We start from the raw sequence: 72089 nt of genomic DNA, 5'->3' as shown, positions 1-72089 counted from the left end.
GCTTCACAGGCAAGTGCTTAACCACTAAGCCATCTCTCCAGCCCTCCACTAATAATTTTTAACACAGAGATCTCTATACAGAAACACTCATTGAAATGTCTTATAACTAATTAAAGTACCAATTTTCTTCTTTTCCATTTTTTTGTTTTTCTGCCTTATAACCCCTTCTTCCCTTTCTTTCTTCTTTCTTTATTTCTGTCTGCTCTTTTTTTCATTTAACACTGTCCAAGCCCAAAATCCTATAGAGAAAAAAAAAAGCAGAAGAAAAATTGCTCCATTAGTGTTGGTCTTGGGTGAGGAGGCAAACTGAATCCCCTGACAAGAGAACAAGCAGTTGTTCCTGCATGTGGTGGTCTACTCACAACCCAGTGCAAGCAGGAGGGCCATGAGCTTGAGGCCAGGGAGGATCATATAGCAAGGCCCTTCCTTGAAAGATAGAAGAAAAAAAGAAAGTAAGAAAGAAAGGAAGGAAGGAAGGAAGGAAGGAAGGAAGGAAGGAAGGAAGGAAGGAAGGAGAAAGAAAGAAAAAAGAAAGGATGGAAGGAAGGAAAGAAAAAAAAAGGAAAAGAGGGGCTGGAGGGATGGCTTAGTAGTTAAGGTGTTTTCCTGCAAAGCCAAAGGACCCAGGTTTCATTCCCCAGGACCCATGTTAGCCAGATGCACAAGGTGTCACATGTGTCTGGAGTTCGTTTGCAGTGGCTGCAGTCCCTGGTACGCCCATTCTTTCTCTTTCTTTCTCTCTCTCTCTCTCTCTCTCTCTCACTCTCTGTCTCTCTCTCCCTCTTTCTCTCTGTCAAATAAAAAAATAAAATATTAAAAAATTAAAAGAAAGATGGAAGGAAAGAAGGAAGGAAGGGAAATACAGGTAATTTGGGGGTTTATTTGAACGTTTTCTTGTCACAAAAGAGGGCCTACCTCGTTCAGTGTTGAAGGCTGAGTGAACTCCACTGCCCATCAGCAAATGCAGGGAGAGGCCAGGTGCCTGGTCCTTTTGCTGTAAACCAGAGTCATTGCCGGTGATGGGCTCTCTCCATGGTTACCTGCTACTTGCCTTGAAGAGATGACAAACTCCATCTGGAAGTCCCTGCTGTGGCTTCTGCTGATGAAATTTCCTGACCCGAGGGCTCCTTCAGGTTGTGATTTCTCAGTCCTCCTGACACCAGCGGGGAGACAGCAGTTGTCACCGTGGGCTGGGCTGGTCTCTGAGCACGTGGGGTGGGGGGAGATGGGGCCATCTTCTGCTCGCTTGAATTCTTGCAGCCTGGTTTTTCCGGGAGATAGCCTTAGGGAGGAAGCTTACACCTAGTCTGCTGACAACTTTTTTTTTTCCATGTAAAGGAAATTCCTGACATTAGCTTGGAAGTGATTTCCCGTGGAGACCAGCACGCAGTCATTCCTGTGCGAGTCCTGAACTCCATCTGCTAACTTGCATAGATGTTAAAAATAAATCATAGAAAATGATTTTGTTTATAGCTGCCAAACAAGTAGTGACTCTTCTTTGCTTACTTCCTCTTTTATTTTCTTTTGTTTTGTATGTGTTCTATTTTAAAAATTTAAAACTCGGTTTGTCTTTTTGATTTCATTCTTTATGTATAATATATATTGATATATATTACCCTGTACCCTGATGATAATCCTCTCCCACCCCCTCCTTCATTTCCTCCTCCCCAGAATCACATCTTTTTTGCAACAAATCCCTATGTTAACATCATTTTTAAAAATACTCTATTTGGGCTAGAGAGATGGCTTAGCTGTTAAGGCACATCCCTGTGAAGTCTAAGAACCCAGGTTCAATTCTCCAGGTTCCACATAAGTCAAATGCTCATGCTGGTGCGTGGGCCTGGAGTTTGTTTTCAGTGGCTAGAGGCCCTGGGATACCCATCACACCCATTCTGTCTCTCTCTAATAAATAAATAAATAAATAAATAAATAAATAAATAAATAAATAAATAAAAAGAATTAAATTTTTTTCATTTATTGGAGAGAGAGAGAAAGAAAGAAAATGGGAGAAAGAGGCAATTAGAGAGACTGGATATGCCAGGGCCTCCAGCTACTGCAAACAAACTCCAGATGCATGCGCCACCTTATGCATCTGGTTTATGTGGGTACTAGGGAATCAAACCTTGGTCCTTAGACTTCACAGGCAAACACCTTATCTGATAACCCACTTTTCCTGTCCTAACACCATGTTTTTGGACTCTCCTTCATTAGTCATGACGACATGTTGACGGGCCACTATTATGCAGGCCTTGAGCAGCTGTGAGGCCCACGACAGCCACTTTGTACCTGGAAGACAGATATCCACAGCATTCCTCCCCATCCTTTGGCTCTCACATTATTCCCTCTACCTCTTCTGCAATGGTCTCTGAACCTTGGAGGACGTGACTGAGAGGGTTCACTTAGTGCTGAACACTCTGCTGCCATTTCTTCTGAGCACCTTGCTGAGTTTTGAGTCTCCCCAGTAATCGCCTCTGCTTGTAAAAGAAGCTTCTCTAACCATCAGTGAGAGTAGCACTCGTCAATGAGCATCAACATAATTATCGAGAAGGCAGTGTGGTGGACATAATTTACCCATGGTAGCAAATGATGGCAGTAGCTTCCTCTCTACAGCATAAGGTCATTATCACGTTTTGCACTGAGATGTAGTTCACATATCTGTACTCTGCTCATTTAAAACATGGCCTTCAGTGGTGTCTATCACGCACTTGTAGGGTTGTGTAGCCATGACCGTCATCAAGTTCAGAACATTTTACCTACTTTACATCTACCAGCATTCACTTGTCATTATAACTCCTCTCCCAGGGCCGGCCGGCCACCTTTACTCCCTCAGGAGTTACTAATCTCCTTTTCCCGTCTCTCAATTTCTGTTTTACTGGCACATTCCATTTGCATGGGAGTCTTGCAGAATGTTGTCCTTTGCATTGAGGTTATTCAACAGAGCATGCTGTTTGAAAGATCTACCCTGTGTTTCAGCAGATGACAGTATTTTGTTTCTTTGGCTGGCTGCATTGTATGGAAATGCCACACTGTGGTTCTTTCATTTTTTCCTGAGGTATCAAAATTGTATCTATCCTAGTGGATTACAATAGAATACTTTCAGGTGAAGATTTCTTCACTGACCGGGCATATGTCTTCTGCAACATAGAAGGCAGCATCTGCTACATTACCTAATTCAATATGGCTGAATCGATGCTATAGAAGTAAATACAGGGAAACATTAATTCTGGGTGTTTTTAGTTTTGATAGAGTAAAGGTTAGGGAGGAGAAAGAAGGAATGGAAAGTGAAAGAAAGAGTTCAACAAAATAGATTGAAAAAGGTGATTTTAAAAAAATAAAGGAAAGAAATGAAGCTCCTCTGCTGGGCAGAAAGCCTAGAGAAGATGGAGACTCCTGGACAGAGGTAGAAAAGTCAAGTTTACTCACAGGGTAAGCCAGAGACAGAGTTTTAGAAGGTTTCTCACAGTTTATACTGAATTTCTAGCCCAGACAGCTGAAAGCATGGTTTTGTTTCTCTAATTTGTATGGGTAATCTGATTTTTTGTTTGTTTGTTTGTTTGCTTTTTTTGGTTTTTCAAGGTCGGGTCTTACCTAGTCCAGGCTGATCTGGAACTCACTCTCTATTCTCAGGGTGGCCTCGAACTCACGGTGATCCTCCTACCTCTGCCTCCCGAGTGCTGGGATTAAAGGCGTGCGCCACCACACCCGGGTGAAAGTTTTGATATTTGACCATGAAGCCAGTCCGTTCATGAATAATTAAAACTTGACTTATCACCATCTTCATCACCATCATCACTGTTGTCACCACGGGCACCACCATCCTCATGAATATTTATCAAACATATATTAAAATGTCATGACAGATAGCCATTTCTTACTACCTAGGGCACTGTGTTAAAACACTGCATATGAGTTATTCTATTAATATCCCCAGTTTTATGTATGAGGAAAATGAGTTGTAATTAGAAGTAGGTCTGACTGGCTTTGATGTCTATACATACTTCTAAGCTAATTTTTAGGCACAGATCCCAAACTTTTAGACTGTGTGTGTGTGTGTGTGTGTGTGTGTTTCAGGTTATTTTGACTTCATGGTGATTTAATAGCTATTGTTGTTTGAATAATTATTAGTATTATTAGTATTAGTACATGAATTAATATTCACATGTAAAATATTCACACTCCTCCTATTCCTACTGTGGGTGCTTCTCACCCTTTTGATTTGGCCTGACGTGACTGGATTCAACCAAAGGCATAGTAGGGACATGTTGAAGGAGAGACCTTCAGTGGACTTGCAGTCTTTGATTCCTTTCCATGCGTTAGTAAAAACTCACATGAGTACAGCATTGCGAACAGCCAATGCCCTTCTCAAGGTCCGAGTCTGAACTTTCCCCTGCGGGTTCACAGACTGAGCATTTGTTCCCTGCCTGGCGGCTGCTTTGTGACGCTGTGGCATCTTTACCAGGTGAGTCTAGCTAGAGGAAGTGGCTTCGTAGTGGAGCGGGGATGGAATTCAGCTCGGCCTTCCTGGTCCTCTCTGAGGTGAGGTACCTGTCACAATGCTCCATACTCTCCCTGCCGTGATGAATGAAAACATCTGCAAGCTTGAGCCAAAGTAACTCTGAAAGTTCTGGATAAACACAAGCGCAGACAAAGTAATTGTTAAAGACAGTCACATCACGGGGGTGTGGATGTGCACCCTCCTTAATATGGGTACTGGGGAATGGAACCCACAAGTACCTTTACGCATTGAACCATCTCTCCAGTCCAGAATAAAAGAATTTTGTGGGGCACAACATATCTACTTAGTCAAACCACAGTAGTGTCTTCCCCCTTAGGGTTTTTTTTGAGGTTTTCAGTAGCTGCGGGAGCAGACTTATACCCAACCAGACAGCATTGTTTTCTCCCATAACAGTCATGCCACTGTTGCAACAATGGACACGTCTTGCTTGGCTGGCCCACTGTGCAGCTCACAACGTCCAGTGATGTGCCACACTGTTGAAGATTCTTCTCCACCAGCAGCCTGTGTAGTCCTTCTAGCACCATGCCAGCTAACCAGTGGGGAGGAGGCGTCCTGCTCAGTTCTAGCTGGACTTCTCACGTCCTGCAACCAAACCCTACGGTGTCTTCAGCAACAGTGCCTTGCCATCTACTTCTGGTGGGCAACAAACATTTGTCTCTTTTTAACCAGTTGTTTTCTTCTCTTTTTCCATTTTTCGCATTCACTCCCTGGCAAGGTGATGGTGGTGGTGGGGTGATGCTCTCTGCTTAGTTTCTGGGGTCAGCTGGGCTTTAGATGAAGATCCATCCTTTCAAACTACTTTCCATACCCAGTAATGCTCATGACAGCGAGCCACACGGGAGGCCATTGGCAAATGCCCAACACTGTGACTCACAGTGCCTTCTAAACAATCCCACGTCATTCAGGAGTGACCCACTCTGCCGTGGGTTAGTAAAGTCAGAAGACTTGTTGCAAATACCTTTCAGTTCAGAACAAACAGCAGATTTAGGGGAAACTTCTTCAAAAACATATTACCTTGGCCAAAAAGGGAGAGTGTAACTTAGAACCATTCATCCTGGACCATAGTGTTGCAGTCCTGTAAGGACAGTGAGGGGGGAAGTAAGTAAGCCCCAGAAGAGTTGTGCAGCCCCCCAACAGGCTGACATGTGGGTACTAGCAGCCTGTGGGCTCACTGCAGCTCTGGGGGAGCAGAACACTCCACCTACTAAGCTGGCACCATTCTTAGGAGCCAGCCTAAGCAGTTCTTGTCACATGGCACATTTGCCAAGGCCCTCCTATGACAAGATCAGTCCCAGCTCACACGGAAGGGGCCCTGGCTGCCTCACCTATTCAGCTCAGAGGCACATAGCAGGTCTCCGCAAGAGGCTCACCCCAGCTCCCGTTCTGTAGAAAACTAATGGGCAACCACTTGGTGCGTCTCTGCATCATCTAAAGTGAAGATGATAATACTAATTTAAGTCCATTGGGGTTATTTCAAGGATGGCATGAAATAAACCGACTTTAACCCTTTGATCCCCAAATGTGCTTTTTTGACATAAGGGATGAAAGGCCAGGAAGTTAGTGCCATTTTGTTAACTCCCCAGATAGGCACGGGGATTTGTATCGAGGTAGGGCAGGAGTTTCCAAGTTAGCCTGTCTTCTCTTAGAAAGATGTGCAGCCTAGCTGCGAAAACTTGTCATTCTAAAGAAGGAAAAAGAAGCCCTTCGTGTCAGGCACATTTTTAGCTTCTCTGAGCCCACCTCTGTGCAGTAAAATGGGGCTCGCCGGTGAGTGTGAGAGGAAGGTTTGGGGGACCTTCTCGCTCTTTTGCACAGAAGCTGGTTCCGGGAAATGAAGGCTGGGCTGTCAGCAGAGAGCTTCCTCGGTGTGATTTAAATAACTTTCCTTTCCACAAGCAACTTCTGCTTTTCTTACATTTTTTAAACCAATTTCATAGTTTTGTTCAGTGCCGACCATTATTAATTTTTCTCATGCACATATTTCCAACTCCTCACATGACAGTTTTGAGAAACTAATGAAAATTAGAGTGTGTTGGCATATCGCATTGCTACTGAGGACTGCTAATACATTCAATTACACTTCCTAATGGTAATGGAGATGACAGAGGAAAGTGTCGCCACATAGACGGGCTTGCTCTGGTCCTCTCTCTCCTCCTCCCTCTCTCTCCCCCTCACTGCTTTCTCTCTTCATCCCTCCCCCCTCTTTCCCTTCTTCCTCTTCTTTTTCTCCCCCTCTCCCCCTCCCTCCCTTCTTTGCCCCTACCAAATATTTGGAAAGATGTGGTATAAAGCAAAGGAAACATCATTTTGGGTTCTGTTCTACAAAGTAGCGTTACAAAGTGGCTCTTTCTGAAAACATATCGCTTCTTGATATAGAACAGGATGGTGACAGTCTGGGTAACTTACTCATTATTTGGAGTTAGGGACATTAGTCTATTTATTCACACTACTGAAATCTTTTCTTTTTTTTCTCACCAAAGACTGTAAAGGAATGATATAAAGATATTTTTGTCCCCCCGCTACACACTTGGGCAATTAGATTTTATTTTAAACTAGCATAATTACACTGTCTCTATCCATTCTGTGAATCACAGGCCCCTTGGGAATTCTTTCTTTTTTTAAAAAATCTTGATTAGAGAAGGAAGATGCTAGTGACTGGTGTGTGGTCATGATTCGAGACTCAGCACGGTCCAGCAGGGCTTGCCCTGGGCTTCATGGGATCATTTTGAGATATATGGTCCTGAGTAATTGTGCATGCTGTGCCTAGCAAGTCACTCAAGCCATTTCCTTAATACGAATGTAGAGGACCAAAGACCCCAGTGCCAGATATTTTTATAGCTTGTTATGGAATAAATTAAATTCATATTTATTCTTCCCGAGCCTATGAATTTCAATATTTTGAATTCCAGACGATGACATTCCGAAATTCAGAAACAGGGTCATATATGGGGTAATCTATGTAAATATGTAGTCAAAAGCAGTAATTAACTAGACGGTGATTCTGTGGGCTGGTGGTGTCAAAAATTTGTATCAGATCACATATGGCAATTTTTTTTTAAATTAAGATAGACTAGTGAGGACAAACATGCAGGTAGGTATCACGTGATCTGACATTCCACTATAAATTAAAGTTCGAAAGATAGATCAAAGCATTTAAACTGTAAACTGCAAGTACATGGCAACTGGAATGAAGTTTCTAACATTTTTCTGAATTTTTCTATCCCTGTAAGCTCTGCCAGAAAGCTATAGATTTTGTTGTTGTTGTTTGAGGTATAATCTCATTCTAGCCCTGGCTGACCTGGAATTCACTATGTAGTCTCAGGGTGGCCTCAAACTCACAGTGATCCTCCTACCTCAGCCTCCCCAGTACTAAGATTAAAGGTGTGCTCCACCACACCCGGCTAATTTCTAGTTTTGATGAGATTACAGTTCTGAGCTCAAACCAATGTTGTGTTTATATAAACTAACAAAATACAAAGCACATTTAATGAAGTTACTAATTTAAAAAATGCTGAATATTATCTAACATTTGGTTTGTTAAGATGAGGTATGTGTCCAAGAAGAGGTGCCTAAAGCTTTATTTCTATAGTCAATGTATGTGTGCTTGTGCATAGTACTTTTGACATGCAAGGTCTTTCTCCTGGAATTTCATACCTAGCTGGCCTGTGTACACCCCTCAAAAACAGCCAATGGGTTCAGGAAGACTATAGATCCTTTTCTGGGGGTCTTTGAAAAGATGTGGCTCTGCCCATCTCATGGACACCCCTCCCAGAGTATAGATGATACATCTTTATTGTTCATTCACTCCAGAAATTTTCAACCCCTTTGGGAACAAGAAATTCTATAGGAATAGCAATGCCCTGACATTGTTTCCTCAGACTCCCCAACCTTCTGACCGAGAAGAGTAGGGCAAAGTTCTGGGAGATGTTTACTTGTATCTCTATCCGCAAGGACCTCCATGTATAAATCATAAACCCAGAGCCATTCTGCTTTGATCGACAACATGCAACCTAAAGCTTCAGCAGATTTTTTTTTTTCAAAACCCAAGGCCTTCAACATGCTAGGCAAGCACTTTACCACTGAATTATACCCCAAAGTACAGCACAGGTTAATTTTTAAGTAGTTTTATTTGAAAAAAAAAGATAACTGAATTTAGAATATATATTTTTTGTCTAGTACTGGGGATTGAATCCAAGGCCTTATGTATGTTACATAAGCTTTCACACTGAGCAATGCCCCAACTCTTTTAATTAATTGATTAGTCAGTTCATTCATTCATTTATTTGTTTTGCAGTACTGGGGATTGAATTTAGGTCATCACAAATACTGTTAGCATTCTATCACTGAGCTATATCCCCGTCCTTTTTTTTTTTTTTTTTTTTGGTATTTTGAGGTAGGGTCTCACATTAGCCTTAGACTGACCTGGAATTTACCCTGTATTCTCAGGGTGGCCTTGAACTCACAGCAATCCTCCTACCTCTGCCTCCCAAGTGCTGGGATTAAAGGCGTGCACCACCACACCTGGCTAGTCCTTGCTTCTTAAAATATTTTATTTTTATTTATTTATTTGAGAGATGGAGAGAGACAGAAAGAGGCAGATATAATGAGAGAGAGAGAGGGTGAATGGGTGTGCCAGGGACTCCAGCCACTGCAAACAAACTCCAGACGCATGTGCCACCTTATATATCTGGCTTACATAGGTCTCTGGGAATTGAACCTGGGTCCTTTGGCTTTGTAGGCAAGCACCTTAACCACTAGGCCATCTCTCCAGCCCCTTATTTTGTTTTTGAGACAAAGTATTAGGCTGCTCATCCTAGTCTCAAATTTGCAATCCATCTGTCTTAACCTCCTCAGTACCTGGGATTCCAGGTGAATGTCATCACATCCAATTTCCACAGGCAATTTTAAAAAAAATATATTTATTTTTATTTATTTGAGAGAGAGGAAGGGACGGAGAGAATGTGTACACCACCTCTAGCCACTGCAAATGGAACTCCAGATGCATGTGCCACCTTGTGCATCTGGCTTACGTGGCACCTGGAGAATAAAACCTTAGGCTCCGCAAGGCTAGACAAACGCCTTAACCTCTAAGCCATGTCTCCAGCCCCCACAGGAAATGTTTATTACCCATGTAGAAGCAAAGACAACTTCTAATTGAGATGCTGTGTTTCCTCTTTTAGTAAAGATTGCTGCCAAGTGAAAAAAGGCAATAACATTGCAGGTTATTTGGCAAGGAGAGACATGGGGGGAAACAATATCTTAATTATTTAGCTCAAGCCACATATGTTATGACTAAAAATCTTAGTAGTCAAAGATGGCAGCATAAACTTAAGCCAAACTCAGCTGGATCCAGCCCAGTTCTAAGGAGGAATCCTACAAGATGAATAAATGCTAAAATGCTATTAACTCAAACATTTACTCAAATAAACCAATATCATTATGCTAGCCTTGTTAAAACAAATTCATTTGGAAGTATCAGTATTAAAATAAATTAAATGTATGATGCTGTGTCTTTCATACAAATCAAAGACTACTGTTTTTTTCAAAACATTTTTTGTTCAATTTTTGTTTATTTATTTGAGAGCAACAGAAGACAGATAGAGGGAGAGAGAGAGAATGGGCGCGCCAGGGCTTCCAGCCTCTGCAAACGAACTCCAGACGCGTGCGCCCCCTTGTGCATCTGGCTAACGTGGGACCTGGGGAACCGAGCCTCGAACCGGGGTCCTTAGGCTTCACAGGCAAGCGCCTAACCACTAAGCCATCTCTCCAGCCCAAAGACTCCTTTAAAAGTTGTCCAGGAAAAAGGCCACTAGCTTTGCATCAATGGTGTGACCTGTGAAGTTAGGGGTGGCGTGGACTTTGTCTTTCTGGACCCTCAGGTGCTTATCTCGTTGCTTAGTGGCTAAGTATTTTTTAATTTAATGTTAGTTTCTCTTGTTCTGCCTCCTCCCTTCCTTGGAATTCCCTTTGAAGATTCATTGAGCTCTGGTGGAAAGCTTTAGAGCTGTGTAATAGGAAGTCTGGGCTCCTTAATCCTCCGTAAACTTGCTTTAACATCAATGGATGTCAATAATGGCTAGACAGTGATGGATGGTGGTTGCTTTGTTGGGTGAGGAGGGACTCAGAATCCGAGCAGTCAGGCTCTTTAACCTGATCCCTAAGTTCTTCTGACTGTCACGGCTTCCAACATTGCATGAGTTCCCTTAAGAACATCCGCTTGATTTTTCCTCCATAATGCGAGCTCCATTGGCATGGGACAAAATTCTGTGCCTGGTTCCTGGGCAGGGGAGGTTATCAAGGTGCTAACTGGTACTTTGGCTGTAAGAATATCAAAGGTTGCTGGTTATAGTGTATCTTATGAAGCAAGTCTCCTATTCAGAAGAGGGACTTGGTGTGTAAGTGGTAAAGTGGTATGGTCAGACCACTGAGGCCCCATATCAAATTTCAGAATTTTTGTGTTTGCTGGCTTTTCCATCTGGGTCTTTGCCTGATGAAAGTCACTGAATCTCTCTTAAATTTTCTTTTTCATGGGACTTTCCTATTGCATGACTGGAGTCTCATCCTTAGCTTTCAGAATGTCTATAAAGGGTGTATGTGTTTAAGTGGTGATTCGGATCCTGCATTTTGAAGAGTTTTGTTCATGATTAGCATCCAGCTGTCTGGGAGCCCTGCTGTGGGCTTCTGTTTAGTATTCTATCCTATATGCTATGATGTGATTTTGGCAGCTACATTTTCAGTGTTTGGTGGGAGGCGGGGAATTCAGAACCTATTAATTTTACTTATCAACTTTGAACAACTTAACTTTGACGTGAACTTCTTTATTTCTTTCAGCAGAGTTTGTATTCATGATGTGTTTACCTAAAATTATCTTCCCCTTAATTCATTATAAAATTCTGAGAAGAAAAATGTACAATAATGATCCTTACTGGCAAAAGGATGTTCGAGTTATTTCCCAATGTTACTGCTCCTGCTTCAATTTTTATCAATTTAGGAATAATGAATTTTGCCTTTGTTCAAACTTCCCTTTTGTGTTAGGTAAAAGTGAACAATGGGGTTATTATATACACATTCCATTTTTTTCTTTTCCTTTGGAATAATACAATGAACTAGATTGCAACACACTGTGAGGATCCACATGACATTTGTAATTGTTTCCTAGCTTAAAAATCCATTTCCTTTACATATTTTTATATTAAAAATTTGAGGGTGGGGAGATAACTCAGTGAGTAAGCGTACTTTCTAAACAAGCTTGAGGGCCTGGTTCACCCTGAGTTTAATTTTCAAGCACCCAGGTAAACAGCTGAGTTGGGCCATAAGTGCTTGAAACCCCAGTCCTATAGAGAGGCAGAGACCTGATACTCACTGGGACTTGCTGGTCAGCCAGTGTGACCTCTCCCCAAATTCCCCTCCACCCATCTCTGACGGCTCTAGGTTGTAAGGGAGACTCCATCTCCAGGAAGCACTGACAAGATCAAAAGAGGAGAACAACCGGCGTCCTCTTCTGGCATCAACATGTGGGTGCAAAGCCTACAGATTTGCACCTGTATATATATATATGACACACACACATACACATACACACATACATACATAGTCATCTACACACATAAATACACAGACACACAGACACACATACACAGCATGCTGTTCATTGAACTCACTATTTTCTGTGCATCAAATTCCATATACAAAAGTTTATGAAAAAGAGCTGGATGATGCCCCGGTATTAGAACTGGCACCTTATGGGGCCTCAGTTTCCACAAGTGTATAAGGAGAGACTTGCCCTAGTTGATCTCAGAGGTCTGTATCATGGCAGCCGTCACGGTTGAGTCACACCAGTGTCTCATTTACCTTGCTCACGTGCCACAGGTTCGGCATATGACCTTTACATTGAAACTTCAAGGTCTTCTTTTGTGTGTGCCCTGAAAGATCAACAGTCACCCTTCCGGTTATCTGCTGGTGTTCAGTACCAGCAACCATCTAGCCCAACCCTTTCCTTTTACAGATAAGGAAAATAAGACAGCTTTTTTATGGAAACATCAATGCTCAGTACAAAGAAAGGGACTTTTTTTTTTTTTTTCTCTAATCGCTTTGCAACTGGAGCATTAAATAATCATCTCCGACTGGAGCTGCACAAGTTCAAAAGCTCAGTCTTCGGTAAATATTATTAAGCAAGTTCGGAACCTGCTTTCCTTGCCTGTGTGGGTTGCAAGGCCTCATTGCTAAAGCGCCGGTTTGTTCATTTCCTTCTGTGTGCTTGAACCCCCAAATAAGGTCACTGGAAAGAACTGGAAGGCATGGGTCCATTAGGCATCCCTAATTCTGTGAAGTTGTTCCTTCCCTGGATCCAAGAAATTTAGCAAACACATGCATGATGCTGCGATAACCATTTGGTTCACCGTGAGCCCTGGCAAGGAATACTCAGGGGTCTTTTAGACATTTCCTACTTTGCACTTGAATACTCCAGGAGGCATGTCTAACCTTTTGACATTTCAACACAATAACATCATCATCTACAAAGTTCATGCTCAAGAACCTGGCAATAGAAATAAAAAAAAAAGGAAAAGAATTACAAAGAAATCTCAGAATGTTTTAAGAACATTTAGGATTTTTGTCTTCAGCTGCATTCATAGCTGTCATCAGCTACATGTGGCTTTCAGGTCTTGGGTTGGACACACCTGCCTGGGTCTACTCAGTGTTGCAAATTTTCTTTTTCTTTTTCCTTTTCCTTTCTCCCCCCACCCCTAAGGTAGGTTCTTACTCTAGTCCAGGCTGATCTGGAATTGACTATGTAGTCTCATGCTGACCTCGAACTCACAGTGATTCTCCTACCTCTGACTCCCAGAATGCTGGGATCAAAGGCGTGCGCCACCACACTCAGCTGTTGCAAATTTTCATGTTGAAGGACATGCGAAACCATTGGCATATTGAAAAGACTTTCATTCTACTTGTTAATGGTTCTGTTGTAAATTAGAAATTTATCTTTGCCTAGAGTTAACTCAAATATGCTTTTTATAATGGGTTTCAGCATTCCATCCATTTTAAAGGAAACTAAATAGCTGCTTAGATGTGCCCTCCACAGTCCTTTTAATCATTTGAGCAAGTTTTTGTTTATTATTTATCCAGGATATGGGGCCAAGATAAGTTAAAACATGAAGAAGGCAATTTTATTCTGTTATGTGATTGTTGTATTCCTTCTTTTGACTTTGCGATAGGGAAAATACAGACCACTTCTTTTACCTGGTGGTAACATTTACAGAAAAAAGAAATATAATTCATACTTCAGAACTCATCTGCAATTCATTGCATTTGTCTTTCATTTTCATATAAGAAGAAAGATTAACTTGCACTTTTTTTAACTCTTAAATAATTTTATTTATTTGTTTGCAGGGAGGAAGGGAGGGCGAGAGACAGAGAGAGAATGTGAGAATGGGTGCACCAGGGCCTGGTGCCCCTGTAGAAGAACTCCAGATGCACATCTACTCTGTGCACCTGGCTTTACAAGGGGACTGGGGAATTGAACCCAGGTCACCAGACTTTGAAAGCCAGTGTCTTTAACCGCTGGGTGATCTCTCTGGTCCCAAGTTGTGTTTTTCTATACTAATATGTATCTTCATACATTTTGTTATGCAGAATTTCACATATCTTATGGAAAAGTATAGTAGAAAGAAAGAGCAAGAAAGAGTAGAAGAAAGAAAACAAAAGAAAGGAGGAAGGAAAGAAGGAAAATAAAAATTAACAATACATTACAAGTCTTTCTTTGGAATCTTAACTTGCCTGGGGTTAACTGGCATCATAGGTCCAAAGCAACTGGGTTTAAATGTCACATATAATGACAAGGAGAAAAATTGGGACATTATTTGCATGTGAATGGGGACAGGTGACCGGGTGTTGATTCACTGCATGATGAATGGTTTGCCCTTGATGAAATGTTTTACCTTTCATGAAATTATCAACAGCATTTCTTACTGACTGTAAAATGGAGACACTAAGTCCAGCCATGCTTTTTTCTCAAGTGCTGTTTTACGATAAAACTGTTCCAACAAAACGAAACAAGGCTCACATTAAGAAGAGGGAGGACTGGCTGGTGGGATGTCTACACTCTTAAGGTTAAGATTTCACCACGTGCATCTCTTCAGAGCTAGACAATTTGGAGAGGGATGGGAAGAATACTAAGCACCATGACCTATTAGTAGACAAAGATTTTTCACTCATGTTCCTCAGGAAGTATGTCTAATCTCTCTAGGAACAATTAGATTTGTTCTTATAATGTCTTACATGACTAAAGCTCCTCTGTATTAGTCGTGTGTGTGTGTGTGTGTGTGTGTGTGTGTGTGTGTGTGTGTGTATGTGTATGTGCGTTTTAAATAAAGTTAATACTTTTGTAGGAATAAGACCAATCACAGTTGTGAGATTATTTAGGAGAAAGTTATTTCAAATAATGTGTCATTATCTGTTTAAGACACACAGAGTCTTAGAATGTGATAAAAAAAAATAAATATGTCTCTTGATTGCTCTCACGGAAACATTATCAAATACTTCTATTGATTGAAAATACTGATCCCCCCCCCACCATGGCCACTTGGCTTTGTAATGCTTTTATTCAATTAGCTCATAGAAAGCATGGTTCTATAGTGTGTGCACTTACAAATCATCTCTTGTGTAATAGCTATTTAGATATATTTTATATTTTGACTTAATAGTTTTCTAAACAAACACCTTGACATGAATGACAGTTCTTGATTGGTCCAGGGTCAAATAGAAAATTAGGAGCAGGGTCAGTCTTGCCAGCAATGCTGAATTCTGAGCTCTGGCATCAAAGCTTGCTGGCTGTGGTTTGATCGGCACAGAACCAGAGGTCAAGATGCTCAGTTATGATTCTGTTATCTGTGGAAAAAAAAAAAAAAAAACCTACAGAACTGAACATCACAGACCCTGTGGGAAGTCCCGTCCTCAGGATGGAAATACCAGCGTGCTGGGACTTTAACAAGGATGCCACAATCAGAGGCCTCGTGGGGCTTCCAGGCTGGAGTGCCCCACACAACAGGATGCCTTGCTGATTTGAAGAAATGTCACCAGCAGCTGACGGCATGTATAAGGTGGGACTGTATCCTCACTTGGAGGTCCCTTATCCTGACACCTTCTTTTAAGAAAATAAGCATTGGCCAGCTCCCCTGGGCTATATGACATAAATATCCAACCCTCTAAGTTCATGGAATACATTTCTGAAAGAAAGAGAACATTGGCACTCCCTGTACTTAAAGACGTGATGCCAATTTCCATGTAAGAGTCAGGATCTGTCTATAGTTAAATATTTATAAATTTACTGCAGTGCAAACATACAGGCCATCAGAGGAAAGAAGGAACAAGTTACAGTGAATTCTAATGCACCGTATATATGACCTTGCACATTGGCATGAACACTTTTAAATTTATTTTATTTTTATTTATTTGACAGAGAAAGGGGGAGGGAGAGAGAATGACAGAATGAGGCCTCCAGCCACTGCAAACGAACTCCAGATGCGTGCGCCCCCTTGTGCATCTGGATAACACAGGTCCTGGAGAATCGAACCTGGGTCCTTTAGCTTTGCAGGTAAATGCCTTAACTGCTAAGCCATCCTTCCAGCCCAAGTGTGAACACTTTTTATCTCAAAGGAATCCCCATAATCTTTGTATGGAGTGTGTAATGGGTGGTAGGCAGAAAGGAATGAGAAACAGCCCAGAGGTAAGATCATAAGGATTGCTGTGGTTGATGAGACTCTGGGTCTTTGTCTAACCCGAGGATTGAGCGATACTCAGCCTTGGTGGGGATCATGTGGAATCCTGGCCTCCTGCCATCAGAGTTGAATCCTTTTCATAACAAATTGAAACTCCAAGCTTCTAGGTGAGACATTTCCCCTTAAGCAATATCTTGGGCCAAATAAAGCACATCCATAGGTCAGAGTTGTCTCTCAGGCTGTAGTTTCTGGTACCACAGGGTTGTCGGCCACAGCTCACTACATGTCAAGGTCTGAGCCAAGGGCTTTGCTCAGAAATGTGCTTCAGTGTGTGCCACAGCCTCATGGCATAGGTGTTAGCACCTTGCTTTCTCATGAGGGTACCAAGGTTCACAGTATTTAGGTAGCTCTCGTGCATTTAGTAGCTGGTATGTAGGAGGAAGACAATTCCAATACCAGATTCAGCATTGAATTTAGCAAATATCTATCAAATCTATGTAACTCATCAGAGACCCATGAAGCTCTGGGGCTATGGTAAAGAATGTGACAAATATATGGTCCTTGTGGCTAAATACAACAGGCGGGGCAAGGGTAAGATGCTTTGGAGGACACAAGAGCAGAAAGAAGACTTCTTTTATTAAAAAGACAAAATAGGGCTGGAGAGATGGCTTAGCGGTTAAGCGCTTGCCTGTGAAGCCTAAGGACCCCGGTTCGAGGCTCGGTTCCCCAGGTCCCACGTTAGCCAGATGAACAAGGGGCGCACGCATCTGGAGTTCGTTTGCAGAGGCTGGAAGCCCTGGCGTGCCCGTTCTCTCTCTCTCCCTCTATCTGTCTTTCTCTCTGTGTCCGTCACTCTCAAATAAATAAATTTTTTTTTTTAAAAAAAAGACAAAATAGTTCTTTGTAAGGGGTGGGTGGTAATGGGCACACCAGGGCCTCCCATCACTGCAAACAAACTCCACAAGCGTGAGCCTCTTTGTGTGTCTCGCCTCACGTGTGTGCTGAGGAACGAAACCCGGGCTGTCAGGCTTTGCAGTGCTTTGAACTGCTGGGCCATTTCCCCAGCCTGGAGGAGAAGACTTCCACGAATTGATGACTAGGCGTGCAGGCTGGTGATGAAAGCGATGGTCTGCTGAGAAGAAAGGGCAGGAGTGACAGACCTAAGGTAGAATGTGACCCCCATTGTGGAGAGCTGCTTGTACAACTGGGGTAAGGGCTTAGCACAGGGGTATGAGATAGCAAGAAGGGGTAATGATGGACAGAGGATGCAGACGATCTAAGAGTTTTGACTGGGGAATGATCTAACTGGGGAGAACACTGGTAACGGGATTACCGTTATGAGGCACGGAGGCCAACAAGGCCGGCAGGAAACAGATTGGCGTAATCCTGGACAGAGGGTAACCTCTTGAACAAAGGTAGTGACTGTGACGCTGAGACTAAATAACACAAGAAACAAGGACATCATAGAACACACCCTAAGTCATGGCTGAATACATGTAGAACAGGAGGGGGAGAGTTCACCAAAGGTGAGCATGTTTCTAAATTAAAATAAATGAGCATTTTAGCAAATACAAACAACTTTGCACACAATTAAGAAAATGCAAAGCAAGTGAGTATGCAATGTTTTCACCTATTGGCAAAAGGTCCAGATGTTTGACCACTTTCTTGAAAGGTCAGGAAAAAGATTTCCAAATACACTGTTGGTGAGAGTTCAGGCTAATATGATTCCCATGGAGAAACATTTGGCAACACATATGAAGATTACCAACACATTTGCCTTTCATCCAGTAATTTCACTCCCAGGGATTTATTGTACAGATATATAATTTTAGACATGTGAAGATTTATTTCCACAGTTATTTGTTACAGCAGTGAGTATACAATAGAAATGCAATGTCTAGTTTTATTTTTTTTTTACAAAAGACAATTTACATATTTTTATTTTATTGATTTTATTTGAGGAGAGAGAGAGAATATGGGCATGCCAGGGCCTCCAGCCACTGCAAAATAAACTCCAGGCATATGCGCCACCTTGTGCATCTGGCTTACGTGTGGCCCGTGGAATCAAACCTAGGACCCTTAGCTTGGCAGGCAAATGCCTTAAATGCTAAGCCATCTCTCAAGCCCTAGTTTTAATTTTTTTTTTGTTGTTGTTTTTGAGCATACCATAGCTTTCATTGATAATTGTTTACCAGGGAGCTTAGTGCTTTGGTTGCCATTCATCTGTTTGCATTTGTTTTGATGCATGGCTGATGGGGGAATTTGTGTGTGGGCCTGGTCACATGTGCTCACACATGTCTGTAGGTACATGTGTGTGCCTGTGTGTAGAGGTGAGTGGAAAACCTCAGGTGTCATTCTGTAAGTGCTGGCCCTCCTCTGAGACTGGCCTGAATCCTTCACGTAGACGGAACTGGATGGCCAGCGAGCTCAACGATCCCTATGTCCCCCCCTCTCCGGTGCTGGAGACAGCACCTACTCTTACATAGTTTCCAGGGGTTAGCCCAGGGGAAGTTTTTTTATTTTTCTTTCTTTTTTTGTTTATTTTCATTTATTTATTTGAGAGCCACAGACAGAGAAAGAGGGAGAGAGAGAGGGAGAATGGGTGCACCAGGGCCTCCAGCCACTGCAAACAAACTCCAGACGCGTACAGCCCCTTGTGCATCTGGCTAACGTGGGTCCTGGGGAATCAAGCCTCGAACCGGGGTCCTTAGGTTTCACAGGCAAGCACTTAACCGCTAGGCCATCTCTCCAGCCCTTAAATTTTCTTTATTTGAGAGAAAGACGGAGAGAGAGGGAAAGAGAGAGGGCATGCCAAGGCCTCTAGCCACTGCAAACGAATTCCAGATGCATGCGCCACCATGTGTATCTGTCTTATGGGTCCTTTGGCTTTGCACGCAACTGCCTTAACTGCCAAACCATCTTTCCAGCCCTGATGTGGGGATTAAAAAAAGATGAGATTAAGGTTTTAGGTTTAACAGGTAGTGCCAGGGTAGAAACACGCACAGAGCTTGGACTCTTGAAGCAGACGACTTTGAGAGACAGCAGGTGATGAGATGAGGAGTGTGTGGTTGAACCTGAGTGTGAAGTGTTAATGAGACATTCACGGGAAAAGGCCTGGAAATCAGTCAGAGATCCTCGGTCTGTGGAGAAACCTGGATTGAATAGGCAGTTTGTAAATGGCTAGTAGTGGTGGACAGGCTGGGAGAGGGCGAGTTGCCATGTGCAGTGTTTTCTTTTTAAGAGCAAATGTAATTGAGAATTGATTCCAGGCACCGAGAGTTGCTAAAGGTAAAATGAACTTCAATGAGTGCTTCCTTGTATCCTGTCAGGATGTCACACCAAACAGAGAAACTATTTTCATCATTCACATTTCATCCCTCAAGAGGAAATTTAGGCAGCTTGGGAGGCATTGCTCCCTGAGTAACAAACAACTCCTTCTTGAAACTGTCTCTGGCAAGTTCGTCTCACACAAGTACCACACACGAACCAACAGTCCAGCTTGAGCTCCCCTGCCCAGCTTGTGTCAGGACACAGTAACCCCTATGTGGTTCAAATGCGGGAGTGTTCCCATTCCCTGGAGCTAAGTCTTCCCTTAGAATTCTTCAAGAGAGGGCTGGAGAGATGGCTTAGCGGTTAAGCGCTTGCCTGTGAAGCCTAAGGACCCCGGTTCGAGGCTCGGTTCCCCAGGTCCCACGTTAGCCAGATGCACAAGGGGGCGCACGCGTCTGGAGTTTGTTAGCAGAGGCTGGAAGCCCTGGCACACCCATGCTCTCTCTCTCCCTCTATCTGTCTTTCTCTCTGTGTCTGTCGCTCTCAAATAAATAAATAAAAAATTAAAAAAAAAAAAGAATTCTTCAAGAGATTTCAAGTCAATCAATCAAGCTTATGGGACTGAATTTGGACCTAGTTCTCAGGAAGTTGATTTCGCCCCATAGTCAACTAGTTAGGTTGGCCCTGGTTAATGGCAGACTTCTCCCTGAAGCCCAGCTCTCTGTCTCAGACCGTGTAGTACATCTATGCAACTAGTCCACTGTCCAAAAACGGAGGTCAGATCCTCTGGCTGACTGGGGTGCACCCCATCATCTCTTCCTCTAAGGTCATGTGCAGGACCTTATAGCCATTCCTCTGCCAGGAACAGACAACTGGAAGAGATGTAAGCACCAGTCTCCAGTTTGAATCCTTGAAATTGGAAGATGATTTATTTCAACTCTCCCTCTTCAGGCAGAACAGATGTGCCTGATCACTTTTGGATGCATCTGCAAGTCAGCAAGAAAAATAGAGAAAGTAAGTGAAAGTATTTGGTCCGGAACTTGATTTGGAATTGTGACTCAATCACCAATTTACTTTTAACTTCTATATTTAAGTGCCAGTTCAAAGTTACTGACCATGGATGCTTGTCTCCACACATTTAATCACTGTAAGAGCTCCACAGGAGACATGATTTCTTTCCCTTCACACTATCATCCCATTAAGCTTTAGCCATTCAAACCCGTAAAACGCCTTACCTTGCAAAACAGAGCTGACTGCAGAAGGGCGTTCACACAGGAAGACGTTCTTTGGATTACCTCTGCCGGGTTCTGATTAGCAATGTTTATGTTCCATTTAACATTTTCCATATGCTGTTACTATGTGAACATCGGCCGGCGCGTTTATTCTCCTCACCAGCTGTGAAAGTCTAGACCCTTCTAAACAAATGTCTGGATCGTCTGGTATCCTGACCGCTAGAACTGTTTATTTTGGTTGAGTTGGGTTTCATTTTTCATAGTATGAGGGTTGGGTGACATATCTGTGAATGTAACCACAAAAATTAGATGCCTTTTATCTTTATGATGGGTCTGTTTTGTCATATTCTGAGTTGACTTCCAATGTGAAGAATGTTGGCATGTTCCATACTTCTAAAGAGAAAACTGAATGTCTAGAAAAGTCGCATGAAATGAATCATGCTGTGACTTTCAAAATCAGCTTTATTTTTGTAAAAGCGCTGTGTACTCCACAAGTGAAAGGAGAGTCAGGTAACTCAAGTACTGATAGCAGAGCGGGCAGTCTCTTGCAGGAGCATCATCCAGTGACCAGCCTTTCCCATTCTCTTTGTATCGATATATTGCCATGTCTCTTAAATGATATATTATCCATAAATCCATAAAATATCTTCAATGTCACCTCATAGACAATAACCAAATAACTCATTGTCCACACGTTTGACTAGTGAAAATAGGAACTATTCATAGATTGCAACAACACATGCTTTTTTTGGGCTATCCAGAGATCCTTAGATTAAAGGTGCCTTCCTCATAGACTCTTTATCAATGATAGATAGTTATGTATAGATATAGATATAAGTTTATTGCACATGCACCAAATATTTATGACATGCCAGGTATTAATCAATCAAGAGTAATTGGTAAGGGGCTGGAGAGATGGCTTAGCTGTTACGCGCTTGTCGGTGAAGCCTGAGGACCCCTTTTGGAGGCTCCATTTTCTAGGTCCCACGTAAGCCAGATGCACAAGGGGGCACACACATCTGGAGTTTGTTTGCAATGGCTGGAGGCCCTGGTGTGCCCATTCTTTTTCTCTGTATCTCCCTCTTTCTCTCTCTCTGTCTGTCATTCTCAAATAAATAATTTTTTTTAAAGGAGTAATTGATAGGCTGGAGAGATGGCTTAGTGTTTAAGGCATTTGCCTGAAAAGTCAATGGACCTCTGTTTGATTCCCCAGGACCCATGTGAGCCAGATGCACAGGGTGGGGCATGCATCTGGAGTTCCTTTGCAGTGGCTGAAGGCCCCGGCATGCCCATTCTCATTCTTTCTTTCTCTCTCTCTCATAAATAAATAATAAAATATTTTTCAAAGAGTAATTGATGGCTAAAGTCCTCCTAAGGGCTCACAGTCCAACAGCAGCTAGAACGCCACACGGTGGAGACCACGTGCGCAAGAGCAGTCGCCACGCTGGGCTGGCGTACTGTGAGAAGTGACGTCCACCATCAGGAGAGAACAGGTGAGCTTCAGAGGAATCAGCCTGGCCAAGTTGAGAGTGAGAGGTAGTTCCTCTGAGAGGGGGTGACTCACACAAAGACCAGAGGGAAGAAGGTGGATGGGATGTGGGGAAACTGAGACATGCTCAGGATGATCTGGTAAAAGGTTCAGGTATTTGGTGGAGAAGAGGGAGTGACTTTACGTGAGCTTTGGCATAAAGTCAGACTTGACTAGGAACCTCACTGAAGGTTGTGCTAGAGAAACGTCTTTTCCCATCCAACAGTATTGGCAAAATTTAACATTTAATACCTCTAAAGTGTACTTATTAACCATTTATCTAGTCATCTATTGATTTTAAAACAAGGTCTTTTTTTTAATTTAATTTATTAGTTTTCATTTCAGTGAATACAGGCAGTTTGGTACCATTATTTAGGCTCATCTGTGATCTATCCCCTCCCATTAGACCCTCCTTGTTAATGAAAATGGGTCGTGCATTGTGGAGTTAGCCCCCAGTTATTGGTATGATAAATGTCTCTGCAAATCATGACCCAACATGTGACTCTGACATTCTTTCTGCCCCCTCTTCCGCAAGATTTCCCTGAGCCATGTTGGGTTCATTTTTGGTCTGCTTCAGTGCTGAGGTGTTGGGGGCCTCTGAGGCTCTGGCTCTCTGATTTGGTAGGAGTTGATTTTTCTCTGTGTTGATCTCCTTCCCCTTTGTGCTGGTATCCAGTTCACAGGAAAACATCACCCTTGCTTATTTCGCCAGTTGTCCTTAATTTCAGTTGGGCCCCTTTTGAGGTATGTTGGGGCAGCTCTCTTCTTAGGATCTGCATCTATCTGGAAAAGAGAAGCAGATTCTCCAACGGAGAGTAAGTTAGCACCCGGAAAATTGAAACAACACTTACTGTTTTGATAGACAGTTTGATAGGTGTAGGCCCTCTTATACCCCGTGATTGATGGTAGCTTGATATTGTAGAGTGGGCTTGTGTTTGGGTATGGTTCTGACTTTAAAACAAGGTCTTTAAAACTGTGTTTTAAATTATATATATATATATATATATATATATATATATTATACACACCACACACACACACACACACACACACACTTATATGTTATTAATTTGCAAGCTGAGAGAAAGACAAAAAAAAAAGGATGTGCCAGGGCCTCCACCCTCTCAAATGAACTCCAGATGCATGTTCCACTTTGTGCCTCTGGCTTTATGTGGGTTATTGGGAATCAAACTTAAGTGGTTAGGTATTACAAGCAAGTGCTTTAACTGCTAGGCAATCTCTCCAGCCCTTGCTTTTTGAAACAAGGTTTTTTTATGTAGCCCAAGCTGTCCATGAACTCATGGCCTTCCTGCTGAGTGTTGGGATTGTAGGTGGACACAGCTATGCCTGGCCTAGACTTGCAATTTAGAATCCTGGATGAAGATGGGGAAGGTTGGAGCATGGCTGATAAAATCCAGAAGATTGAAAACAGTGTTTGGGGTCAGGCAAAGGAGGGCATCATAGAGGCATACATGATCAACTGGTTGGCAGAAGAAACATTCAGTTCACACAGAGAGAACGTTTTGGTAGTTTTGGCTTGGGAGAAAGCAAACAGGGTTGGAGGTGATACTCAGGGATCTGAGGAGGCACCCACATGAGGATGTGACCTGTGTCATTTTGGCAGGACTCGGGAGATCTAGCTTAGACAGACTAAGGAGTGGGTGGTTTAGAGGCGGTATTTGAAGTCATGGAAATTAAAGGCCAGTTGAAGCTTTATTACTTATCGTGAATTTCTATTAACTCTGGTTCAAGGTTGTTGAATTTGTAAGAGAAGAATAAATGGTAGCTAAAATGATGACATTTTGAAATTCACTTGCCCTCACCCATTTCCGTGAAACATTTGTCTGAGAGATAGAAAACACCACTGTTGAGAATTTATTGTACAGTGGAATTGGCAGAGAGAATTTTTGCCAAAAGTCAAATTTAGAAAAGTCCTACCCTTCCCCATTCAAAGACATGATTAAAGCCTTCTTGTTAAAAATAATGAATGGTTAAAGTCCAGCCTGCCTTCTGGCAACAGGAAGCATTTGGTTCATTGAAATGCGTAATCTCAGCACAATGCAGCCACGACAAACTTCTGTCTTGATAACTCTAACATATGATTATGATTCTCCCCTGTGAGAATTGTTTGTCTTGCTGGTTGCCACGGGCTGAATATTTGTGTCATCTGCACATATGAATGTCGGAATCCTGACTCCAATGCGATAATACTTAGAGATGGGGTCTTTGGGGAAGTGATTAGGTCATGAAGGCAGAGCCCTAAGGCAGGGATTTGTGCTCTTATGTAATCAACCAGGGGGTGCCTCCCTGACTCTTTCCACCACTGAAGGGTACAGCAGGATGCTAACCCCCACCCATAATCTGGAAGCTGGACCTCACCACAGCCCAACCATGCCAGGCTTTTGATCTCAGACTTTTCTGGGTCTTCGAGTGTGAGAAATGTGCTGTTAAGAGCCAGCCGGGTTAACATACTGTGCAATAACAGATAAAAACATGGTGACGCTAGTGTCCACGTATTATATAAAGAAAAACAATGAGCTGGACATGGTGAGGGCACAGGTAGGAGGAGGCTGCATAGTGACTTCCAGGTCAGCCTGGGCTACAGTGAGACCCTACCTCAAAAATAAACCAACAAAGAAACCAGAGGGAGACTGATCAAAGTATATTAAAAAAATATGTACCCTCTATGTACTTATACTTTGGACATTTGGTTCCACTGGAGTATCCAAATTTTGCCTCTAAGTTAATAGATTTTTTTTTGGCTTTTTTTTTGAGGGGTCCTGAAAGTGGGCTTTTAAGTTATTATTTTTGTGTGTGCACACGCGTGCCAGTAAAACGAGGCTCCTGGGGAGTCAGAGGATGGCTTTGGGCATTGGTCCTTCACTTTCCCCTGTTTGAGGCAGTGCTGAGTATGACAGTCTAGCTGTCTGCAAACTTCCAAGCGTTCTTCCTTTTCTCCTCCCATCTCACCACAGACCCTCTACAAGTACAGCTGCCTCTGACCCTGTATTTGGCTATGTGTAGGTTCTGGGGATCCCACTTTGTGTCTTCAGGCTTGTGCAGCAAGCGCTTTTATCTCCTGAGTCATCTCAGAGCCCAGTCTTACAAATTTGCATGTGAACGTTTACCTGTTCCTGTATGTGTGTGAGTGCATGAACATGTGTGTGTACATATGTACGCGATCTAGAGGACAAGTTTGTGTCTTGTTCAGTTGCTTTCTTTTCTGTATGTGTGGTGTGCATGTGTGTACGGTATGTGTGTTCATAGGTAAGTGAGTGGGCGTTTGTGCACATGTATGCGGGGGCCAGAGGTTAAGGTTGAGGGTCTTCCTTAGCTGTGCTCTGCCTTCCTTCCTTCCTTCCTTCCTTCCTTCCCTTCTTGCTTTCTTTCTCTTTCTTCCTTTCTTTCTTTCTTTCTCTCTCTCTCTCTTCATTTCTTTCTTTCTTTTGACACTTGACTTGTAGATTTATGAGACCTCTTTTGATTCCAATATAGGAAAATAATTTCTGTGTTGGCTTATGGAAGCAAACAGAGGGAAGAAAGGATAATACTATCCTACAAGTAAAAATCAAAACACTTGAGATAGAAATTCAAGACTAGAACTCAGACCCCTTGGTTCACAGCCTGGAACTTAACCCTTCTGGTTAGAGTCAGTAATAAACAGTGGGAGTATTACTGAACTCTAAGGGTTCCCAAGTCTCTTCACTTAAAAAATAAAAAGTTCCTGAACTTCACAGGAATTATCTTTCACTTACTCAATGATTTCGCCTTTTGCAATTAAAGTGTAGTTTTAAATAGTTATACATTTAAAATATTTAATTAATTAATTTATTTATTTATTAGAGAGAGAGAGACAAAATGAACATACCAGGGCCTCTAGCCACTGGAAATGAACTTCAGACACACGCAACACCTTGTGCATTTGGCTTTTTGTGGGTACTGGGAATTAAACCTCAGTCCTTTGTCTTTCCCAACGAAAGCCTTAACCACTAAGCCATCTCTCTAGCTCTGAATATTTATACAAAGAATTTTATTGTATGAACATAAACCACCTACCAAGGCGCAGGGAACATTGCTGAACAGGGGGCAGAAAGATTGTAAGAGGCACAGGGTGGGAAGGCATGTCTTCCCTCTCCCTCTCCCCACAGAAACTAACTGATGAATTCATAACCCTATGATGAATACCAGTAACTCCACTGAGAAAGACTCTTAGTGGAACAGGTAATACAAAAGTATAATACAAAGGGAATGTGATCAACATGCTAATTGTTCATATAGTAAGGTTCGTAATTGATAACAAATAAAATAAAATAACCCAGTGGGAATTATTACTAGTATCCCTATTTTTCCTTTGAGACAAGGTCTGTCAGGGAACCTAGAGCTCACTGGTTTGTCTAGGCTAGCCCCAGGATGCCTGGCCGCACCTCTCTACCACATCCTGCACTTTATGCAGAAAACGTCAATCTAAAACTCAAGTTCCCGTGCTTGTTTGACAAGCTTTTCATTCACTGAGCAGTCTCCTTAGCGCCACCTTCATTTTTTGAAGTGAGGTCTCTCATTGAACCAAGAGCTCCCCAATTTCACTAGACCAGGCAACCAGAAAACCCTATGAATCCTCCTTTCTTCACCTCCCCAGTGCTGGAATTACAGGTAGGCATTACTGCACCTGGCTGTGAGGGCACTTAGGAGCCAAGCACAGGTCCTTATACTTCCACAGCAAGCACCTGACAAATGAGACACCTTCCCTGACTTTATGAATGTCTCAAAGTTTCGATTCTTTCAATCTAGCAAAACCATCCGGTTTTTTAAAAATCAAAATTCTGATAGCCTTTCTCTTTCTTCCTCCTCCTCATTTTCTGCAACAATATTGATCAAAAGCTCATGGAGTTTAAAGAGTGCCAGGTGCTGATGTCACCCTGGATCAGTGGAAGCAGTGGAGGAGACAGGATATGGGAATGTCTGGCCCAGGGTCTTGCTGGTGTCCCCCCACCTTTGGTCAGTGTTGACTTGCTAGTGAGTATTGTGAGAATCTGGCTGTATTGTTTTTACAGCTTCTTGAAACTCTTCCAGTCTATTACCCTACAGCCAAGACATATATTTTCATTTTCTCACAGTGTTGACACCCCACACTTTCCTTATCCTATCTAATGTGTTACTGTGTGCTGTCGCTTTATTTGGTCAACATTAATTTACAATTTATTATTTATTTACTTGGTGCCAGCCACTGTCTTCGATGCTTTCTTTGCCTGTCATTTCTTACATTCATTAGATCTGCTTCCCTGAGCTTCTCTGAAAACACCCAATTCCAGCCACCTTCTTGTTTGCCACTGAGACTAAGCATCCCTTCTACGTTCCTCCATATAATTCCTACTCTTAAATACATATGATACGTTTCCTGCCATTTAGGTATAAATGTAGCTTCTAAGGAGCCCAAGAAAAATGATATCTTGATATCCTAATATCAAAAAGTGGGAACTAAATGAATAAATTATGATCATGTTTTAAAATCCATGAAGTTCTTAGAACAGCATCAAATTTTCTCTGACTGAAAAACAAGGTAGATTCAGAAATAAATAAACAGTCCTAGATTTGTAGTTAAACAGCTTTACCTTAGAGTCAAATATTCAAACGAGGAAGTTATCTAAAGCTTGGTCATGTTTTAAATTCCATTTTCATTTAATTGTCTCATTTACTAAATTGCAGCTGAAGACATTTGGGGCAAAGGAAGCGTGTCACCTCTGCACATGTCACACATGTAACGTGTACACACGTGAAGGCTTCACAAATCCATATGCATGTGTCTGCGGCTCCGTGGAAGAGTCCCCTTAATTACATTTTATACATGCATTGCGCAGTCAGGCATTGATCGTTCAAGTGCCATTGTCTGGTTCAAAGACTTGTAATTAGTCAGAAAGATCTGGCAAAATGGATTCTGTGGGATTATTCCAGGGGCTCCGTGTGTATGACATTGTTCTTCTAGAATTATTTATCTGAAAAGAAATATAGTTTCAAATATGCACTGGGCCTATTTTGAAACTTTCACTTCTTCCCATTATTTACCAATATCCAAGCATTTCTTAGATTTTTGCCAATTGTAGGTCTTTTCTGTTTTGCTATGAAACTGCTTGGTGCATTCCCAAGGGCCTGCTAATTGGTGAGCTCTGTATCCCTAAGATCAAGAATCAGGGGCTCCTTTATTAATCCATTGTGCGTGCTAAAGTAGTCCCATGGGTGTGGGAGAGAGGAGTCTTTGTGCCCTCCTATCTATTTACAACCCTGGCCACAGCCTGAAAGATGCAATTGAGAATGACAAGAAGAATTTAATCAACAGTTTAGAATAGAATCCCCTGATACCAAGGATTCTGTAATGAGCCTTTTTGTCTTTTTTTTTTTTTTTCTTTTTAGTCAGCATTTACATTTCTTTGACTTGTGCAGTCTTTCTCTTGCAAGATAAAATCCTGCTAGGACTTTAAAAATAAAGAATTGCATTTTGCCTCACGCTTCTGAAAACCATGAAGGGATCAATGTTTACTTTTCTGGAAGGCATTATCCTAGATGGAGATGTGGAAATTCAGAAATGGAGACACCAAGAGATTCCTTGTAATTGTTTCACACGTGAACACAATGTACCTTTTTCTTTTTTTAAAAAAAAAAAATCTATTTATTTATTTATTAGAGTCAGAACAAGAGACAGGGAGAGAGAGACAGCGAATATGAGAATGGGCCCTCCAGGGCCTCCAGCCACTGCAAAGGAATTCCAGATCGTGCGCCCCCTTGTGCCTCTGGCTAATGTGGGTCCAGGGGACATCAAACCTGGGTCCTTTGGCTTTGCAAGCAAGTGCCTTAACCGCGAAGTCAGACTTTTTCTACAAGTCTGACTTTCCCTACTAGGTAGACGGAGAGTCATCTCTGCAGCGAGAATACCCTCAGGGACTTGCAAGGTGTAGAGCTTGCGGAGAGGGGAAGGAGCCCCTAACAGTTCAGTGACTCTTGGGATTGTAAATCCTCCATGGCGTCCAAAGCCTGTGGTCACTTCCTGGGACACCACTGCTGCTTTATTTTCTCATGTTCAGAGCATGGCTATTTTCCCTTCCTTCCTGTGCTCCTGCCACTGCTCTCATGATGCAATGTGCAGACGAGCTAAGTCACCCAGCACAGCATGTGAGGGGCCTTTCCCTTCCTGAGTCTTAGCAGCTTTCAGAGGCCATGGTGATTTCCCTCCACCTGACTCTGCTTTGAGCGTTTGGGTCTTAAAATCGTAATACGTACACATCAATCTATAATCAATCTATCTAGGTACCTGTTGCAGTCAGGTTTGCGTTGCTGGTAGAAATCACCCAACCAAGAGCAGCTTGTGGGAAAAAGAGGTTTGTTTCAGCTTACAGGCTCGAAGGGAAGCTCCATGATGTCAGGGGAAAATGATGGCATGGGCAGAGGGTGGACATCACCCCTGGCCAGCACAAGGTAGAGCATAGCAACAGGAGAGTGTGCCAAACACTGGCATGGGGACACTGGCTATAACTCCCATAAGCCCGCCCCCAACAATACACCCCCTGCAGGAGGCGTTAATTCCCAAATCTCCATCAGCTGAGAAGCCAGCACTCAGAACACCTAAGTTCATGGGGCCACCTGAATCAAACCACCACAGTACTTGTCTATGTATCTATAATCTATCATCTATGTATGTATCTATCTACATATCTATGTATCTATTTATCATCTCTCCATCTCCTGTAAGAAAGTCCGAAAGCATCAAGGAGTCCCAGAGAATACCTTCTGTCATCTGCTCATTGGTAATGTGCCACATTCTTCCCACTTGAATCAGTAGAAGCATCCATGCCAGCCTGGGCTCTGGTGATCTTTGGGGCTGACAAACATGTACAGTGGTCATTCTCGTGGGTACCCATGATGTCATTTCTTGGCAAGGACATTCGTGGGAAAACACAGGTGTCTTTTCTTTGACTTCCCTATATGTTTTCCTGAGGAGGACATAGGTTCACTTGCATGTTACTATTCTCCTGTAAATGTCTGGAAAGGACAAACGGGAATGCACTGTGTGTTCCACAGTGTGACTTGTGCATACACATCTTGCATTTACCAAAGTATTTGCAAACTGAAGAAGGCTGATTTACTCACAGAAGCGGGAAAGCAACAATTAGTTATGAAGCCACCCATGTGATTGGAGCAATTTTGTACTAACTAGCTTACGTGACTTCAACAGTGACTTCTGTGAGTTTTGGGGCTTATTTCTGTGACATATATATTTATCTTCCAACCTAAAAATTAGTTTATTTTTATTTATATAAAATTTATCTCCTGTAACAATAAGTGAACATATTTGCCTATTTTGTTTAACTTTTCCTGTATTTCTTTAAACTTCTCAAAACTGGTATTTTACTAAATGGTTAGAAAAACAGATCACTGCAAAAAGCATTCTGAGTGACCTCATTATCAGAATCTGTAATAAAATCCAATTTTAATACAGAATTGTGGTAGTTTGGTTCACGTGTCCCCCATAAACTCAGGTGTTCCGAATGCTAGGTTCCCAGCAAATGGATATTTGGAAATCAATGCCTCCTGGAAGGACTGTATTGCTGGGGGCGGGCTCATGGGTGTTATAACCAGTTTCCCCATGCCAGTGTTTGGTACACTCTCCTGTTGTGATTGTCCACCTTATGTTGGCCAGGGGGTGACATCCACCCTCTACTCATGCCATTGTTTTCCCCTGCAATCGTGGAGCCTGTAAGCCAAAATAAATCTCTTTTTTTCCCTGGAAGCTGCTCTTGGTTGGGTGATTTCTATACCTGCAATGTGAACTGGACTGCAAAAGTAAAGTGGTACTGAGGAGTGGGATTGCTGCTAGACACCTGACTGTGTAGCTTTGGCCTTTTGGAGCTGATTTTCAAGAGGAATGTGGAAGGAGTTGAAACCTTGGCCTAAGGGACTCCTTGCAGTGCTTTAAGTACAGCTTGATGGACTGTTCTGGTCAGAGTTGGAAGTCCTGAATGCAGTAACAACTATGGACTATGAGGCTTGGCTTATGAGGGTGAGAAAGAGCTTTGCCTGGACTGGGCTAGCAGTTTCAGTGAGAAGCTTGCTGTTATGCCTGGCTCCTGAGAAGTTGTGCAGGGTTGCTTTGCATAGAAATGAACTGGTGTGAGCAGAGGGATATGGCACAGAAAGAAAAAATCTTTGGGTGAACTGTTGCCCGTTCAGCTGCAACTGAGAGATTACAACCTTTGAGACTGGGCCAGCTGACCTGCACTGGGGCAACAGGAAGAATGTCTTCTTTGAAGGGGCCTGAGTGCTCAAGGAGTGTCCTGTTCTTCAAAGTCTGTTTTATTCCCCTCTGGATTAACAAACTGGCATCCTACCTGGTATTGTGGAGTATAAGAAATGCAAGAAAGAGAGGGTCATTGAGTTTGCAGCATGGTCTTGTGTTTTGGAAATGGCCATGGGCAGTGTGAAGCAGGATTGCTGGATGCCTGCATGGAGAACCCATGGGGCCATGAGGATGAACTGTGGGTTGCAGTGGAGACCCAGTGGAGATGCTGGGACCATGAGATATCTGCTGAGGAAAGCTGCTGGCCCCAATGAAGTTTCCCAGGACTGTGAGTAGCCTAGCTGGAGGGGTGGAATTAGAATGCCAGAGACTTGTTGCTGGTTAGAATTATCAGTCTTAGAGATTTGTCACTGGCTAGAGTTGTTGGAATTGAAGCTACAGAGTTTGATGTTTGCTCTGGTTATTTTAAATCTTGTATTGGTTGAATGTTTCTTTACTATGCCCAATGCCATCTTTTGCAGTGTGAATATTTATTCTGTGCCATTATGGCTTTTTTGAGGTTATGTTTTGGTATTATGGCTCAGTTAAAAGATCTTGGACTATGGGGATGTATGAACATCATTGGAATTGATTAAAAACTATGGGACTTTTAAAGTTAGATGAATGCATTGCATTTTATATCATGTATGGTTATCAGTTTATGGGGACCAGGGGCGGAATGTGGTGGTTTGATTCAGGTGTCCCCCATAAACTTAGATATTCTGAAAGCTAGGTTCCCAGCTGATGGAGATTTGGGAATTGATGCCTTCTGGAGGGAGTGGCTTGTTGGGGGTGGGCTTATGGGTGTTATAGCCAGTTTCCCCATGCCAGTGTTTGGCATACTCTTCTGTTGCTATTGTCCACCTTATGTTGGCCAAGGGGTGATGTCCACCCTCTGTTCATGCAATCATTTTCCCCTGCCATTGTGGAGCTTCCCCTCGAGCCTATAAGCCAAAATAAATCTCTTTTTCCCAGAAGCTGTTCTTGGTTGGGTGATTTCTACCAGCAATGTGAATTGGACTACAATAAGAATCATAACCAGAGCAATAAATAAACAAGTTCTGTATTTTACTAATTTTAATATGAGCTTCATTCTTTAGAATCCATGTCAGGTAAACACTTAGGTTGCAAACTGTCTCTATCACATATCCAAATAAAGGCTTTTCATTATACTTTTTTTTTTAGTACAAATCTGTGTTGGTCATCAAAAATGCATTAATCATAGGGTGTAATGAATGTGTCATTCAAACTCATGTGAATGTAGGCATCATATACAGTTTCTGAGAAAAAAACGGACTTCATGCCAAAAGGAATTAAATAAGGCAAAGAAAAATGCTTCATGACATTACAAGCCAGATTATTCAAGGAATTCATAATATTGTTATGAAATATGTATGCACAGAAAGTATCTACAAGAAACAGAAAACAAAGAAATAGAATATGAACTCTAGAATAACTCAATTACATATAAAATATACTATAAAAGAAAGGAAGTTGATTAAAACACTGTAAAGACAGACTTTTACGATAAATAGCTTGGGGAAACTGAGTAGAACTTTTTTTGTGACACTATAAATTAAGCACAGGGCCTTACATGAGCTAAACAAGTTCCCTACCAGATAGTTACAGGCCCATCCTGTTTTGTGATAGAATCTCAATTGTTCCAGCTGGCCTTGATCTTGTAATCCTTCAGCCTCAGCCTCCCAAGCAGCTAGTATTATAAGCTTGCACCACCAAGCTTGGCTTGAGTAGCAGTTTCCAAAACACAAAATTAATCCATTCTTCACATCATATAGAAAATAGAAACAGGGCTGGGGAGATGGCTCAGCAGTTAAGGTGCTTGCCTGCAAAGCTTATTAAACCTGGTTAGATTCCCTAGTACCCACGTTAAGACAGATGCACAAAGTAGTGCATGCATTTGGAGTTCCTTTGCAGAGGCTGGTATGCCTAGCCTCCCCCACCCCTGTGTGTGTGTATACTTGCAAATAAATAAATAAAATATTTTTAAAGAAGAAATTAGAAACCAACTCCAACTACCTCACAGATCTAAAACTGAAAGAAAAAAAAATAGTACACACATCCTAGAGGAAAAGATCTTCAAATCCCTTTATAAGTTGGGTGTTTATCATTTAAAATGAAAGGAAAATTGCCTACTTAAAAATGAAATTTTATGTGCCAAAAGGAAAAGAAAAAAGACCAAAACCCAAAACAGAACAAAAACACTCAAGAAGGTAAAAAACACAAGGAAAGAGGTTGAATGGCCGTTGACCACCAGGGGAAAATATTTTCAGCATTCACCACCAATGCAGTGCTGATGCCTTTAATGTGCAAACAGGTTTTGAAATCTAAGGGGAACTGAGCAGAATTCCTGTAGGCCAGTGGGCAGAACACACGACGAAGCAATTCCACTGAAAGAGCACAGGAAGGATGTTCGAATCCACTCACAGTAAGAGAAATGCAAACTGAAACAACATTGCACAGTTTCTCACGCAGCAGACAGGCAGGGCTTGGGAGCGTGCTGGAGAAGGCCCTCGCCCGCGCTGCCGGAGCATCAGCAAGGGGCCCCCTCCCTGAGGAGAAGAAGTGGGCCCATGTGGCCCTGTGTTCAGACCTAGCAACCCCAGAGCTAAAGTTATTCTCCAAAGGTGACCTCCCTCTCTTCCTGGAGAATGGTGGAGGCTGTGGGAAATTTGGAGAGCTCAAAGGTATGCAGGAGTTAGAGAAGTCAGACTTAAGTGAGAGTTATCAAGTAGAGTTAAACTTCGGGAGAAGTGTTGAAGATAATGAGTCACCTGCCTGGATGGTCTTAAATTGCCTCTCTCATCTACAGCTTATTAACGGTGCAGCTAATTAGGCAATGCTCTGACCACATGACCAAACTCGACCTCACTCAGGAAGAGACAGGCATCGTGCATCGTTCACTGTGACGCCCTGAGAAGGACACACTTGGGTGGGATTTCGGCCTAAAACACCTCAATCTAATCCAGAAACTTCTGGCAAACTTAAAAATGAGGAATGTCCTATTAAAATAATAAGTGAGACTGTGAGGAAACTGCATTTTTCACAAGTGTAAGTTCTATAAGACATTGAAAATTACTATAAAAGATAATGAAATGGTCCAAATTAAAGGTTGTGTAGACATGACAAAGGGGCTGCCCCCATCATATGGGACCCTATGCTGGAGGCTGAGAGCAATGCAATAAAAGACACATTTGAAACAGCTGATAGAACCTGGAATGGCAACTATAGTGTAGATAAGAAAGGATTACCTCAATATTAAATTTGCTATACACTGTAACTATACTGTGGCCTTGTAAGAGAATCCTTCTATTCTTGGCAGATCAAGCACTTGATATAGCCATTTTTTTTCATGGACAAGAGGAAATGTGATTACTCCAAATGGCACTGGGGAAAATAGGAGAGAGAAGGAGGAGAGGTAGAAGGAAAGCCCATAAGTGACGAAGCAGCAGTTACACGTGTCAGCCAGGCGCATCTGCTCCCGTTCACCAACCCAGACAACCTAAAACACCACCACAAATGAGCAGTTCCTAAAGAAGTGTGTTTCTCATTGTTCTGGATGCCAGAAAGATCCTGATTAAGGTGGCAGATGTGGTGTTGGTGACATAAGCCTCCTAGGTCATAGGGGACCTTCTTACTGTGTACTCACATGGTGAAAGGAAAAAGATGTCTCTCCAGGGGTCTCTTCTACAAGGGCTCCTGCCCCATTCATGAGGGTTCCATTTTTATGATGTGGTTACCTCTTCCCCTCCCCCAAAATTTTCACTTTTTAGTATTACTTTGGGTGTTAGGATGCTAACATATGTTTTTTCTTTTCTTTTCTTTTCTTTTTTTTTTTTTGAAGGAGTAAGCATTCAGTTCACTGGTCAAAAGGTATATAAGAATTCTTTGTTATATATTTGTTTTTGTATTTAAGCCAAGTTTTAAGTCAGGCATGGTGGTATATACCTTCAATCCCAGAACTCAGGAGGCTAAGGTAGGAAGATATCTACAAGTTAGAGGCCAGCCTAAGGCTACAGAGTAAATTCCAGGTCAGCCTGGGCTAGAGTAAGACACTATTTCAAATATATATAGGTTTTAACTATTTACAAATAAAAGGATATTAACAATGGGGGAAAATAACATCTCTCTTATGTCCAAAAGAGGCTTACACAGCTGTGAAGAGATTCTGTCACCCTGTTCAAAGTTTTCATGTAAACATGGTATCTTATGGCCCTGTGTCAGTGCAGGACTTTCACCAGAAGCTTCTCAGGTTCCCAGGCTCCAGTCTAGTGAGGTTGTTCCATTTAAACCAGACAATTAACAGGAGAGTCTGAGAACCAGCATTACATATTTCATACTTGAGTAGATGCTACTTAACAACACCAGCAGTGAAGAAGTTGTCTGCTCATAGGTAGATGTGGAACTACAGCTGCAAAATCTTTTCCTGCAAAATGATAACTGGTTTAGCAATGGAAACGATTGATTCTCCGCATGTTAGAAAGCAGAAGGTCTCCATGGCGAATTGAAAACAGTTGTTCAAAGGCCTGGCGCAGGCTTTGGCCTTCCCAGGTAATGATATGAGAGACAGTAAAGAGATGAAGGCAAAATCACCTTCTCCCACTTAGTTATGCTGGAGTTTTCCAGGGTCCAGTCAGCACATGGGTAGAAAAGAACATTTTGTGAGCACGCGGAATTGAAGGCAGGATTAGCCTAAAGATGAAAGAGGATTATCTGTCTTTTGTGAGGCCTGGTCTCTATCTTCCCTGGGCATTAATAATGATGCTCAAACGGCTAACATTTATCAAGTGTTGCACCCATGGTGCCATGGCCTTGTGTGGAACAGCGAACCCAATCTATAGTCACCTGCTGTGTAATGATGTCTCACTCGATGATGCTAATGGAAAAAAAATCCTGTTGTGCTACGTAATAATTGATCATGGTAATAAATGATTATGACACTAACTTATATATTCATTATACTTGTTATCTTTATTTTAGTGCATTATCTACCTGTAAAAAATATCTACTCCAAAACAGTTATCCTGTTACTCTGACAGTATTCTAGTCCATCTCAAAATTTTCATTGTGTCTCTCTTTTCTAATAGTATTTTGACAGACACAGGTGTGGTGGCGCATACCTTTAATCCCAGTACTTGGGAGGCAGAGGTAGGATGGTCACCGTAACTTTGAGGCCACCCTGAGACTACATAGTGAATTCCAGATCAGCCTGGGCTACAGCGAGGCCATACCACAAAAAAAGACAAAATATGTTGACAATTTCATACATGCATATAATATATTTTGATCACATTCACACCCATTGCCCTATCTTATCCACCTCACACTCTCACTAAATCCCCTTCTTCTTCCCAACTGCCTCACCATGTCTCGTGATTGCTTGGAGAGGCCACCATGAGTGACTGCCCTGTGCCTTTCTGGCCTGTCACTTGGTGACATCTGCACATCCATGAAATCACCTTACCATGCATTTCTAATAAGGTAGCCTCTCATTAAGCATGTGTGACTATATGTTTATTTGCTTTAGAGATGTGGAAACAAGCAGTGATATCACTGACTCAGTTTATGAGTGGTAATTACTCCCAAGGTTGAACCACTAAAGCAGATTGACTCTGAGATTAAAGGCATCTAATGGGGAATAGTAGGCTGAGCTTAAAGATGCCTTCTCCCAGGCAAAGCCTCCTTACTGGACACACTGAAGAATGTGCTCTGTGTCAGAATACACAGAAACCTGTAGATCAGAGTGTTTCCAGCAGCTTTATAATTGGCAGGTGACAATTGTATGCTGTGAGATGTTAATAGTTTAGGAAACTCACTTCCCCCAAAGAATGCCCATTAATCAATTATGATTAGGAAGGAAGACATTAAAAAATAATTTCTGGATTGGAGAGATGGTTTAGCAGTTAAGACCCTTGCCTGCAAAGCAAAAGGACCCAGGTTCAATTCTCCAGGTCCCACATACGCCAGATACACAAGGTGGCACATGTGTCTAGAGTTTGTTTGTAGTGGCTAGAGGCCCTGGCAAGCCGATTCTTTCTTTTTCTCCCTCTCTCTGTCTCAGATAAATAAATAAATAATAAAATGAATCTTTAAAAAATAATTTCACATTATCGGTCATGGGAATATAACTGAGAAGTTTTTTTATTTTTGTTTTTCTATCTCTGTTTCTATGCATTTCTTGGCCATCCATGGTTTTCACATCAGCAAAGCTTCTCAGTTGAGGGCCTGTGAAATTCCTCAAAGGATCCTGGATTCAGAGAACAAAATCAGTAGGATTTGTGTTTGCAATGCTGGACACCTATATTAAACTCCAGCGGTAGTTCAGCTTCTGCCTGGCCCAGTGGTGTGTTGTGCACGGTGGAGGGGCTGTTCGTGAAAAAGAAACATGGAAGATGACATGTAGAAAAGAACAAAACACAATTTTACCTTTAAATATCCATGGTATAGCAGAAGTAATGTATGCCATTTGGGGCCTTTTGTTAAAATGCTTTTATTAAACAAGACTGAGGAGAAGTGGCAGCTATAAGTGATAAGCTAAAAGAAGTAACTTTTTGGAAATACCTTGCAACTCAGCATATATTTATACCAATAAGTGAGGTTTTCCATTCCAGCTTCCCCTTGCTAGATTTTCTTAACTTGCAGAAGCTGAATCGAATGAGGAAAAGCTATCGTCAGTCTCCTGTTGGTCGCTGCCTTGTTGTGCCCGTGGAAAGAAACCAGCGCTGTGGGGAGGAGCAGAGGTGGCCACAAGGTCCTAATAGGCCATTTTCTGTCTTCTCCCTGTGATTGTCCTCAATCATTTTGCAATCACAAGGCTATTAGGAGCACCTTGGCCAAAGACACGTGCTTCATTTGCCATTAACAACATCGACAGGATGCGTTGAAGTTGCTGCCGAGCTGATGGGCCTTGAGAGCTTTGAATCAGACACCTGCCCGTCCTTATGACATGCCCAGATGCCCAGGATCCTTCTCAGGAGGCTCACACAAGAATTATCACTGGACACATGTGACCATCCAAGTGATTGTGTCCCCTGTATGTCCCTTTTTCCTGTTCTGCCACTATGATACTTGAAATGTAGTTGGTCGTTGTGGTTATCTGTAATTATGGCCATGGGTTGTGCTAAGTTTGGAGCCCAGCATTTCCTACAATATAATGTGATTTACAGAGTGATTCACAGGTCCTTTTCCACTCCTCACCCTGCCCCCTCCAGCCACCTCTGTGTCCTGCTGAGCCAGCCTGAGGCACAATGGATGTCTTCAGGTCCTGGAAGCCCTTCAGGACGCATGATCAGACAGGAATTGAGAAATCACACATGGGTTTCTTTGGGAAAAGGTTTCAAGTCTGAAGTTCTGTGTTTCATTTTGGAGAGGTTTCCTTTTCACCAAGATACTTAACGAAGCTATGCAGATTGTCTCCACCATATGGGATCAGAAGTCTATGAACTTTCAGACTGGCTGTGAATGCTGAGCAACTGACAGACAACAGACCCACAAATCCTCCATATGAGGAAAGACTAGTTATCATTTTTTTTCCTTTCCCAGGAAAAGGGCAACCAAGAGTGAAAAATAGAATCCCAGATTTTTAGTAATTTTCACTCTTAAAAAGCATTACACATGCATTTCCATGGAGGCACACCCTTTGAATTCCAGCAGTCAAAAGATTCAGAAGGACTGCACAAAATCAAGGATCATCAGGGCTACATAGTGGAGCCCTGTTTCAACACACACACACACACACACACACAAAAAAAAAAACAACAAAAGAGTGGGACCTTACCTTCACACTTTTTGTCAAAGAACAATTTTAAAATACAAAGTTATTGCATGAATAGGGTTGTTTTTCACTTGGAAGAAATAAATGCACAAAATATTTGGAAAAAAAAACACACCTGCTATCATTAAGGATTAAAATTAGACATGGTATTGTGATGGAAATCAGTATCGTTTAAATTTTAAGACAGGGGTTTACTTTTAAAATTTTTCTTAATCACCTTAGAAGTATTGAGGGTATCATATTATCTTGGAAGAAATTATTCGTCAGCAAAGTAGTAATCATTGTCATGTGAACACCCATCACCCAGGCAAAACTGCTGAAATTACCAGAACACCTTCATTCCTTACTGGGATCTGGATTCTTGCCACTCATTGAAGTGCAGGGTTTTCCTCACTTCTGTAGACTAATCTCCTCCCTTTGATTATCAAAGAGTGGGTTCCACACAAGCCACTGTTGGGGGGAGGCAGTGGGCGCGGTGGTGCTAACTATACTTATGGCTGAGTACTGGGACTCTGGTGCCATGAAGAGAGTCATAAAGGAAGTGCGGTAGTTTATAGATTTACATGTCCTTCTCAGTTAAGCAGCTGAAGTCCGTGTCGGTTTAATTTATCAAGTTTTGGGAACAAAACACACATGAAGTTTGAAGTATCTGCTTTGAGAGATGGCCGTTCCAGGCCGCCCTCTGGGACACCCTTGTGTGTGTCAACCTCATTCTAAGTGAATCCACTGGCTTTCTAGTTTCCTTTCCAAACAGAAATGAATAAGGAAATGGGGAGGTTGGAACGTGCCAGTGGAGGAGGATATCTCACTTTGATTTTGATATGTAATGAAGCAAATTACTGAAAGATTTTAATGTTAAATACAAAACCAAGGAAATTGGTCACTGGATCTTGCAGCAAATTGAGCAATAAGTGTAACCTCTCTGGAGATACTCATATCTGTCACTCGGCTGATGAGTGCGCATGACTACCCAGTGATGCTTCCTCTGTGATCTGGACTATGGAGCGAGATGGTCCAAGCAAAAAGGCACGCGTTTGCTATCACTGATAGAGTATTTCCAGTTTGGAGGCTCACACTATTCTCCTTGGTTTTCCCAGAGCACTAGTTCCGCAAACTCTCCTCTTCTCCTGCACCACTCTTTTGCATTCATTAAAGCACTTCAGTCTGCTGTCAGGGCTTCTCCAAACCGTGTGCATAATTGGATACGTGTACTACAACAAAAGGATCCACTTTGACACCTGCCACTTCAAGAAACAAGTGCAAGTAAAGACATGAGGATATTCAAATAGACAAATGTATTTATTTTGACAAGTGCGATTGGGCTTTAATTATTAATATTTCACAGTATAGTCGTAACTGTCTTCTAGGATATTTTGTAAAAGCAATGACATCTGATAATCTGTCATTACCACATTAATATACCTCTATGCAATTAAGACTTTAGTCAGAAGAGGGTTGACTTTTATTTGTAGTGTGAATTACCATGCAGCTAGAGGAAAAAAAAAATATGAGAATTAATAACAGTCTTGCAATTATGTTAGGGTTTTCTTCAGTGATTTGAAGACACTTCATTATTTATGGCACTGTGAAGTCATGAAACCTTCACGCAAGAATCTCCCATACTTGGTGTAGTTTTTTAGCCATTACAGTTGAATATTTTACTTTGGGATTGTGTGTGTGTGTGTGTGAGTGTGTGTGTATATGTTGTGCATGCAGGTGTGTTGACATGTTTCTACATGTGCGGATGTATATGTGTGCCCATGTATGTGTGTGTGCCCATGATGTGATGGCCAATGGTGGGTGCCTCTGTCACTTTGCGCCTCATTCTAGAATACAGGTTCTCTCCCTTGAACATAGAGCTCACCAGTTCAACTAGAATAGCTAGCCATTTTCATCTTCAACTCTCCAGTGCTGGGGTTACAAACACATACCACCATGCCCAGCAGTTTTCCATGAGCACTTGGAAATCTGAAGTCAGGGCCCTATGGCTGCCCACCAACCACTTTACTCACTGAGCCACCTTTTCAACCCCAAAGTCCTTCTCTTAGTTGCTGTACTTGTTTGAATTCACACAAGCACTCCTTTGAAAAATCCCTAGCCGAACATCATGCTTTTCATTTCTAACTAGTAAAGCTATGGGAGCAGAGCGAAGCTGAGAGCTAGTGGGTTCATCTCTATTGTTTACGTAATGATTTAGGGACTCAGAAGCACCTGTGATGTTCCTCAACAGTGTTCTTTCTCATGGTTACTTCACTAGACAACAAAACATCCCCTTTCTATTCGGTGTCATCCCTGCTCAAGTCTCCTGAGTGTGGGCTTTACTTGACAAACTCCAAATAGTTAGAAGATAGATATAGAAAGGGTATTCTACCCCTCCTCTATGGCCACAACCCTTTCATAGACTAAAAAAATCTGATTTTGCTTTAATTTGTTCTCAGCAGTGTCAGCCTGTCCGAGGAAAGGGCACCCCTGCTGACAGCAATCATTATAACTCCAGGAGACCAGCAGAGATAAATATACTGTAAGCCATCTTCAGAGCAGGTCAAACCTGTCCTTAGACTTTTGAGGCCTAGGTACTTTGCAGATAGATTTCCTGCATCAGACCCACTCCTCACAGATGCCCTAATTGTGATCTCTTGTGATCTTTTCATAGAAAAATCTATACAACACATCGAAATAGGACACATAAGTTTAAGGGAAAATGTGTGTGAGTATTCACCCAATGATAATCCTTGCAAAATCCTAACACAGGAAAGCATAAATCCAGAAACACTGAACAACATACACAAATTTAATTGGTATTTCATTCTAATCTCTCATGATGGAATTGGATATTTTCAGAATTAATTGGAAAAAACAAACAAACAAACAAACAGATATTGGACATGTGTGTCAAGTTCACCAAGCACAAAGTCATGAAATATCTAGGTTTTTAATTAACTCTTTCAGACATCAGAAATTCCTGAATCCAGGCTGGAGAGATGGCTCAACAGTTATAGTACCTGCCTACAAAGCCTAATGTCCTGAGTTTGATTCCCCAGGACCCACATAAAGCCAGATGCACAAAGTGGCACATGCATCTGGAGTTTGTTTGCAACAGATGGAGGCCCTGGCACTTCCATTCTGTCTTTCTTTTATCTCTTTCTGCTTGCAAATAAATTAATTAATTAATTAATTAAATAAATAAATAATATTTTTCTGAGAGAAATTCCTAAATCCCCAAAAGGTAAAATAAATAGCATGAAACAATCATTTTTGGCAAAATTAAATTTTGCTTCTCACATCTGCTTTGAATATTTTGCTATTTCTTTTGTTCTGTGTGTTTAGCCTACCTACTTAGGTAACAATTTCTTCATCATGTCACACTGTTGTAGAGAAGCAGGTGGGAAATCACTCAACCTTGTCGAACCAGAATGAATATGTGGACTGTGACTGTGGAACATGCTTCTGATAATGAAGTTTTTCCCCTCGAAGAATGTTTTTACTGTATTTCCCCTGCATTGTCTTTACCGCAGTTAGAGACAAATTAATCAATGCAATCAACAAGAAAAGTTCAATGTAGTTGATGTGATTTGGCAAGGATGCTTCTTTTCCATGGATGGACCATCTTTCCATATATATATATACATATATATATATGGAAAGATGATATATATATATATACATGACCACCTAATAAACTCTATCATGTGTATGACAATATTTTGAAAGTGTTGGAATAGCTTAGGGGATGAAGTGAGAAGGGGAGCCATCAAAATAGCAAGTTGTTATAATCTACATCATATCTTCATAGATGAGTTTTATTCCTTTTCTGGAGTCTTTTTGTACCTTAGGAAATTTCGCCATGGATAATTAAGCACTTTTATAATTAGAAGAGGAAAGGAACCCTATTTCAGACGTCAGACCCGTGATGACCAGGATGTCAGTTAGCAGCCATGGGATTCCCACTGTGTACCTTCCACTAATTAACTCCATGGTCAAGATCCCTGCCTGATATAATTAGAGGGTGACTTCCCACAGCGTTCGACCCTGCCCTTTCCACCAGCCACAATAGCCATTGTCACATCCGAGGTCCCTGAAATATCAACTGAAAATTTTTGCCAGGAGAATCTTTGATAGGGTACCATTGTCTGAGGAGATGGCCCTGGTGTGACAGTTTTATAGCATTCTAGAAAGGAAGCTGTCATACCTTCTTTTGCTTATTTTGTGAAAATCTTACAAATGAACTCAGGACTCCATTCTTCGGAGGGGCTTTTGTCCCATAGGTTACATGTTAGCAACATGAAAAGGATGTTGTCTTTCTCCTCACTTAAATATATTATATTGTTGATGCTGTGTGTTTAAGTTTGACTATTTAAAAAATTGTTGCTGTCATTACAAAATGATTTGATAGATTTCCTTATTTTGTCTTAAAACTAAGGACATATGTATGATGCATTTGAGTCATATGTAGTCATATGACTTATTGGAGTATGGGTGGGTATTTTGAGAAGAAAACCTTTAAACCAAACAGTTGCCCAGAGAGTCCCAAAATGACTTCATTCATCCTCTGAACAGGCCACATCATGCCCATTTTCAGTTGTCCCATTGGCTTTCCCAGCTCCAGGCCCCTCCTTCTCAGTTCCCTAGCAAGCCCTTCCATCCTGTCTTCTCATTTCCAAACTGTGTTTCTTTAAAAACTAATTAATTCAGCCAGGCGTGATGGTACACACTTTTACTCCCAGCACTGGGGAGGCAGAGGTAGGAGGACTGCCATGAGTTCTAGGCCACTCTGAAACTACATAGTGACTTCCAGGTCTGCTTGGACTAGAGTGAGACCCTACCTTGAAAAAAGAAACAAAAAAATAATTAATGAATTTCTTTATTACTTTATTTATGAGAGAGATGTGTGTGCACAAAGCTCTTGCAAACTCTAGATGCATATCCCACTTTGTGTGCCGGTTCGCATTGCTGGTAGAAATCACCTAACCAAGAGCAGCTTCTGGGAAAAAGAGTTTTATTTTGGCTTACAGGCTCGAGGGGAAGCTCCACAATGGCAGGGGAAAACGATGGCATGAGCAGAGGGTGGACATCACCCCCCTGGCCCACAGAAGGTGGACCACAGCAACAGGAGGCTGTGCCAAACATTGGCAAGGGGAAACTGGCTTTAATACCCATAAGCCTGCCTCCAACAATACACCCCCTCCAGGAGGCATTAATTCCCAAATCTCCTTCAGCTGGGAACCTAGCATTCAGAACACCTAAGTTTCTGGGGGACACCTGAATCAAACTACCACAGGTGGGTACAAGGGATTTTAACTTGGACCAGAAGGCCTTACAAGTAAGCTCACTTAACCACTGAGCCATTTCCACAGCTCCCATACTGGTTTTTAAAGCAGATAATGACTGATCCACAGTGCCTTTGGTTGCCCCAGCAAGCCACATGTTCCCTGTCTTTCTGGTGTGGGCATAACCTTCCGTTTTATGATCTGATTAGAAATGAAAGTGATGTGGGAATAACAAAACTTAATTTATTTTTATTTAAGACAGAGAGGGAGAGAGAAAAAGAGGGAAAGAATGGGTGTGCCAGGACCTCTGGCCTCTGCAAACGAACTCCAGACGCATGTGCCACCTTGTGCATCTGGCTTACATGAGACCTGGAGAATCGAGCCTGGATCCTTAGGCTTCTCAGGCAAACACCTTAACCGCTAAGCCATCTCTCCAGCCCAGCCAAACTTTCTTATTTGATTCAAACTGTTCAGTTGAGTGAACATAAACACAGAAGTCCTCTTGTCACATAACTCTCCTAGACAAGAAGTAAGTCCCAAGCTAGATAAAAACAGAAATCTACCAAATCCTGAAGTAGGACTGGAGACCCCTCTGGGGAGGTTGTTGTTTATTCCCCAGCTTCTTTTTGGATGCATTTCTGTTAATTAGACCCTCTGCCCTTTCTCCTGGCCTTGTCTCATCCATCCAACTTCATCGCCAAATTGCTGGCAATCTTGACCCTTCAGCCTTTCGTATCATATGAGTCTTTTTTGAGAGGTGACTCCTTCCCAAGATCCACATGACATGTCATTTCCCACATGATACTTTCTAGGATCCATCCGGTTGGCTCAGCCTCCACTTCATAAGCAGTGCCATTATTAAAGCCTTGATCCAACTCAGCCTGGGAATAAAGTGGTTGTTTACAGAACTGGCCTCACTATTCCATTAGCAGGACTTGCAGAGATGAGAATAAGGCCGGTTTTATTCATCTCTCATCGCCCCCCTACCCCCCACATCATAGTGTTCAGTTTTGCACATGCTAGGCAATAGGTGTTATTGTTGTCATTTAATTTAAATTCCCAACATGTATTTATTTATTTTTTATGGTAAGGTGTTGATTAAAGAAAGGGAGGAATGCATTAAAAGAGTAATTTGCAAGCATTGGTAATGCTCACATCTAACAAGCTGTAGAGCGATTTTCAGTTTTACAGAGAGGGATGAGGAAGTCTTAATGGCATAGCCTGGGCTGGAGCATGTTTATGACAAAAGCAAAGAGAGAGTTGAGAAAAAGCTGAGCAGAGTAGCTCCTACCAGCCCGCCTAGTGTCCTCCTTATACAAGGAAGGCTGCCGCCGCCTGTTTTTTCACTGGAATCGTGCCTGTTCCCGGTCCTGTTCGCTTGTATCATGGCAATACAAGGCTACTTTCAAAGCTGAAGATGTCATCTCCCGCTGTGAGGCACATGACTAGCCACCTTAAGCAGTAGGACCACAATTTGGCTTTTCATCTGTCGTTTACAGTTATTCCTCTTTGCCTGTTTTCTTCTTTTTTGCTTTCTCTTTCCTCTTCCCAGCTCGGCTTTTCCCCCAATACCTTTATAACAAATAGCAAAGTGTCACAGGAGGAAAGGCAAGATGAGTACATAATGATGAAATGGAAAATCAAGCATACTTTTGAAGTCTCTTCTGACATTTTTTTTTCTTGCCACAAGGTGAGAAAAATCAACATTTCAAGTTCAACACAAAATGATAACTGAGCTACCAGCTGTAAGCATTTATCTTGGGTAGATTGGTTTAAAATATTTTAAATGTCACATTAAAAGATACATCTAATTATAAGCAGGATAAAAGAATTTCTACCCTAAGCAAAAAAAAAAATCTCAAAATTCTGCTACGAGGATTGGGGAGATGATTTAGTGGTTAAAGGCACTTGCTTGTAAAGCTTGAAAGCCCAGGTTTGATTACCCCATATCCATATAAAACTAGATGCACAAAGTGGTACAAGCATCTAGACATTGTTTGCAGTGGAAGAAGGCCTGGGCATATCCATTTTCCCTTTCTTTCCTTCTCTTTTTGAAATAAGTAAAGAAACCTAAAAAATTATACTAGAATACATAATCAATTTAAGTTTTAATTTCTGCCTTTATCCTTCAGTCAACCCTCTTTTTTAAAAAGGAAGCTTTGGGCCGGAGAGATGGCTTAGCAGTTAAGCGCTTGCCTGTGAAGACTAAGGACCTTGGTTCAAAGCTCAATTCCCCAGAACCCCTGTTAGCCAGATGCACAAGGGGGCACACACATCTGGAGTTCCTTTGCAGTGGTTGGAGACCCTGGTATGCCCATTATTCCTCTTTCTCTGCCTCGTTCTCTCTCTCTCTGTCACTCTCAAATAAATAAATAAAAATAAAAATAAAAATATTTTAAAAGAATGCTTTGCTAACCATAACATACATACATACATATATACATACATACATACATATATATATATATATTTATTTATTTATGAAAATTTCTATGTATTTATACACATATACATGTACATATGAAGGTTCAAAGTAACATGCATCTTGTTATACATATTGTTCTGCTATTTCCCTTCTTTCACTTTCAGTATACCTTTGGGTTTTTTTTTCCTATGTTTATATAGTGCTATAGTACATCATTTCAATAATTTCATAGTTTATGAGCTTTCCCACAATGATTGACAGGTGATTTTCTTAGTTTAGTAGTAATATTATTGCATATCCTACCCCAAGCCAAGAAGAGATATGTATGGAGTATATGCAGTAATAGATATCATGTTTTTAACATATTTTATTTATTTATTTGAGATTCAGAGGCAGATAGAGATATAGAGAATTGGGTAGAGAGACAGAGAAAGAATGGAAGTGCCAAGACCTGTAGCCACTGCAAAAAAAAAAAAAAACTCTAGATGCATGTACCACATTGTGCACCTGGGCACCTGGCTTTATTTGATTATTGGGGAATTAAACCTGGGTCCTTTGGCTTTGCCTGCAAGTGCCTTACTTGCTAAGCCATCTCTTCAGCCCCATTTTATTATGTTTTTAAAGGTGAAGTGAGTGTTCATCTTACTTCCCATTTTCAATTTTTTTCCTTGTTTATTCTTGCCCTAATGCCACATTTGGAAAATTATTGGAAATACATGATACATCTTATATCCTATAAGCAAGTCCCTTCTCATGTCTCTTTTTCAGAATTTTTATCACTAATCTTGCAGTTATTCCTCCAGATGGATCAATTGGGTAATCTCTCTTGGGGATTTAGTAACAGTCTGCGTTAAATATATAAATTAAATTTAGGCAAGTTGGCATGTTTATAATAATGAATTTTCTAGCCAGGAACATGGTTGACCTCTCTGCTTAGAATACTTTAGTTGTAGGTTTCTACACAATACTACAATGCATGTGTGCTTGCTATTTGTCATGTTCTTAGTATCTTGTACTGCTGCCACCATAGTGAACAGGAAAGTTTGCAATTATTTGCAATAATTCTTACAGCTATTTAGGATACATGGGAGAACTTTCAATTTTTATTTTCCTGTTCTATATGCTTCATGATATTTTTGCATAATCTGTGATTCAATTCAGTGACTTCCCATAGATTAAAAAAGTACTTTGTAAATTATAAAATAATACATATTGAAGCAAAATTAACAAAACCATAATCTGATAAAACAAAAAGATAAAATGCTCCTCCATGACACTTAAAATTCATTTTCATGTTAGTTTTATGTGACTATGCCTTACTTTTTGAGAAGCCTCATTTCTGGTGGGGCGGAAATCATGATTTGGTTTCATCTAGAAAATGCATTTATGAGTAGTTAAATAAATCTATTGCAAACAATATTAAAATGCTTATAATTTACAAACCTCAGTCTCTCACTGTAGCCCTTGCCACCCTCTTTGCCATTCCCAGAGGACAGTACATGAAGGAATTTGTTATTTACTTTTGGCATTTATCTTCAGAGTTCTAAATGTCTTTGTTATGGTGCTTTTACTTTTTACAATTTACTTCTAATTTGATACACTAAAACAAAAAAATTGTATATATTAATATCCTTTCTTGGGCTGGAGAGATGGCTTAGCAGTTAAGCGCTTGCCTGTGAAGCCTAAGGACCCCGGTTTGAGGCTCGGTTCCCCAGGTCCCACGTTAGCCAGATGCACAAGGGGGCGCACGCGTCTGGAGTTCGTTTGCAGAGGCTGGAAGCCCTGGCGTGCCCATTCTCTCTCTCTCCCTCTATCTGTCTTTCTCTCTGTGTCTGTTGCTCTCAAATAAATAAATTAAAAAAATATATCCTTTCTTTATGCATCAGCTATCTGATTGACTATCAGCCCCTCTCTTTAACAGCTGAGCCACCCCCCCACACACAGACACTTTAATGGAAACCTCAGTTTATTGATAGTCTCATTTTTTCTCTAGTTTTATAAGACTAGGTTTCAATAATATAACTATTATTAAATGATAATTTTATTTTTAACTCAGATGTCCTGAATTCATAGAAGAACAAAACTAAAAGAAAATAAAGAAATGAAGACTTTAATCATTGATACCTTAGTGACGTGATGGCAGTAATGTTCAGACACTAAAGTCATAAGGCAGGGAGAACTTGATCCATGCAAGGAAAGGGATATAAAGGAAAAAATGAGGTTAATTTATGAGAAAAAAAATAAATATCAGAATGGATGAATGTCTTCAAATACTTGGATAATGAGTAATATGATTATATGATTATATTGTACCAGGCAATTTTAAGCTCTCTAATTATTAGGAGCAATTCTCAGTAAGTATAACGTGGTATTTAATCACAATTGTTTAATGCGTACTCTAATGGTATCATGTTGTGCTGTAAACATAAACTCAAAACTAGTCTTTTGTGTCCTGTTCTTTTATGTCCCTTCTGGGTAAGAGAGCAAATGAGGGCAATGGCCGTGATAAATTGTCAATTTCTAAGTGCTGCATGTCCCCGGAGAGTCATGCACAGCTTGGAAGGAAAGACAAGACAATCTCAGCTTTTCCTAGGCAATAGAGATGGAGCAAATTGGAGGAAAGATGGGGACTGCTGACACTCAGGCTGTCTGTCACAGCAGCCTCTGGGAAGGCGGCCTGAAGAGCCTGTGCTTGGGGTTCATCAATTCTCTCTCAGGCCGAAAACACATCTTTCTCCCGCTCCTCATCCTCCAGGACCAACGTAAAAGGCTGGGTTAGCAGTGCGCCGAGCTAAGCCATCTAGTCTTTGCTTCTTTAGGATATGAAGGAGACACTGCAATGTGAGTCCTCCCCAGCACGCTCCACCCAGGGCGTGAGGTGGCACAGAGCACTCCAATGCCACATGTGGGGTTCCCTGCCATGTCTGTATCCTGCCGCAGAGCCTTGGGTAAACTCCCCACCCCGCTTGAAAACTCAACAGACACAGCAGCCTGCTCCCGTTTTCTAGAGTCCTGGGAGCTACCTAGTTTGTACGCTTTGGATGACTTGCCTCCCTAATTAAAATAAAAGTCATAAATGTCAGATTGTAGCAAAAAGGGGGGAGAGAAAGCTGAACAAAGAAGCCACTGTTCCCTCCCCACTCCTTCCTGTTCCTTCCAGGTCTCAAGCTAGGTTTTCTCCTCCATCACATGTCTGGTCCATGCAGGAAGGTATTACCATCCTCTGAAGCCAAGAATGGCATATGGGAAACCACTAACTCTTGCCCATGGCAGACATCAGTAATTGATCACTATGGTGTTGCTTGCTAATAGCCGATTTGGCGTACATTCTTCTCCGTACAATGAGTGATCTGGCTGGGACCTATTAATTGATTTAAAAAGGACCTTATGTATTGGCCCACAGTTTTTGAAAAGAATAGCCTCAAAGACATTAAAGCCATAATGTTTATATGAAAACAATTATGTTCAGAAAGTAACAAAGGGATCATACATCAAACACTCTTTTCTTCTCTTCCATTTTATTGATAGTCTATCATTCCAACAAGGAGACCAAATGTTTTATTGCTAGTAGAGAATAGCTCCAGCCCATGTTTATGTTTCCTTTAGAAGTTTAACAAGTTGGAGCCATGAAGGGCCCATCCTGAACCTGCTACTTTCTGTTTGTCTTTGAGGTCATTGTGCCAAGTGAATGCATAACACACACACACACACACACACACACACACACACACACACAGTACAAAATGTGACTGCTTCTAGCAGATGTTCTAGGAGTTGCGTCACTTTTCAGTGATGACGTCTCATTCATGTTAATTCTTGTTTATTTATCCTTGTTTATTCTTTTTATGACTCAGGTTACATCATTCTATGGGGGGTCTATGTGTACAAGTTGTCAATTGGTTACCAGCATATGATTAATTTTGATTGAGGATTATGAATGATATATGTCATTATGGTCTCACTGTCTTAAGTTTGTTACATTCGAGATAGCATTTTCTGGTTGAGCAACATAATTTAAATATAGGTTTTTGGTAACCTTTTTATTACTTTTTTTTAAACAAAGGATAAAATGTATTATCTTCACAGCACCTATTTCAAATGAAATGATGGTGATTTTCCTTTAATGCAGATAATAAAATGAGCTGCCATGAGGCAGAATGGATCAACGATAATGAATTGTGTGAAACTTCTAGTCATTTCCATTAATAAAATGACAAGCAAAATAAATAAACTTCCTTTGCATTTTATTAGACTCTTGTAAATATGTTGAAGAATGCCAAGAATTTAACTTTAAGATTTCATATATCAATACCAAGGACAGTTACCTTTTAACTATTTATTTTACAAGCTCTGAAAGCATGAAGTGTGTTGCTTTTATAGTAATTGAAGTTTGTCATTTTTCACCCAGTTGCCTATTGGTAATGTTACCCCTGAGAGAAATTACCTGGGGATGTGAGATGCACCCTGGTGGGGACAAGCAGAGCATGCTATAAGTTTTAATTTCAACTCAATAACCTTTTTTTTTTTTTTTCTACTCTTGGTAGGTGTTGTCAACCTTTCTAGAGGTGGGAGGCATGCATATGCATGACAAATGTGTTTATCCTCAGACCATTCGCAGTATAGTTTTAGACACCAAAATACTAGCAACAAGCACTGATCTTGCTGCTTCTCATATGCTGGCTCTCTTCCTTCACTCCTTCCAGCATTTTCTCTAAAGATACACATCATCAGTAGGGGCATCTTAGGTCACCCTAGTTCAATATTTTAATTTACCACCAAACGTTCAGCCCTCATTTTTCTTCTATCTTCCCTTTGCAGCACTCTTTTTTTTTTAATTTTTTTTGTTCATTTTTTATTTATTTATTTGACAGCAACAGACATAGAGAGAAAGACAGATAGAGGGAGAGAGAGAGAATGGGCGCGCCAGGGCTTCCAGCCACTGCAAACGAACTCCAGATGCATGCGCCCCCTTGTGCATCTAGCTAACGTGGGACCTGGGGAACTGAGCCTCGAACCGGGGTCCTTAGGCTTCACAGGCAAGCGCTTAACCGCTAAGCCATCTCTCCAGCCCCCTTTTCAGCACTCTTGTGAATAGTTTACTTGTATCTTCCCCTCAGTGGGGAGTGATTTTCCACAGGGGAAGTGATGTTCATCTGCTCTGTTCACCACCGAGTTTTAGATCCTAAAACATTCCTGACATATCACAGTCAGACAACACAAGTACTCTATAAGTTGGGATGAATCATGCAAAAATGGCTGGAACACAGTGTCAAAGACAAAATGACATTTAAGCTAGACCATAAAGAATACATACAGGGCTGGAGAGATGGCTTAGTGGTTAAGGCACTTGCCTGCAAAGCCTAAGGACCCAGGTTCGATTCTCCAGGTCCCAAATAAGCCTGATGCACACGGTGGCCCATTTTCTCTCTCTCTCTCTCTCTCTCTCCCTGTCTCTCCCTCCCTCTGTCTCTAATAAATAATAAATAAATAAATAAACCTTTAAAACAAGAATGTATGCAATTTGTGAGGAGAGGCACAGCTGTCCAGTGGAGAGGTCACTGTTTGCAAGGACACATATCTGGGAAGGCAAGAGTGGTCTGACGTTGGTAAACAGCAAGGTAAAGGGGGTGGAAGGAGATGCAGGATTGAAGACGATGGAGTAAAAATGGGAAATAAAGAAATTCAGGGCCGGATGGTGAAGAGACAGACAGAAATGAAAAATGGCCTGTAAATGGACTTGTCCAGTTGAATCAAAAAGCGGGTATTTGGTATTTTTTTGTCTTAAAGATAGTGGCTGTTTTCCTGGGTTTTATGATTTCTTTCATTAACCAAACTTCAGAGCAACTAACTATCCACCAGCAGAGAATTAACCGTCGATGTGGGCTGAGGGGGATATTTCACCAGGGAGTTTCGGAAGACTATACATCTGGACCTCCTGGTGCAGGACCGGGCCATATAATGACGTTAGAGAAGCTGTCATCTTAATTTGAGGAATCTTCTAAGATGATGGCATTTCATGAAAGAGAAATGAAAACAAACTTGGGTTCCGTGGCTGAGTGACACGGAGAATGGGACAGGAAAACCCACAGAAGAGGAGGAGTAAGGAGGTGTGCTTGGTGGGAGAAGAGGTCTGAATCAAGATGAGCCTTGTCCCCAGGCCTGGTGGCGCACACCATTAATCCCAGCACTCGGGAAGCAGAGGTAGGAGGATCGCCATGACTTCAAGGCCACCCTGAGACTCCATAATGAATTCCAGGTCAGCCTGGACTAGAGTTGAAACCCTACCTCAAGAAATCAAAACAAAACAAAACAAAAAAAAAAAAAAAAAGAAAGAAAAGAAAAGTTAAGAAAAAAGAGCCTTGTGGAAGAAACAGAGAGGGTCTCTGTGGGTGGTAGACCACGCAGGAGTGAGGCCACAGTGATATCAGCTATAGAGGCCCTAGAAAACCCACAAGGAGATCATAGTCGATAGGAAGCCGTGTGACTTGTCACCTTCAGGCTCAACTGAGAAGTGAATAAGCAAGCCAGTTCCAGACTAGGCTCCTCACTGCTTGTTGAAACACTCCTGATGGATCCCTGGTATCATCTCGTATTACTTTGCAGATAGCTGTTCCATTTATGGTTGCATTTAATAAAGCTAACCCAGGAAAGATAAAGAAAAGAACTATGTTATCTTTGGTTAAGGGCATTTACTCTGTTGAGAGGGGGGGGGGGTGGGGGCAGGATGATGTGTAATTTATGGAAAATTATCATAGATATTTATAGATGCATTTTACCCATAAGATTGTCCTATTGCTGTTTTATATGGCTGGGTACAAAGGAAAGCAATTCTGATCTTTTTTCATGTGCACATTAAAGCACACATATTCATTTATTTTAAAATAACATTGATGGCATTTTGTGTTTTGTTACTATTAAAAATAAAACTGTAGAATTTATAAAGAATAACAAAATTTGTTATTGTAAAGTAGCACAGTCCCTCATTGTTACACTGTTATAGCATCTTCATATTTTAAGGAATTTGCAATCATGTAAAATGTATTGGATTTGATAGACTCCCACTATAAAACAGCCGAGCGCTTCCTAACAACCAACAAAGGGGTTGCATTTTTCCTGCTTGGCAGATTAACTGCTGGTTTTGTTTCCTGCCAGATCGCTCCCTATAACATAAGTAATAAATCAGGATTATTTTTTTTCCCTTTTTTAGGATTTTGTTTTTGTTCTTTCTTTTTTTCCCCCTAAAGCTTACCGAAGCTCTGTTTCTGGGTGGGCAAAAAGACCAGGACCCTTACCTGTTCCTGATCCCGGTCAACAGTCTCATTGAAATTCAAGCACAAGGTAAAATGGACATAAAATGGAATAGAGCAAGAAGTTTTACGAGAGCAGCTTGAGAAAGGCGAGTGCATGGGATGAAAAGGGCATTCCATCAGTGTCACTTTAATATATTATTGGCATATTGGCATGATGTCGGAACTTTTCAGTGATTTGAATCCTGCTACTGATGTGTATTTGACATTTAATATTCTTAACACATTTGAAGAATATTTTCACATGGATGTACCCCCAGGAGATCATCACCAGAATCAAGATAAGGAACATATCTGCCACCTCCCCAAATTTGTAATAATTTTTTATTTTTATTTTTATTTATTTATTTGAGAGCAACAGAGAGAAGGAGGCAGGGAGAGAAATAGAGAGAATGGGCATGCCAGGGCTTCCAGCCACTGCAAACAAACTCCAATGCGTGCGCCCCCTTGTGCATCTGGCTAACGTGGGTCCTGGAGAGTCGAGCCTCGAACCGGGGTCCTTAGGCTTCACTGGAAAGCACTTGACCACTAAGCCATCTCTCCAGCCCAAATTTGTAATAATTTTTATGAATGAATGTTCAGCAGTACCACTGTACACTAGTTATATATTATGTACACATTTAATTTTGAGGTCATAGCTACAGTAATTTTATGGATGCATACACATGCAACTTACTAACTTTGTAATATCTTGTATTGAATTGTTTCAAGTTTTTTTTTTTTACTATTACCAAAGAATAAATTTTTAGCAAAGAATAAATCTGTGAGTCTCTGTGGACATGTTTTTGTATGAGTCCTGGCTGCTCTTCTTAGGAACAGAAAACTGAGTCAAATAGCATGTCTATACCTAACTTTTTGCAAAACCCCTGGGCAGTTTTACATGGTGATCATGTTGTTTTGTACTCGACCTGGTAGTGTGTGGGATTCCCGGTTGCTTCACACCTTAGCCAACACTTGGTATAGTCAGTCTTTTGACTTTTAGAAACTCAAATAGCATTTTGAGGGACTTGTACTAGAGTTTTAACCCCTACTGATCTGTGTGCTCACTTTCAGCTGCATTTGTTCTTTGGTGAAATGTGTCCTCATCTTTTGCCTATATTTAAGTTAGTTTTCTGAGAATATTGTTAAGTTATAAGACTTCTTTATGTAAAAACCATTTTGCATTTTGATTTTTATCATACATGTGACTTTCAATTATTTTTTTTCCAGTCTGTGACTTACCTTTTCATTCTGAAAATATTGACCTTCTAAAAGTAGAATTTCCTAATTTTGGTGAAGTTCAAGTTATCATTTTGTTTCCTTCTTTTAGTGATCATTGTTTTGACCTAAGATATCTCTGGCTAACTGAACATATCCATTTTCCTACATTTCTTCTGGGAAGTTTTACATGGAATTAATTATTGTATATCACATAAGAGACAGATAAAAGCTAATCACATTTTGATATATGATTATTTTAGCATCATTTTTGAAAAGATATCAAATGTTGTGCCATGTCCCATGAATTGTGAGGAGTTCCCCTTGGATTAATGACAACTGTGATAAATGCCGGCCCCGTGAGGGTCAAGGGCCTACTCCTCTCACTCCGCCTCTCCTGAATGGATTTCCCGGGTAGTTGAATCCCAGGCCTGTGCTGATCATTACTCAACAGAAGAGTGCCAGTCATCCTGGGCACATTTTCCTAGTATTCTTTTCTTTTTTAAATATATTTTATTTTTATTTGTTTATTTAAGAGAGAGAGAGAAATGGAGGCAGAGAGAGAGAGAAAGAAATGGTGAGGGAATGGGCATACCAGAGCCTACAGCCACTGCAAATGAAGCCCAGATACATGTGCTGCATTGTACATCTGACTTACATGGCTCCTGGGGAATTGAGTCTGGGTCCTTTGGCTTTGTAGGCAATTGCCTTAACTGCTAACCATCTCTCCAGCCCTCCAGCATTCTTTGCGAAGTGCAGAGTATCCCAATGTGGCATGAACCCAGCTCTCCATGTCTCAGTGGATTCTCTTCTGAGTCTCCTCCATTTCCAGGGGCCCATGGGTTCCGTCTACCTTCCTCCTCCTTGAATCACAGCTTAGAAAGTTCTTCCTAGGCTGGAGTCACTGTAAGACTCATCTTGCATGTCTTACACAATGCAGAGATCACTGCCCAGCTCTGTCTAATGTCCAATAAGAGAGAGCTCTTGTTTGCATTCATTTTGGTTAATTATTACTTCCTTCTTATGGAAGGAAAAAGATTGTCTCTTGCATTGTATCTTGGCCAGAACTAAATATTCATGGGTTTGGTTAGAATAGACATCTCTTTGGGTCTTGATTGGTCCTGAGTTGGTCCAAAGGCCTCCTTCTGGTCACTGCCAATCCCTACACACTCCAGCATGTGCCCTGCAGAATCAAAAGCCCTCACGACTCTTGCCACACTTGTCTCTTCAGTAGCTCTATACGTGGTAACATGGACTTCCCCTTCATTCTGAATTTATACCCAAGGAAACCCAAGATGAATAACTATTTAACAAACATGGGGATGTTTGGAAAGGATTATACTAAGTGAGGTAACCCAGGCCCAGAAAGCCAAGCGCCACATGTTCTCCCTCATATGTGGATCCTAGCTACACATGATTAGGCTTCTGTGTGAGAGGGAAAAACCTCAGTAGCAGAGGCCAGTAAGTTAAAAAGGAGATATAAAGGGAAGAGAAAGGAATGGAGGAGGGTACTTAATAGGTTGGTATTGTGTATATGTAAGTACAATGATTGAGATGGGGAGGGGATATGATGGAGAATGGAATGTCAAAGGGGAAAGTGGGGGTGGGGAGTGAGGGTATTACTATGGTATATTTTTTATAATCATGGAAAATGTTAATAAAAATTGAGAAAAAAATTGGAAGCAAAGGCTGGCGTGATAGCCCAGTTGGCAAAGTTTTTGCCACGTATAAAAGAGGACCTGAGTTCCATCCAAATGTCAGCTGTGGCAAATGTACCTGTAATTCAAAAATGAGGAGGTGGAGATAGGAAGATCCTGGAGCTCCAGGCCAATGAGAGACGCTGTCTCACAAAGAGGATGGTGTTCTTGAGGATAGCACCCAAGGTTCTCATTTGGCCTTCACATGTGCACACATGCATGTGTACATGCAGTGGTGCACAGATATGTACCCACACACATGTGAATATGCATACTCACAAATGCACGCATGCCACAGACACACACACACACACACACACACACACACACACACACACACAAATAAGATTCAGACACTCTGAATTAATATGTAGTTTACAGAATTCCAATCTCATTAATCAAGTACCGAGTTTTCACTTAGATGCTGAGAAATTTAAAAAAATTCCTTATGAATCTTAATATTTTAAACCACACACACACACACACACACACACACACACACACACACACGACATGCTTTTCTTATTTGTATATTTTTAGATGTGGAATAAATTCTTATTAAGTTCTGTGCCCTTGTAGTTGTATCTTACTTTACATAATATCTATGCTGTGAAAACATGCGTAAAAAAAATCTAATGAAAATACACTTTGGATTTTTCCTCAATGAAATCCTAAAGTGATGAAAGGTTTATTTTGGATAAGAGTATCTCCTTGCCCTCCTCTCAGCTCAAATGAGCCACATTTTCACTTGCTGGATAAGTTGACAGCTGCGGCCTCCCTCCAGCCCCTCCTCTGCCTGGCCACTGGAAAATGTTGATCACTGAGCTAGAGACGAGGCCGAGCTTTAATAGTGCTTGTCCTCGGAGGCGTCTGCCTGAGTAAATAAAACTTGCAAACAGGATTGATTGCATGATGAATATTTTAACTACTTCTAAAGTTTTTAAATGCCAGAAAAGGGCTTATTTACATGTAAGTGAGACAGTTACAAAATAATTGGAGCTCTACATTTCCTCAGAGAGATTCTCAAAAAAATTTTTTGGTCTTGGGAATCTCCTTTTCCTCTTAAAAATTGTTGAGGGCTTTAAAGAGCTTTTATTCCTGTCACTCAGATTGCTGGTAGTTACTGTATTAAAAATTAAAACCCAGAAATGTTGAAAAATGTACTTATTCATTTGAAAATAAATGCATTACACATTAATTTTGGATGCTTCATCAAATAAGTGACATCTTCCCCTCCCTCCACCATTTTCCTTTTCTTTTTCTTCCTCTTCTTTACCTCTGGTGAGTGAGGATGGGCGCACAGGCAGGCAGGGACAACTCGCTCAGCACCATGGCACCTGCTGGGAGGCTGTGATCTTCTCACCATTGCTTTCTGAGATCCATAATAGGAAAGGCATATCCTGGCTTAGTATTGTCTTCACAATAGTCTTAGCTTCATGGACTGCCCCTCTCCCCCGTCCCAAAACACTTCAAGGACCTTCAGGGCTTTTCAGACCATTCTGAACTACTCCAGTGCTAATGTGTTAATAAAATGACTATTAATGTTTATTCCATATGTTTAAACAGTGTTCTTTGCTTTAATTTCCAACATGTTATTAAAAAGTGATATTCATTCAGAAGTACCCAAATCATATGTATCCAGCTCACGCACTTGTCACAAAGTGAATCCTCCCCCCCCCCCGTCACCACTCAGACCACGCAGTGGGACATAGCCCACACCCCAGCATCCCAGCTTCATCCCTGACAGAGATGTCCATCACTGCCTTACTACTGGCTCTTTCTTTTACTAGATGATAGAAAAGATAAATTCAAAGGCTTTGTGTTCTTTTCTGCCTGGTGTCTTCACTCTACATTATTCTGGAATAATTCCTCAGCTACTGTTTGTTGTAATCTATTCATCTTATTTCTGAATATAACCATATCTAAATACACTGTTTTTAGTATTTTATTTATTTTTTATTTATTTGACAGCAAGAGAGAAAGAAAGAGAGGCAGACAGACAGGGAGAGAGAGAGAAAAAGAGAGAGGGAGAGAGAGAGAGAATGGGCACACCAGAGCCTCGATCCACTGCAAACAAACTCCAGACGCATGTGCCACCTTGTGAATCTGGCTTACGTGGGTCCTCCTGGGGAATTGAACCACGGTCTTTTGGCTTTGCAGGCGAATGCCTTAACCACTAAGTCAACTCTCCAATCCTGAATATAACCATATCTATATGCATATGTTTGTGGTATGGACCCACCATCTATCTATGTCATATACATGTACATATAATCTGTATACGTTTATGATATGAATATACCATACATCCATATGACTAGATAATTATCTGTATGTTTTATTTGTGAGGGTCATGGAACAGGCTTGCCTGCAGAGTACTATACATATAACTTTTACTGTTATACTTCTGTGCACACCCTCTCCTTTGGGCATATTCTAGGGACAGATATGCCAAGTCATCAAGTCATAGGTTATATGTGGTACAGGGTTGAGCGATGTTGCTGAATGGTGATTAGAGTTTCAAAACCCATCCAAACTGTCACCAACAGTGTCTGAGAACTTAAATTCTTTGCCTCCAGGCTAACATTTCATGCTATCATCCTCCCTCTTATGCTTTAAGCATTTGACAACATGCAATAGGATTTTACTTTACATTTTCCAAAAGACTAATAAAAATAAAAGAATATCTTTTTTTGCTATAGAAGTCATCCTTGCTTCGTAGAGAATTGGGAGGCTGTGAAAATGATCGTGTAAGATGAAATTGTGCAAGGCTAACTTCATAATCAGTGGAGTAAATTACAATTGTTCTGGGAGCTCTAAAACTTTGCTAAAATACTTTTTTTTTTTTTTAAGCTCTCTTAGTACTGGGATGGAGAGATGTCTCAGCAGGTGGGTGGACTTCCAGTAACCACCTGAGTTTGACTCTGCAGATCTCATGTAAACTGCTGGGCATGGCCACACACTCATCTGTAACCCCAATCCTGCAGAAGACAAGTAGAGACCAGGGAATCACCCAGACACACAAACCCAGCAAGCTCACATATCATGAAGAACTCTGGCTCAAAGTGATAACAGATGGAAGAGTGATGGAGCGGGATTTACAACATTCTGCTCTGGCCACCGCGGGCAAGCACCATACCCTCCTCCTTGCCACAGGCCAGTATATGAGGTGCCATAGAACATGCACGCATGTACACATACACACACACACACACACACACATGCATGCATGCACGCACACACACATACACACATACACACACATAAAAAATATAGTTCTCTTATTGCAGTTTATAAATATATAGGGAAGTGGAAAATTTAGTGAAATTGAAATATGTTTAGTTCCCCATAATTTAAAATATTAGGAACATTAAAAACAAAAGTATTTTATTTTGTTATTTAAAAAAAAAACAAGGCAAGTAAAGGCTGGACAGAAAACTTACTTATTGGGCTGGAGAGATGGCTTAGCAGTTAAGTGCTTGCCTGTGAAGCCTAAGGACCCCGGTTCAAGGCTTGATTCCCCAGGATCCATGTTAGCCAGATGCACAAGGTACACACACGTCTGGAGTTCATTTGCAGTAGCTGGAAGCCCTGGTGTGCCCATTCTCTCTCTCTCTCCTTTATCTGCCTCTTTCTCTCTTTCTCTCTCTGTCACTCTTAAATAAATAAAAATGAACAAAATTTTTTTTTAAAAAAAGAAAAATTACTTATTAAAGTGCTTGCCTTGCAAGCATGAGGACCTACGTTTGGTCCCTGGAATCCACATAAATGCTGGCATGGTGGCAGCTGCCTGTAATCTCAGTGCTAGGGAGATGGAGACAGCTGGGTCCTTGGAGCTCACTGGCAAGTCAGTCGAGCGTAATTGGCTCCAGGCCACGAAGAGACCCTGTCTCAAAAAGGCAGACACCATACCTGAGCGTGAAAGAATGTGAACTGTCTAGCAGAGCTGAAGCATAGAAGCTACTGGAACTCCTTTCCCACTTATTAAAGACATGAAAAAAGGCCACATGTGGTGGTACACGCCTTTAATCCTAGCACTCGGGAGGCAGAGCTAGGAGGATCACCGTGAGTTCAAGGCCACCCTGAGACTACATAGAGAATTCCAGTTTTTCAGGTAGGCAAATGCCTTTGTGAGTGTATGTATTTGGTAACATATCAAAAATGAGAATAATACAATTCCAGAAAAGGAGAATCACTGTTGCCACATCGTGTGAATAGTCATTTATTGTCAAAAGCAATTCTGTTTCTTGATGCTACAGGACTTCCTAGGAAACAGACATGGTGAATGATTTCAGCCTCTGTTGAAATATAAACTGCCTTTCATGTGAAATGCAGTAAATTCATAGGATGATGCTTATGAGATGAACTGCAAAAACAAACAAACAAACAACAAAAAAACCCTTTACATTTCCTTCAGAAAAAAAAAAAAACCTTTACATTTCCTCTTAAGAGGTTATGGGGCGGGGGGCTGAAAAGATGGCTCTGCAGTTAAAGGTGCTTCCTTGCAGAGCCTGCCAGCCAGGGTTCAATCCTCAGGTCACCTCAGGTCATCAACATAACTGGTACAAGCAAGTGCCTGGCATTTTTGTAGTGCTTAGAAGCCCTGATAAACACACACACATACACTGTATATATATAATATTTTAAATCTGGTTATCCTGTTGTGGAAGCTTATTAGTTTTCTAAAATAATATCCTGTCTTAAGAACAAGAGTATTATCTTGAGAAAAATCTTAAAGAGAATTCTGTTTCTTTGCTAGATAATATATCGGCTGAGATAGATCGAACTGGACCAAATATCTCACTGAAACAACTCAAGGGAGAACGGGTTTTGTTTAGCTCATGCTTTCAGAGGGATTTCTGTCCCTCGGGGTGAGGCAGGCCGGGCAGAGTGGATGCAATGGGGGGTTGGAGCAGAGGCTCCTCACATCCTGGCAGACCAGGGGTGAGTGCAACCCTCTAACTTTAGACACTTACTTCTAGTGATGCATCTCTGTCAGCTTGGCTCTGGCTCCTAATGGTTCCACAGTCTTCTGAATAATATCATCTGACATTATATGGAGCATTTCAGAATCAAACCATACCAGGGCCTAGGATAACTTTTAAGAGAAATGTAAAACTTTCATATTGTTTAAAAATTGTCCCATGTAATTATAAAAAAATATATAGAAGCGATGCTCATATTGTCATATAATACTATTGGATGCATATTATATAAGTAAATATATCCACATGTAACAATAAGTGAAATCAATTGATTACCACAAAACCAAGGATGATAGATAGATAGATAGGTAGATAGATAGATAGATAGATAGGCAGAGATATGGATAGATACATTTATTTATTTATTTATTTCTATGTGTATGTAAGGAGAGCTATCAGGGTCTCTTGCTGTTGTAAACAAACACCAGATGCATGAGCCACTTTTTACATCTACCTATACATGGATGCTGGGGAATGAAACCCAGGTGAGCAAGTTTTGCATCCAAGCAGCTTTAAACATTGAGCCATTTCCACAGCACAGTATTACTTGATTTTTGAGATCTAAGTTATAAACCCTCCACCTATTAAACACACATCTCGAAGATATTTCATGTTCTGGCAACTTTCTTGGTGAACTTATTACTTAAAAATCTTTACTTAGCTTTTTGTAACACTTCTTAGCATTTTGACTAAAATTAAGTGTAAACTAATACTGACCTATTGCTTTGCCTAATCTAAGGCACAAAATTTTTAAAAAGAAAAATAAAGCCGGGCATTGTGGCGCATGCTTTTAATCCCAGCACTCGGGAGGCAGAGGGAGGAGGATCTCCGTGAGTTCGAGGCCACCCTGAGACTCCATAGTGAATTCCAGGTCAGCCTGGGCTAGAGTGAGACCCTACCAAAAAAAAAAAAAAAAAAAAAAAAAAAAAGAAAGAAAGAAAAATAAGTTACCACATTAATAAATATTTGTTTCTTGTTGGGTGAGATATTGTTTGCAATTTTTAAATATCTATTTCTCTCATTAATATTTTAAATATTTTATTTATTTATTTATTTATTTGAGAGAGAGTGAAAGAGAAAAAGAAGCAGGTAGACAGAGAGAATGGGCATGCCAGGGCCTCTAGCCACTGCAAATAAACCCCAGACATATGTGCCATCTTGTGCATCTGGCTTTACCTGGGTACTGGGGGATAAAACCTGGGTCCTTTGGCTTTTCAGGAAAGTGCTTTAACTATTAAGCAATCTTTCCAGCCATCGTCTGCAATTTTAATAGGCAAATGTAATGAACTCTTCGTATAAAAAAATCAAACTAATTTTTTTCAATATTTATTTTATGAATAAAGATTTTTTTCTATCTAACCCCAAGTGACAACTATGTATTTATAAAATTAGAATAAATGTGACTAATTGGACTTTTCATATGGTCCTCTCAGTCAGTTCTCTCCCTGTAGAAAGCAGTCCAAAGAAGTCACATCACTGAGGGAGGTATACAAGTTGAAAAATTCTATTATAAAGAAATAGGTAGGGAAGCTTATGTATAGAGATCTGCCCCTGTCGTGGCACCCCAGCACTGGATGAACTACATTATACATTGGTTCCCAGGCACTGAAGACACTATTATATGGCATCTAAAAGTGTTTAAAGTGGTAGCTAGTTGCGTATTTAATAAAACATTTTTCAATTAAAAATCAATTGAAATTTGGGGTAGAAAGTTTGGTCCATTTCCTTTTTCGTTTTCATCCACTACTTACTTTCTCTTCTCCAACCTAAAACACACACACTAAACCCTTTTATCTATTTTTCTTAGTGGTAAGGGTTTATCAAGAAGTTCTAGGCTCATCACCAGTAAGAACGAAGCTTGATTAGACAGTAGTGGAAATGCGTAGTTAACAAGCCGTGCATATCTGGGTGGGCAAACAAGTTCTGGGCTTTAACGTGGTTACTGGGGCAACTGCCTGTCTACCTGCTGACGCTGTCATTACTCAGATATTTTGCTTCTCCACTACTTGGGCTGTCTTTAGGTTCGAACAATAAGCCTTGCAAGCAACAAGAATCTTACTGGATGGTGTGTGTCTCAATCTGCACTCAAGGGATAATTTTATTTGAAGGCTTAGAAGGAAAGAGGAGGCAGTTCAGTGAGCTCCTGACAGGAGGGAGGTGAGAGCCCCGGGGGAGAGTCTCCCCTCTTTTCCGCCCAGCCAAGCTGAGACCAGGGGAGGTTTGCTAGGACCTGGAAGTCCAGGAGAGATGAACAGCCAGCAGAGCGAGACCCAAGTCATACTTTATAGCTTGGTTGCTGGATGGTGTCCTATTGATCTCCCTTCTGAATAATAACACTGGCCCAGCAATCAAGGCCAACATCACAGGAAGTTTGTCCCGTTTAAATTGTTCTTTGCAAATAGTAAATGCCACCTATATCTTGTTAAAGACAATGTGCTGATGGTTCTGAAAAAGAGTTCAGAGAGAATTACAAAGACTTGCTATGTGAACCATTGCCTCATTGAAATACATGCCCACTGTTTAATTGAAGTAGGGTATACGGGAAGTTAGGTGTATATTTCAGACACACCTTCTAATTCATGCCAGGTACAAAATTCACTTGATACTTACAAGAATGATTTAAAGGTTGATTTGATAGCACTAGAGCACAGAAAGTCTAGTGTAGTCTTATGAAGTGGAATATTCTACAAGGTGGCATCTAGGGTTTCCTTTAGTATGGTGTATTTTCACCTTGCATATCCTTCAATATTAAGTGATTTGCACAGTAAATCTTAAACCTACCATGATGTATTTAAATGGAAACATTCTTCTTTGATAATTGTTTAAATTTATTTTATTTATTTGAGAGAAAGAGAGAGAGAGAGATAGAGAGAGTCACATAAAGAGAGAACGAGCATGTCAGGACCTTCAGCTGCTACAAATGAGCTCCAGACGCATGTGCCACCTTGTGCATCTGGCTTACATGGATCCTGGGGAATTAAACCTGGGTCCTTTGGCTTTGCAGGCAAGTACATTGACTGCTAAGCTATCTCCACAGCCCTGGAAACTCTCATTATGGTCTCTACGTCAGGAGCTATTTCCTGCCACAAATGGAATTTTCTGCAGCATGAACTTGTTCTCATTGCATGGTCTTATTCTGTACGTCTTGGGGGATCATTGATGGAGCAGTTTTGTTAATGAAGATTCTGTCCTGTGGGGCATGTGTGTGTGTGTGTGTGTGTGCGTGTGTGTGTGTGTGTGCGCGCGCGCGTGCATGCATGTGTAGTCTGAGTAAAAACTAAACACTAAGAAGGACATGCATCTTCATAACTGTAAGGATGACTATTAAGTGGCACCACCATCGTGACAGGATGACCATTACACTCAAGTCTAGTCTCTGAACTACAGCTCCTTGTCTCCAGGACGCCTTATAGGCTACAGTCAACCAAGAACATGACTGTTGGGTCTGTAGTCCCCTCAGTGACATCAGCACTTAGAGAGGCTGCAATCTAAGCAACAGGTAGAATTCTGGGGCCTTTTCTAATCCTACCCCATTAATACATGTTTGTGCTTGGCAAATAATTGGGGTTAGAGGTTAGGTTCACATAAATACAAGTCATATTATATATGGATATTATGTATAGAAATATATATAATACATATTATATATAGATATGTATATATATACAGGATATGTATACACACACACACACACACACACACACACACACACACACACACACACATATATATATATATATATATATATATATATATATATATATATATATCCAGAATGAATACCATTTCCTTTGGCATAGAATCTCCAAAAGTTCAGATAATCATTGGATTGGGAGGTGTGAGGGGAGAAAACAGAAAAACCTGTCACCACTTACAAGAGCTTCATTTGGTTTTCAATCAATTGAAGGACCTCAGAAGATGGCACTTGTTAAATTGATCTCAATTAAAATCAGGCAGAGTGTGTGCTCCGTCTCGACAATAGCTACCCTGGCTCTGGGAGAGGAGTCTTGCTATTCATCCGGAAGAGCGGCGGCACCTGTCTACATGGTATTGGCACTTTTCCTTTCTTTAATTTTCACCTCAGCCTTTTCTTCCAGGAGGGCTTTGACCTCCCTGGCATCCCTAACGAACTCTTTTGGATGTGGTACGTGCGCCTCTTCTCTTCCATGTTGTAATGGTAATGCAGGGAGGAATCGGAGCAGCCTCGCAGTCCTTCACCTCTGACAGCCGGGCCTGCGTGAGGCTTGCAGCTGTCAGCATACTGGCAGGGACGCTGGGACCAGATAATTGGATACTCGCGGAAGATTCAGAAGGCAATGTGCTGCAGAGGCCCGTGTCTTGCCCTGGGCAACAAGGGGCGCAGAGGGGAAGAAAGAAAGCACAGGCTTCAGTGGGAGATAGGAATCTGCGCTTGATAAATAATAATCTATTTATAACAGGCCATGATGCAGACTTTTGTTCACCACCAGGCCATGATTCAAGCAACAGGAAGAGCAGTGTTTAAAGATTGCAGGATTGAACTCTGCGCATGATGGGACAAAGCAGTGAACATCACTCCTGGGGAAGGAATGGGTGTCTACACCAAGCAGGTCTTTTTCTCCCAGGAAGTTTGTTGCTTTTAATCAAAGCAAGCCATCTGACAGCTCGTTATTAAGACACACCAAGAAGCAACTTTACTAATACTGTGAGGCATTGGCTCCTTTGCAAATTATGGCCCTTTGTTCCCTTGTGACAGTCTACTTAGGTGGCATTTGGTAAGGTGTGCCAGGTGGGACAACATTGTAAAGTGGTAATGTGATAACAATTAACCTGAGGTTCCTTCCCTCTAATCCCATCCCTTTTTGATTTCATCAACAAGATTTATCATGAAAGGTGATGGGGATGAAATCTTTCATGTGATTTTTTTTTTGTTGTGAAGTAACCGTCATGACTTGTCACAGCCTGTCATTAACTTATCAGGGTTTATTTTCCCAAATAGTTATGATTTTGTTTTGGGAATGTGAGAGGTTGGTTTTGAAATGTGGTTTTGGGGAAGCTGTGGAAATGGTTCAGTGTTTAATGGCTCTTGTTTACAAAGCCTGCTGGTCTGGGGTTCAATTTCCAGCATCCATGTAAAGCCAGGGGCACAGCCTGCCACACAATCTGGCATTTCTGTAGTGATGAGACCATGTTGTGCAAACACACATACAGATACACAAATAATTAAAAATAAATAAATATAATGTGGTTGGCTTTTTCATCGCAATATGCCATAGTAATTGAATATGAGTTAGAAAATTCAGCTCATAACAGATAATATCGTAACTATGAAAATGCACTTTATATAGGGAGATCCTACAAATTCTGAAATCTTTCATCAATAATGAATACAAATTATTTTGATCATAGTAAATGTATATTTGATAACCTGGCAAATGACTTTGAAAGAATGAAACTTGTAATGACAAATAGCCATTCTATGAAAGCGTCTTGCCAATACCAAATTTCTATCCTAGTGTGGATTTTCCTTCTTTCTTCATTTTTGCATATGTATGCCTGTGTAGTCTATCATCATATGCACATGTCTGTGTAGTACGTACTTGGATATATGTTCATATGTATGTGGTGCATGGATGGGCATGGATACGCATGAGCCTACGTACGAATGCATATGGAGGACAGAGATCAACATCAGGCAACATCGTTAGTAACTTTTCACTTTATTTTTTCAGATAGTGTCCCACTTAACCTGGAACTCACCGATTTGGCTACCCATAGGGAGTCTCCTGTCTCGGGCTCCCCAGCACTGGGATTTGAGGCGTGTGCTATAGCACATGGATTTTTTTTTTTAATTTTTTTTTGTTCATTTTTTATTTATTTATTTGAGAGTGACAGACATAGAAAGACAGATAGAGGGAGGGAGAGAGAATGGGCGCGCCAGGGCTTCCAGCCACTGCAAATGAACTCCAGACACGTGCGCCCGCTTGTGCATCTGGCTAACGTGGGACCTGGGGAACCGAGCCTCGAACTGGGGTCCTTAGGCTTCACAGGCAAGCGCTTAACCGCTAAGCCATCTCTCCAGCCCAGCACATGGATTGTATGTGGGAGCTGGGATCCAAACTTTTGTCCTCCTGCTTGTGTAGTAAGTACTTTTCCCACTAAACCATCTGCCCTGTCCCCATCGTGGGGAATTTGAAAGCCAACAGCATCTCTCTTTCATCTCGGATGTTTCCTCTCTACATTTGACTCCATGAAGTCACATGGATCCCATTTTGATCCATGAAATAAATATGAATTCTTTGGGCTTTTGAATAAGGAAAGGGCCTATATCTTTTTTTTTTTTTTTCCCTTGGACAATGAGCAGACATTTCTGTGGCTTGTTCAAATTGGTTAGTTTATATTTTCCGAGATAAATTTCCTCACTGGGATTCTTTGAAAATTAACAAGATCTGCTTTGAGTTTCTATGGCTTTCTCCCATAAAAACCTCTAAAAATAAAGCTCAGTTACTCTTAGCCAGTTGCATGTATGTATTACAAGCCACATGTATCTCATTGTGCAAATGTGGGATAATGTTACAAACGAATGGATAAAATGGGCAAGCTATATGAAGGAACTCTATGTTTGCAACATATGATAAATAAAAAATTATTGAAATTAAGAAAAATAAATTGATCCCAGTTTGGGCTGAAAGTTTAAGTGTCAGCATAGCTTTTGGGTTCTTGCTAGGTAGAGACTAAATGGGCCAGAGCACTGAATGTGTAGATGATATAAGACTTCTAAGTAAAGTTCTTACCAGTCATAAATACTGTGACAATTCTTTTCTTTCAACTTTATTATATCTTAAACCATAGGTGTTCTTTCATTCATTTATTCATCCATATTTACGTATTGTTCTATGCATCAAATACTGTGCTATATATGGATTACACAGTGAGAAGAACAGGGACCTTATCCCAGGAGATTTTGGGTGCATGAGCTCTCCAGAGGTGAGCGGGGCCAGGTAAGAGGTTTTCAAAGGGCACATTAAGAAGACGGGCAGAGTATGTGCCTCTAGTGTGTCTGTGTATGAGCCCAGTTCTTCCTTACATTATACAATCAATCTAAAAGTGGCTATAGCAGGGCAAACTTCTAATTCTAATTTATCTTTCATCTTCCAGACCTTCTGAGCACAGCCAAATTAACCCCCCCCCCCAGTAGAGAGAAGAGGATGCCGGTGGGGCTGAGGGTGGGGGAGGGGAGGGTGGCTCTCATTGCGTAGCATTCACTGAAGGGCCTGGGTTATCAGTATTCTCCACCCCAACCGCTGCTCTCTCTCTATGGCATCTTTACCTCCTCTTCCCTTGAGTGCGAGCTACCTTATCTATCATGAGTGAACATGAAATTCTTAATATCTGATGAAGCCCAGTTGTATTTGTTACTTTGATGGCCATGCTAATAAAAACCTGAGAGAAGCAATCGAAGGAGGAAAGATTCATTTTGGCTCACAGTTTAGGAGGAGACGGTCCATCATCGTGGGGAGGACATAGCCGCAGGAGTGGCTAGCCACCAAGCGCATGGAGTCAATAACCAGAGGCAAGTTGGCTGGGAGCAGGGCCAGGCATCACATACAATACCAACTCCACAACCCACTTCCTCCAGCCAAGTCCCATCTGTTGAAGGTCCTGCGACATCCGCCAAGCAGTACCACCAGGTAGAGCCCAGGTGTCCACACACATGAGTAACATTTCACATCCATGCCACCACACCAGCCCTCCCCACATTCTTCAGAGGACAGCAGGCGCTGAAAATGAAACATTAGGTGGAGGATGTTACTCAGCAGTAGAGGTTTGGAATGGCATCTTTCGGTTTGATCCTCCACTTCAAGGAGGGAAAGCAGGGACAGAGAAAGGGAGGTGGGGAGGGAGAATAGGAAGCCTTCTCTGGCATCCTAGGGTACACAAGCAAGTGAGAAAGCTCTGAGGCAGTTCTTGGTGGTCACCAGTGAGTCAGGCCACCTGCTACCCGTTGTTCCCGTGCTTTGCCTGAGCCTTCATTGGACTGGAAGTTCCAGTCGTCATTCCATCCTGTAACTTGTTTATTCATTTATTTGTTCTTGGCTCATGCATGTATGGTACCTTATATACTTTACCTGTTGGGAGATGGTGGTGGGGGTGTTTGCCTAAGGTCACTGGGGCAGAATGGAGCATTTAACTCGTTCCAAAGCTCGCAGGGCTGCTATAATTCTTGTCTCTGCTTCCCTGTGGGACTGGAGTTACAGATGCATGTGGCCCCTCCCCGCTGTTCACCTGGGATCTGGGAATTCGAACTTTGGAGGTCTCATGCTTGCACAGGGAATATACTTAATGGCACGGTAGAGTGAAATGGATGAATGCTTTTAAAATGGTCAGCATGGAATGTTCATATAGAATGTGGTCATTCAGTCGTCCTGCTACTTTTTAAAACTTTCTTTCATTTGCTATATTTTAGGCTGCAGCAAGGCCTGTGGTACAGAGATTAAGGGAGAAAGGTACTCACCATGCCCATTGCTGCAAAGAAAACAACCTGTGTGTTTCCATACTTGACTGTGTGTATGAAATATACACACATGTGTGCTCTTTGTACATAGACCTGAGTTCAGACTGTAACAAATTACAATGCAGTGGAAAACAATATCTATTTCTTGTAGTTCTGAAGCCAGGGAATCCAACAGCAAGGTGCCTGTAGATATGTCTTTCTATTTTTTTTTAAATATTTTATTTTTATTTATTTATTTTATGGAGGAAGATGGGGAGAGAAAGACAGACAGAGAGAACAAATGGGCTCATCAGGGCCTCCAGCCATTGCAAATGAACTCCAGATGCATGCGCCCCTTTGTGCATCTGTCTAACGTGGGTCATATGGAATTGAACCTGGTTCCTTTGGCTTTGCAGGCAAATGCCTTAACCCCTAAGTCATCTTTCCAGCCCTGTCTTTCTAGTTTTAGATGATCACTAGTCCCATTCTTTTTTTTTTTTTTTTTATTTGAGAGCGACAGAGAGAGAGAGAGAGAGAATGTACATGCCAGGGCCTCCAGCCACTGCAAACAAATTCCAGACGAAGGCACCACTTTGTGCATCTGAGCTTATGTGGGTACTGGGGAATCAAACTCAGGTTGTTAGGCTTTGCATGCAAGTGCCTTAACTACTGAGCCATTTCTCCAGTCCCAGAATTCATTTTTTAATCGACTATATCTCTGCTGCCTCTGTCTCCTGTGATCTCTATGAGGACACATGTAAGTCTGGCTTGCTCCTGCTCAGCTTAGTAGAGGACAGCATTGTTTCTTGGCTTGGGTAGTTTTCTGATCACCTCTGCTTTATGCTTTGGGGTAACTTTTACTTTAATTACCTGTATGATTTTTTTTCTCTGATCTCTGAGTCGATCGCATGTGTTTTTCCTTTATACTCTAGATCTAACCGCGTGGGACTTTCCTTTAAACTCCGGGCCTGCTACCTGTGTAATTTCTGTAAACTTGGGGTGACCATGGGCACAGTTCTTTTTACTACCTACTTTTTATCTTATTTCCTGGTCCCTGTATTCATACTTTCCCTCTCCTATTCTTCCTGAAGCCACCACCATTTCTCCCTTAACTTTCTTCCATGGAAAAACTCAGGGTGGATGCTGGGTCTTCCACACGAGTGTGTATTCTTTCTAAATCTCTTTACATAAGCTCTTAGGTCCAATATCCCACATGCTTCTGACTCTGCTCTAGCCTTTTCCTAGACTCCAATTTCTCTAAAATAAAGCCCACCATTTATGATTTCTCCCGAAAAGAAACTCAGTGATTGGTAAGCTACCTTCTTGAGTCCATTTTTAGGATAATGACCCAAAATCAAGGT

The sequence above is a fragment of the Jaculus jaculus genome, chromosome 9 (assembly GCF_020740685.1).
Source record: "Jaculus jaculus isolate mJacJac1 chromosome 9, mJacJac1.mat.Y.cur, whole genome shotgun sequence".
NCBI lineage: Eukaryota > Metazoa > Chordata > Mammalia > Rodentia > Dipodidae > Jaculus > Jaculus jaculus.
This window is presented reverse-complemented; position numbering follows the sequence as displayed.